At 44.9% G+C, this 71,575-nt stretch overlaps 2 protein-coding genes across 5 annotated transcripts in view; both read right to left on the bottom strand.

Moving 5' to 3' along the window:
- MORF4L2 (mortality factor 4 like 2) overlaps window positions 1-3,001 on the bottom strand; it is a 12,213-nt gene extending 9,212 nt beyond the window's left edge. For 2 of the 4 annotated variants that reach the window (XM_043895772.1, XM_043895770.1), the window contains exons 1-2: window positions 2,878-3,001; window positions 50-135 (exon numbers count right to left, since the gene is read on the bottom strand). The gene's annotated coding sequence lies outside the window, so the exon portion shown is untranslated. Of the gene's footprint in view, window positions 1-49; window positions 136-1,548; window positions 1,704-2,877 lie in introns of those variants that run through there. The other 2 variants (XM_043895771.1, XM_043895769.1) reach the window with 1 other exon arrangement.
- A 16,666-nt stretch (window positions 3,002-19,667) lies between these two features.
- LOC122689821 (glycine receptor subunit alpha-4) lies at window positions 19,668-43,958 on the bottom strand. Its single transcript, XM_043896575.1, has 9 exons — window positions 43,442-43,958; window positions 39,027-39,157; window positions 38,684-38,751; window positions 37,810-38,033; window positions 37,601-37,683; window positions 35,429-35,569; window positions 32,357-32,571; window positions 26,742-26,891; window positions 19,668-20,587 (listed from the first exon to the last, which is right to left on the bottom strand). The coding sequence occupies exons 1-9, from the start codon at window positions 43,510-43,512 to the stop codon at window positions 20,297-20,299; spliced, it is 1,374 nt and encodes a 457-aa protein (XP_043752510.1). The 5' UTR covers window positions 43,513-43,958; the 3' UTR covers window positions 19,668-20,296.
- Between the last annotated feature and the right edge of the window lie 27,617 nt (window positions 43,959-71,575).

Consider the following 71,575-nt stretch of genomic DNA (forward strand, 5'->3'; position numbering starts at 1 on the left):
TGGAATTATCTTGTTTGAGAACTGAGGCCAGGAGAAGGGAGGCACTTACCCAAGATTCTGTAATGAGGGATGTTCTGCAATCAGGATCAGAGCTGATCCTCACTACACAGCAAACTTAGTTTTTCTGATGGTAGTCTAGGAGGTCAAACAAGGGGACAGCAAAGGACATAAAATAAAGATATGAGATGAACGTTTTGTTTTCCATCAATGCATTTTAACATACACAAAGGACACCAAAGCTGATAAAAAACATGTAAGTTTTTTCCCCTTTCTTGTGGCTACATTTTCAAATATACCTTATTGTACATTTACCATGATTTCTGATAATCTGTTTTTGCTTTTTTCTAAGTTTTATTAAGGATAATTTCAAATGGATAAAAATGTAGGGGAATAATATAAACCTTTGCGAATCTATCATCCAGCTTCAACAATTACCAACTGAAGGCCATCTTGTTTTATCTGTAACCCCACCCACTGCTCCCCCCCCCCCACTCTTGTTTTTCTCAAGAGCACTGAATAGCTGACTTTCTGTATTTTATTATGGAAAAATTCAAATATATACCAAGGAAGACAGAACAACACAAGGAATCCCATACACTCATCACTCAGCTTAAACGATTAATTTAGTGCCAATTTTGTTTTATTTATGCCCCTTGCCACTTCCCCTTACCGCTGAGCTAATTCTGAAGCAAATCCTAGACATCAAGGTATTTTGAAGCCAGCCTGAATGCTTTTACTGTTTAATTCGTATTTTCGTATATTATTTCTATAAGCTACAAGTAATTTGAAAACATAACCACAATATCATTACAGCGTCTAAAACATCGTCATTAATTCCTTAAGAAAAATCAAATATCGAATCCGTCTTTAAAATTTCCTGATGCATCTTTTAAGTATTTTTTTTATAGTTGGTGTCCCCGAATCAGGATTCAAATAAGGCCTACTCATCGCATGTGGTTCATCTCCAGCTAGCTCTCATTCCTCGTTCTCCGTTTCTCCCCACCCCCGCGCTTTTTTTTTTTTTTTTAACTTTTCAATACGGAAAATTCCAATCCCCGCTATCTTGAGGTAATTGCCAAATAAATTATTTCATTGGTAAAGACTGATACGTCTCTTTTGTATCTCGATTTCTTTTGCGGAAGGAGGTGATAGGAAAAGCACTGTGAGGAACGACTTTACATAATTTTACGTTTCTTCTCAGTTTATTACGCGGGTTTTTCTCTCCACAGTAATAGCTAACATCTTCTGGAACCACGCTGCGTATTAAGTTATTATACGTATTACATTACCTAGCAGTCGTATATTATACGCTCTAATATACAGCACACGCCTCTGAGGCACAAGTCTCTGAGGCAGATACTATTATTATCACCATTTTACAAACATGGAAACCGAGACACAGAAAGAACAGCCAGCCCAAGCTGGGCGTTGGCGAGTAGGAATTCGAATCTAGTTCTGCCCGATCGTAAAGCCATTAATTAATCTTGTCTGTATACGCGACGATAAGAGGAAATCGTCAACCCTTTCTCCCCACCCCCACCCCGAAACCTGAAACGAGGATCCAGTTCTTTCCAACAGACGACGTGTGATCACTGCCGTCTCTCCAACCGCCATAGTAAAGCCAGGTTTCTCTGGCAACTGATATCCATAGGCAGACACGTCACCCTGGAGGCGGGCTTATGCCCTCCAGCCAATCACAATCGTCTCATCTAAGTTTTAGAATGTTCTATAACCAAATGATTGGATGAAGCTCACCACGTCAGTAATGACACTCCGCCGCAGTAAAGGCGGGTGCTAGCAACCTGCTTCTTCACCGTTAAGGCTTAAAGGAAACCAATCACCTTCCTCCTTTAGTGAGGGCTCTGACCAATGACGTTCGCCCTCTTAAGTTTTTAGCCCGCCCTCCAAAAGCGCGACAGCGGTTGGGTCATAAGTCTATAGGGCAGAGTGTTCACGTGGCCCACTTTCACGACCCAGAGTTCCCCTGCCCAGAGGTTTCTTTCTTTTTTTTTTTTTTCCTGCAGGGAGGCATTGTGGGTTCCCCCCCCACTGGGAAAGGAAGTGCCTACGTGGCCTGCGGAAACAGGATGGGCGGAAATGAGCTAAGGTCCCCGCGAGTGGGGAAGCGCTAGCTCAAATCTGCGGCCACGCCCCCAAACCTCTTGCGCAACTCCTGGAGAAAAAAAAAAAAAATAAAAGAATAAAAGCTGACTGGGGGTTTTGATGGGTGTGCGAGTTGGGGATGAAGAGTACTGAGGGCGCGCGGTGTCAGGGCTCCTGTGCGCAAGCGAGCCCGCGTGGCCTTGGCGTTGGTGTGTGCGCGAACGCCAGGCCTCGTGGCGCTGGAGGTGGCTGGTGTGCGCAGGCGTGCGCCCCTAGCGTCGGGGCTGGTGTGTGTTCTGGGGCGGGTGCGTGCGCGTGTGTGCGCGCGCGTGCGCGTTCTCTGCGGATCCTTTTTCTACTTTATGTTTGAAAATTATTCTTATGAAAAGGAAAATTAAGCAATTAAGTCATGGCGACCATCACTGAGATAAAAGGTTTTCGCTAGAAATACTTCAGTCTCTCCTATCGATTTAATTTTAAACCCTAAAAATACACTCTTCCCACGTCTATCTCCGAATCAAAAATCCCGTTCTAAGCCGACGCCCAGCAGCAGTTAACAACCAAATCCCCCATTCGCTTATTAGCAGTTCCAAAAAGCAGCTTTGCTGTTCCCTTATAGCTTTCTTCCCCCAACCCTGGCTCCTTCCCCCGTCCCTCCCCCACCCCCAAGTTGCGTCCAATTCTGGCACAATTTTTTGCTGAGAATATCTGTATACGACAGACTTCCCCTCCACTAGGGACTCCGAATTTCTGTGGGGGCTGAGGCTCTCTTACCTGCTTGTTCTGATTTCCAGGCAGAGTGCTCTTAACACAAGTATGCACTCACTTTAATTTTCCAGAAAGTTCTCCGTGTGAGGTTTATACCTTTTGAGTTTGCCACTAGATGCCGCCAAATTCCAGCAAAGGATTGGCTGTTTGGTCCCTGGAATTATGGGATTTCCCCAATCCCTTTTTTTTTTTTTTTCTTCTGATTTGCTGAACTTTCCAATCTATAAAGATCATATATATCTTTCATTTCTCGAGAAAAATCAAATTAACTTCTTAATAGCCCTACCAGGTAGGGCTCTATTCAAATGTTTTACCTCCTTTCTTTACTTCTTTCCTCCTTAAAAAAAATTCCCCCCTCCCATCTCTTTCTTCTTGCCTGTTTTTGGGGTGAGACAGTTAGAATTGATGAATGACCCCAGGCACTGTTGCCGATGAAGATACGAAAATTCTAACCCTTCCTGTGGGGTTAGAATCTTTTCAAATGCCGCCACCTGCCCCGATTTACCACCTCACCCCGACCCCTGCCCTGCTGCAAGGAAAACACAGGTGGTTGTCTAGTCAGTACAGACATTTGTCTTTACTGTACTTGGACCCTGGAATTGAAAACTGATCTTCTTTTACTTTTGAAATTATGATTAGATCTGTGTGTTTTCACCCTGTCTTCTGTAGTAGTACTGTTAAACTTTATTATGTTTTTGGAGTTTAGAGGCCTAATTAGAGGCCTAATTTTAAACCCGATTCCACCAGTTACTAGTTCTGAGAACCTGGGATTTATGTTCTGTGATCCTCAGTTTTTTTGCATGCTTTCTATATTTTAGATGTTGTGTCATATATCACATGATATTCTTTAATTCTTCACAAAATCCTTGTTAGAGGCATATTAATAAAATCAAACAACACAAGTTATACTTATTTCGGTTATAGATTCTGTACGTTTGTGCGTGTGTGCATATGTGTGTTTTTGGGCACACATGTGCATGCATTGGGGAGGGGCGGGATTTAGAGCAGAGGTTCTCAAAGTGTTTTCCAGACACACCAATAGCATCACCTGTTGGGGAATTGTCAGAAATTTAGATTCTCACCTCCAAACTAATCAGAAATTCTAGTAGTTGGTAGGGTTTGGCTGTCTGTGTTATAACAAACTGTTCTGGTGATTCCAATGCACACTTAGAAGTGTGCTTTGGAGGGCAGAAATATAATGCTTATTTTTGTACATTCCACTAGAGGGTGCTACGGAATGTAAAGCAAAATAATAAACGTGTATCTTTTATTGAGACACCCTGCATGTTATCTGTCCCGTTTCACAGATGAAAGACTGTTGTGAAGTGGTGTCTATTATTTTATGCATACAAAAGTTTGGTAACCAGGATTGAACTTTACCTGCCCTTTGAGCCCATGCCCTTGACAGTACTGTGTTGTTCAGCTGCATTATCTTGTCTTTCTGGGCCTCAAAATACATTATATATACCTTGTTCCCTGCCTTGGCTAACATTGACTGGAGTATCAAGAATAGGGCAGGGAAGCAAACCAAATAGGTGGAAGTAGTTTGATGATTTCATACCTTCCCTCAACTCCATTCTATAAAAGATAACATATGAAAGCTCATAAGTGTTTCCTTTCTTGCTTTTATGTTTCCCAAATGCCCCCTCTACCTTACAGTTATCTTTTTTAGTTTATGTCTAAACCTCTTCTGTGTGGAGCTGAGGTAAAAGGGTGGTGAAGAAACACAGTTGCTGAAAGCCACACTCTATGTAGCTCTAACCTATTAATCTCAACAATAAGCCTATAAATTAGGTGATGATTATCCATATTTTATAAATGATGAAAGTGAGTTCTAGAGACTATAATTATTTCTCTTTGGTTATATAACTTGTGAGTAGTGGAGCCTAGGTAATTTCTAGTGTATCTGACAGTACTAAGCTGCTAAACTTTCTACTGCTTGGTTTTGAATCTGGTTTATTTACTATTTATGTTACTTTCAGCAAATTCTTAAATTTTTCTAAGCCCCAGTTTCAACATGTAGTAAATGGGAACAAATATTCCTGCTTCATTATCTTAGGGCTGCAGTATCTAATACAGTAACCACTGTCTAAATACATGGGTATTTAAATTTGAATTAGTTAAATTTAAATAAAATAAAAAATTTAGTTCCTCAGTTGCACTATCCATATTTCAAGGGCTCAGTAGATACTTATGGCTAATGTTAGTACCAAATTAGATATTGTCAGATACAGAACATTCCCAACATCAGAAAGTTTTATGGGACAGTGCTGATTTAGCATATGTATATAAGGTATGCAAAAGGGCCTAACTTGGCGTGTATATCATGGCAGGTGCTCAAGAAAAGTAATTTCCTCTGCTCTTGCCTTTCAGCAGCAGAGCTAGATGTGTTCTCTTGTTTTATTGATGGGATCAGGAGAGGGGAGTAACTTACCCAATGCACATCAAGGGATGTGTCTGGCATTGGGACCGATGTCTCCTGACTCTCATTTCAATATTCTGTCTGGTAGACCCATTCTTGGGGGCTTCCCAGGTGGCTCAGTGGTAAAGAATCTGCCTGACATTGCAGGAGATGTTGGTTTGATCCCTGAGTCTGGAAGATACCTGGAAGATACCTGAGTCTGGAAGCAGAGGAAATGGCAACCCACTCCATGTATTGGGAAATCCCATGGACGGAAGAGCCTTGTGGACTACAGCCCCTGGGGTCACAAAGAGTCAGACATGACTGAGCACAGCAGCACAGCACAGACTCATCCTTATGCTCTATTGAATGAGGTCCTAAAGGCCAATGATGTGAATAATGTGAATTAACTTTGGAGTCAAGGTGGTAGCAGAAAAAGACATAGGAGCTGAATGCCTTATATGTGCCAGGCAGCACTATGCTCAGCTCTTTACATCTGTTATCTCTGTGACTCCTCACTGAAGCCCAGAGAAGTTAAATATTCACTTCAAGTTGCCAACTAGTAAACAGCAGGGCAAAGATTCAGAGTTGTCTCTTGTGACTCCAAAACCCGTGTTTTTTCCTGTTAAGTCATGGTACCCACTCAAAGGTGAATTGTCTCCTGCCCCTTCCACTTACTAGTGGGATGAAGCTTCAGCAGATTCCTGACTCTTAATAGATTTTCAGATTTTCAGCAAGTGCGAGTTACTCTTCTTCCTTTTCATTTTACAGCTGAATTACTGTCTTCACAATCTGCGTTAACAGGAAGGGAAAGATAGCTTCAGTCAATGTTTGGTTTCAAGGCCCAAGGCCAGACAAAGGTTATTTATGGTTGCAGCCTTCACAACACCTGATGGCTCTAAGATCTCTAAGTTAATTTTTAAGGCTACTATTTGCTCATATGATGCCTTTGTGCTAATTAGAAACATGCACCGCCTGGGGGCAGACAAATTGCAGAGAAGTAGCCACACTAGAGGAACAATTAGAAAAATGTTTTTCTTTCTCAGGGATGTTGGAGGCCACTAGGGCAGTTGAAGAACGAATTTCAGCCTCCATTTTCTCCCTCTCAGTTGGGTACCCTTGTGCAGGGTGGGACCTGCCCTGCCCAAAGGTATCTGTTGGCCTTCCTTGTCTTACCCCTTGGCTAATCTCTTAGCCTAGGTCTGGAAGAACCTAGGTCTCTTCCTAGGTCTGGAAGGTAGTGGTCAGTCTCTTCTGGAATATAAAGAGGGACACCAGTATCTGCCCATGGCTTCTGGGTAGTAGATGAAATTGCTCCATTCTAAGGTTAATTTGGTATTTTTTCATTTGGTTCTGACTAGCTTACTGGGTTCTGGTGGCTCAGACGGTAAAGAATTCACCTGCAATGTGGAAGACCTGGCTTCAAGCCCTGGGTTGGGAAGATCCCTTGGAGGAGGGCGTGGCAACCAACTCCAGTATTCTTCCCTGGAGGATTCCCATGGACAGAGGAGCCTGGCAGGCTACAGTCCATGGGGTTGCAAGAGGTTGGACACAATTGAGTGGCTAAGCACATGGGGCTTACTGGGTGTTGTTGTTGTTGTTGTTTTAAGAATGATTGGTTAATTTAAAGGTTAAAAAAACCCTAATATTTCAAGGCTAAGCAAAATGGTGTTTCTTTAATAACAATGTTTTTTCTATCTATTTATACCTACCTCGTTCCATAGGGATTTCATAAAACCAGTTCGGCAAATTAGTCTGGATCAGTCTAGTTTGCTAGCCCATGACAGACAGGGCCAATGATGGAGCTAGTCATAGGAAAGTTTTATCCTTTTTGGGGTTATCTATTCTCTTCTAATACCTCTCCTCGCCTATAATCAACACCCCCTCTGCTTCAACTAACCCATCAATGTGGCAGAAAGAGGTTACTGTAAATGACTGAGAACTTGCATCTAATCAATGTAGTCCTTGAGTGACCTTCGGATGCCAGACTTGCACCATAATCTCTTGGTTTCCCCTTCCTGAGTCAACAGTTTAGCATGTGATTCACCAAAATGTGTGCTTTTGTGAACCACACACTTCAGTTGGAATGATCGTGTCAACCTATCTGTGGTACACATCAACCAACAGAGATGAGGACTGATTTCCACCAATGCATGCTGAGTCCTATGATCCAAGCATTGACTTGAGAGGATGCTTTGAGTCCTTTTTCAAATATAACTATGTTCATGCTTATAACCTGCACCCACAGTCCTCATTTTAGTGGGAATGATAAAAGCTATAGCTTTTGAAAAGTTCAGCTGTTATTTTAAAGACTACTTTTGGGTGTTTTTTGGGACGGTTTCTACAATAAAACAGTTTAAAAGAAAAAGAAAACATTAAAAAGTGCTCTATCAGCTCTGGGAAGGAGAACACATGTGGGATTCTTTTCTGTTAACCAAGGGCTTGGATAATAGGCTTCTCCAATGGTGCAGTGGTAAAGAATCTGCCTGCAATGCAGGAGATGTTGATTCAATCCCTGGGTCAGGAAGATCCCCTGGAGAAGGGAATGGCAACCCACTTCAGTATTCTTGCCTGGGAAATCCCATGGACAGAGGAGCCTGGTGGGCTACCTTTCACAGGTTTGCAAAGAGTCAGACATGACTGAGGTAATAATTGGATTACAACCTTCAGTAGGAAGACACCATGTAAAAAATGGGGAGGGGGTTATTTTAGATTGAAAATACCTCTCTGCTGGAAGTCCTGAGAAGGTCTTTTAGAAGGGGAGTCTCCTCTGGCCTGAAGTCCCTCTTTGCCAGATCCCTGAAAACATGTTGCTATAAAGAGCCACTGCAAATAAGAGGAGTGAATCATCTCCCATGGACCTTTGGAAATGCGGAGAGGCTGAAAACCAGGAAATGGGCCTCAGCTAATTGGTCAAAACTGTTAGCCAGTAGGCAGAGAAACACAGGCAAAGGGAACCTGGGATCAAGAGATAGGGCTTCATTCTTACCCCAGGTGAGTGCTGGAGAGGGCAAAGATGCTAGGAAAGGAGGAGGCCAAGAAACAGAATTTGGTGCAAAGAGGACCTTACTTAGGCTTTCAAAGGATATTCTGTAAAGGCTCTAGGCCCTATCTGATTTACAGGTTTTAAAACAAGTGGGAAAGCTGTCTGCAGGCAAAGATCACACATGCATGTGAATGTCCAAGGGCCTGGAACCTTGTCTGCTCAACTTGGAAACTTGGCAGACTCCATAGAAGTACACACTGAAAACTGGGTGGTTTGGTTCTTTTTGCTGTTGTTGTGTTTCAACTTCGACTGAGCCAATGAGGGTGTTGGTACACTGGTGGGAGTCACAGTATTTGGTTGGAGAGGTGGGACATTGTTTGGAGTGTGGGGGCCTGGGAGTACATGTTCTTTCAAGGCCCTGAAGTTGAGGTAATATGATTAGAGGCTGGGGTCAGAGAAGAGAGCAAGGGCAGTGCCTAAAAGGTACAAAGCCGAGATTCACCCAGCTGCTTCCAGGCCAGAGTGGTGTGTGGGATGTCAGTGAGACCCAGGCGGGTGCAGCCAGTTTTCAATAGAGCTGGTCTGTGAAACTTGGCTAAGAGGACAGAGGAAGATTGATGTTTGCTCCAGAGTGGGGCTGTCAGCTGTGCTCACCACCTCGCCATGGTCCCAGCTGTAAACAAAAGTCCTGGCCCTTCATGGCACCACAGAGCAGTCCAGGCTGGCGTAAGTCTCTGAGGACAGCTAGGCCATTTTCTCATCCTGGCTGACAACCAGAAGACAGAAGAAACAATAGAAGGTGGTGGTGGTGGGAGAGGGGGCAGGATTGGAAGGGGTGTGAGAAGCAGTGACCAGTGGGAAGGAGCTGTCGATCTCGAATCTTAGGTCTTTGGAGGCAAGTAGCAGAAATCTTGTAGGGAAAGAAGACCTTTTCCTTATCAGCTTCACAGATATTAGGGAATTACTAAAGGAGCCCTGTAGGGGCGCTAGTGCTTCATTCGTTCATTCATTCATTCATTCATTGAGTACCTTAGGTGCTCATCACTGTGCTAGGTACGCTGGGTGATGCCAAAGTCATGGAAGACTATTCATAAGTTTCAGGAGCTTACAAGGACTTTGTAGATATGTGTCAAGTTAAGTAACAATACTAAATAGTGGATCTTTAAATGTCAAGTGACAAACATGGCATAGGGATTTAGAAGCAAGAGAAGCCATATCTGGGTGTGAGCAGAGAAGGTGGGATTTGAGAGGGCCTGGAAAGATATACAGGATTTGACTAGAAGGAACTGGCACTCGGCATTCCAGGTTGAGACCAAAGCATTAGCAATCACGAGACCTGCTTTGGCTAAAGCAGAAGCTTACAGTGCCAGTGACTCTCTTCAACTCCTCAACCCCTCCAGCCTAACCCAGCCTTCAAGTCTCACTTGAAATGTCACTTAAACTCTAGGACCAGGTGAAGTGAGATTTTTTTATGCTCTCCTAGGACCTACTACTTCCCCCTTTATAAGTCACCACCATCTTCAGGTAGTGTCCTACTTCTCCTCCCTGCAATTTGTTCCCCACACTGCACTCAGAATGTTCTTTGCAAAGTGCCAATCTGTTACATTGCTTCCCTTTTAAAAACTCCCTTTGTTCTCTCTGGCCTCCCTTTATGTCCTTCTTGCTTCCCTCCCTCTCACTTTCCTCCCAGGTCATATCTTAAGTGTCTCCATCTCAGGGAAGCATTCCATGACACCCCTTGCCCCAGCTTCTACCACAATCAGGTCAGTTCTCCCTCTTATATATTTCCATAATACTTCCACACTTTCTCCATTTTATTCTTCTCCACTAACTTAGTACAAGTTTGTCTCCTCCACCAGAGTATAAGCCCTCTGAGGGCAGGGGCCATGTTTCTTCTTCACTGTGTTGCCCTTGTAGTTAGTATAGCACCTGGCATATTGTAGTGGGTGTTCCACAAAAGTTGATGAATGAATCCAAGGGGAGTGAGGCAATATTAGTAGGTAAAAGCCAACTGAAGAGATTATTTCATATCTATGGAATGATTTTGATTATAGGATGAAGAAATCATTAGATAACACTGAATTTTTCTAAGGCCACACCCTGTGGCATGCAGGATCTGACCAGGGATCGAATCTGTGCCCTCTACGTTGGGAGCTCAGAGTCTAAACCACTGGACCACCAGGGAAGTCCAACACTGACTTTTGAAAAAAAAATAAACAGTTCAAACAAACAATACAGAGAACTCCAACCCCAGCTTACCCTGAACTCCAGACTCCTAATTATCTTGTGGACTCATATTCCCTCCTTACCTGCTTCCCTGCACCACTCTCTCCTCCAAAATACAAGAAAACTTACTGGTCCTTCCAACCAGAGAGATTTGGCAGTAGGGCCTAATGTACTTACTTTCATATGTGCACTTGTTGATTGGGCTGGCATTTATTGCCCATCTCCATTGTTGCAAACACTGTGTTCTTAGCTACAGATGAAGATCATGTTTCTCCTACCTTAATGAGGTTCCAGTTGAGTGAATCCTTCATACTGATCACTTAGTTGATAGCTTCAAATATCTAGTGAAGAACTTTGCCTTACTTGAGGTCAATTTGGGAGTTTTTTTAGGGCACTAAGAGCCTACACAGGACCTGAATCTCAGGGGGTGGTCCTCTGTAAAACTGGGGACTCAGTGAGACACAAAGAATGGATGTCAATCCACACTAGATTTTCATTCTTAAAGGAGGAGGTTGAGTAGGGGAGTGAAGAATGTCTGGAAGGGCATTCGGGCAGTAGCCATTCTTGAACTTTATGAGGCTGAGCCTCATAAAGCAAACAGGCCTCCAAGGCACACCTCTTGGGTGAAACAGAGTGGAATCACAGGAAAGGCAATTAGTTTTCCCAATAAAAATTAAGCTGGCCTGCCCCCTGAAGAGAGTTGAAACAAACATGTGGCTCCAAGAAACCTTCCAAAGACCATCATAAAGCCCCTACCTTCATCCAGGAGTAGATGTTAATGCCAGGGGTTGATGTCTTTTATCTTAGATTTGGTTCTCAGGTGGTTAGGAAGATAGCAGATGGGGATGTCAGAGAGACAGTGCACCCCTGCCCCTGGCCCCACTCCAAGGGAGAGTAAAGGGAAGCAAAGCTACTGTTTTGTAGCTACAGTCCTAACTAGTTTTCTCTTGGTTGAAGGATAACATCAAACATGGTACCAGTGAAGCCTGGAAGATATAGTCATTAGTTTTTACCCTTTCTCTCTCCCTTGAATCCTTTACTCTGAAAATGAATCTACCACTGGGATATTAGGAAGAGAGAAATACTTAAGTAGCAGATAGACATGAATGAGATTAATTTCCATAGCTCATGGCTCTACTCTGTTAGGTGGCCTTGTGTGAAGAGGGTTCATACACCTGGAATTTGAAATTCTAAGAGATGGGGCAAGAAAGGTTAACTCCAAAATTAATGGAGTATATTTCAAAGAAGGATAATGATATATTAGTGAGAAATCACATTATGTTCTTCCATAAAGGACCAACCTGAAGCTTAGGCTAATCAAATGGTGATAACAGGTAATGTTTCCATTAGGGAAAGGGTAGGAGAAGTATAAGACTAAGGGCTTCACAGATAAGTTCACAAAGAGAAGGACACCCTGAGTTTGTAGAATTTGGATCATGGCAGCACCATTTACACCTGTACTATCCTAACTGTTGGCAAGATTTGTGCTATTCTCTTTCTGTTGGGACTTTGGACATCTAAACAGATTAACATGGCAGAGGTTGGGGACTGAATGGTCTCACAGGGAGTTTCCTCAGCTACAGATTCTCTTTGGTCTTGAATTTCCTGTAGTCAACTTGTCAGAGCAGTTTCAGAAGTGAGTCTCTGAAGCTAATAAATTATGACACATTTTGGACCCTCCCTTTCTATTCCATTCTTTTCCTTAATAGCTTCAAACTAATTTCAAAAGAAAGCAGGGGAGGAGTTACACTTACAGCCTGGACTTTGCCCTATTAGACCGTCAGTGTAATCTGATGTTGTCTGGTGAGCAGATGAAGACAAAATGGCCCAGGAAGGCCCTGCTAGCTCTCTTATGCCAGGATCTAGAATTATAAGACATTGTGATCCGTTGACCCAGTTGCCTTATGGGAAATCCCATGAGAAATTAGTTCTCTAGAAGAGCCAATTTTTTCTTTCTTTGTGTGGGGATAGCAGTAAATGCAGTCAATATAGCAAATGTGTTGCTGTGACCAAAGGTCCCAAGCATTCTTGACCTCTTGATAGTCAAGGCTGTCTTTATAACAATGTTTTTCACTGCCTGAAGTAGTTAAGGATTAGTGTTAAATTGACGACTGATAAAACAGATCAGTCAACAAGGCATTGTTAGAAAGTGTAAGGGGAGGGAGGCAGATAAGAACTCAAGACTTCTGTAGGTTGATAATTTGAAGAGGAGCTTAAAGTCAGAAAGATGCTCAATTGTCAGTTTCCTTTGTCATGACTGCCCTTCATTTTGGCTTATTTTTTAAAACACAAGGTCTTTCTATACTAGTGTCCAAATAACACAGTTGTAACACCCATTGACCTGTTAAATAAATTACCTCTGAAATTTGTAGAAAATGCAGGGTTTTTCAAAAATTTAAAAGCAACTCTCCCTGCCCCCCCCCCCCCACTCCTATCCCAAATGAGTATTATGGTGTAATAAATGTTTCAGCTGAAAGTAAAGTTACTCTGACTGAAATGTGCATATTGTGTGTATGTGAGGGGATTGGGGAAGGTGACTGCCTGTTCTATGACTCCTTGAAGCTGACTTTAAAAATTCCTTGCCCAGTAAAGACATTAAACTGAAAAATAAGGTTTTGGTTTTGGCCCTGTTACAAACTCATTAACAGACTTGGACAAGTCACTTGGCCTCTCTGAGCTTCATTGCCTCATCTCTTGCATGACTGCATAGTTATTTTACCTAAAAGCTTTGCTTTAAGGATGACATGCCACTTAAGTGTTTCGCAAAGGAAAAGATTGCAAGGATGCTTTTTACCTTGATCGTATAGTCCCTCGTGACACAACCCCTGCAAAGTAAGTATAGTTGGTGGAAACTAATGTTGCACTTGAGTGATTGAAAATTTTAAACATTTAAAAAATTTTTTTAAATTTAAGTGCTCACTACTTTAAAAATTATCTAGCAAACACCTTCGTTTCATGCTGTGAGCTTGGTATAAGGCATTGAAAAATACATTGTAACCCTTGACTTCAAACTCATATAATCATGAGGGAAACAGACCGAAAAAAAAAAATCCACTATGTAATCTTCCAAGTACACATAGAGCTATATACAATGCATTATTGGAGAACCCAAATCTGGGTGTTGGGGTAACATGGGTTTGAGAAGGTTTCACAGAAAATATGATATCTGGTTAGAGTGTTGGCAGATGAGTAGGGCTACCTCGGATGGAAGAGGTCAGAATAGGGCATTTAAAGGCTAGGGAACAGCATATACAAAGGCACAGAACATTAGACAGGATGAGTTATTGGGTTCAGGGATCTGTGGGTGAATCAGCTTGTTCAAATGCAGCATGCATTTAGGGGAGCAAGGAGAGTAATGTGGAAAGAGGCTGGAGGCACTGGCAGGGGCTGCAGCAGAAAATCTCTTGGAGGTCAATTTAAGGAATGTGGTCTCTTTTGTGAAGATAATAGGGAGCTATTGAAGAATGAAGAGCAAGAAAGTGTTTCTCAAAGATTTCTGGTTTAGAAAGGTCAAATGGACACTAGTGTGAAAAGTAGAGGAAATTATAATGGAATCAAAAACTGAGCCAATGAGACCAGGGAGGTTTGAGAAAGAGGGACAGATTTCAGAAATATTTGAAAGGTGGACTCAGCAGTACTTGATTGATTTGATCTGAGGGTTGTGGAAGAAGTTGTCAAGGCTCACTGCCAAGTTTCTGGCTTAGGTGACTGGGTAGGCAAGTGCCACTCACAAAGATTGGGAAGAATGGAGGAGGAAATTTGAAGGAGATTGTGAAGTGCTTGGCTCTTGACTTACTGAGTTTGAGGTCCTTATGGGCACCCAGCTCAGAATGTTCAACAGAAAATTGGAAAATAGGACTAAAGCTATGGAGATTCAGAACAGAAGGTAGAAATTTGAGAATCATCAGCATTTAAGTTATCACAGCCTGGAAATAGTTGAGAACAGCCAAGCAGTAGGTGTGCAATGAGGAGGGGTTGAAAGCCAAAGATGAAATATTAGAGAATGAGAACAGCAAGAAGTAATTACTGGAGGGCCAAGAGATGAAACAGGAAAATGAAAGCCAAGGGAGAAGAGAATTTCAAAGAAGGTGTGACAGCTCTGTTAGATGTTACAGGAAGTCATGAAAGATTAGGATAGAGAAGTGTTGACTTGAGATGGCAAATAGGGAGGTGGTGTGAGGAACCTGAGGTAGAGTGAGGGGGGAGAAGGCAGAGACTAGATTGCAGTGTGTTGAGGAGTAATGGTAGTTGTGATGTGTGCAAACATCTAATAATGACATCCCTTTAGTAAACTTGATGATGAATGGAAGGAGGTCAATAAATTAATAGCTAGAGACAACTTCAGGGTCAAATGGAGGGTAGCTTTTACTTTTATTTTTAATTTTGAATGAGAGAGACATTCCCTCTCTGCCCTCTCCCTCTCCCTTCCATCTTACTCCTCCTCCCCTTCTCCTTCTCTCTCTCTCTCTGAAAAACCTAAGATTCAGAGAGATCCAGTCATTTGCCATGGTTACATGTTTTATAAGCATTGTATATGCCAGCAGGAAGAACCCAGTGACAGTGGAGATGCTGAAAATATAAGAGATGTGATTTTCAGTTCACCTTTTTTGTGAGTATGGACTCAACAAGATGAGATATGCAAAAATGGCAATCTGAAGTTCCAACTAGGTCCCTGTACTGAAAATTTGATAAACTATGATATGACCAGACTATGACTGGTCAGGTCATATAATAGCTAATCTTCATTGAGCAGTTACTATGTGTGAAGTACTGAGTAAGCGCACTTTACCTACATTAACACATTTAATTGCCACAACAACCCTATGAGGTAGGTACTGTTATCATGTTCATTGAACAGATGTGAATATTTGAATCAGAGAAAGATTCAATGATTTTCTCAAGGCCACATAGTTGTTGTGTGCTGGATATTTCAGAGCCTTCAAATGACTCCTTAGAGGAGGAAACTGATTCCTAGGGTGGTGGTTTAGTCGCTAGGTCATGTCTGACTCTTGCGACCCCATGGACTGTAGCCTGCCAGGCTCCTCTGTCCTTGGGATTCTCCAGGCAAGAATGCTGGAATGGGTTGCCATTTCCTTCTCCAGGGGATCTTCACAACCCAGGGACTGAACCCGGGCCTCCTGCATTGCAGGCAGATGCTTTACAGAGTTACGAGGGATGCCAAGGGAGATGAAGTCATTTGTCCCAAGAACTCATATTTAGTGAGTTGTAATTCAAGCCCCGGCTCTGTCTGGTACCAAAACCATGCTCTTAATCACCACACTGTCATGAATGGAAGCTATGAAAATAGAGACTATGTGTACATTTTTCTAGATCCAGCTCTGTAAGGCAACATGTTCCCTGAACTTAATAGTAAAAATTGCCCTTATTCCGGGGAGCTGATAGCGAGAGCATGTACTTCCTTGGTAATGCACCACACAGTATGATGCAGCCAGGGCATTTGCAGAAAGCCTCATGGTGAAAGAAGAGACTGAGAAAGGCAGAGCAACTCAGGTGGGGCAGCAATAGCTGAGTTCTCAAGTGACTTTCAAGTGACTCTCAAGTGAGTTTTCAGGTGACTTTATGATAGGAGCTATACTTTGTTCTTCCGTGAAGAGAATGTTCTGTGAGCAAGAAAGCCTCTGGTTCAGATGGCCTTCCTTCTCCTGGCCTAAGATTTGATAACAAGCTGTTCTTGTTATCAAGTCCAAGTTCATCGATTGCAAACTCTATCCTAGATGTACATCTATCCTAGATGTATAATGAAGTGAGTATGAGGCTGAGAAGAAGAGGCTAATTGCTATCCCTTCAAGGATGACTGGCTCTCTGGTAGAAACAGCATATTGAATAGGGAGAGGCAGATGGTTGTACTGCCAGAATCCCTGCTCCTATACTCGCTAATCACTGACAGAGTTTTCATTTCATGCTTGGTTTTTGAAACATAGCTTAATACTAGTCTTCTTATTTGGCATGTTAGTAATGTTTAATCAGATCATTATCATTCTTTCTTCAGTAATGCCATTTACCAGGTTTTGATGTCTTCTGTACTTAGGTTCTGTTATACCAAAGGACCAGTTTGAGTATGTGTGTGTGCATGCACGTGTGTGTGTGTAAACTTTATCTCATTTTATAAGTTCCCTTCCAAGTGTATTTTTCTGTAATCAATAAGTTAATGGAAAGCAAATCGATAGAAATGTGGTATATAATAGACCACATGAGAAGTCATGCTTTCATTCAACATATACATACTGAGTCTTCCTATGTACCAGAGTCTGTGTGGGTTAAATAGTTGTATAACATGTCCTCACAGAGCTTATTCTACATCTCTTCCATTGAGCAAGGGATAATACTATCTGGGTTCCAAATCCCTTGGTGGTTTCTATGTTTGCCTGATTATTCATCAGCAAAGCAACCTATGAAGATCTTTAATCCCAACACAGTGAATTTGAATTTAAGATTTTGACAGCCCAAAATGACAAGATATTAGTAGTAATTACAACATTAATAATAGTCAACTGAGAATGGAGAGGCAAGTGGGGACACATATAAAGATTCCCAGGAGGCAATATGTTCTGGTTAAAGTTGGGATAGTTGCATGGCTCAGTGAAAAGAGAAAATAATGTTAAGAGTCAACATTTCATCTAGAAGTGTGTCAATTCTTTGGTGACAGGTGGGGTAAAGGCTTATGATAAAAAGTGAAAGGAATACATTTTACTCACTTCTTTTCTTCCTGAGCTTCCCAGGTGGCTCAGTGGTAAAAAAAAAAAAAAAAAATCTGCCTGCCAAGCAGGAGATGCGATTTCAATCCCTGGGACAGGAAGATCCTCCTGGAGAAGGAAATGGCAACCCACTTCAATATTCTTTTCTGGGAAATCCCATGGACAGAGGAGCGTGGCGGGCTACAGTCTATGGGGTCGCAAAAAGTTGGACACTACTTAGCTACTGAAACAACAACAGCAAACTTTCTTCCACATAGAAAATTTTAAAAATATATATGACTGTGAAATTTGGAATAGCAAGAGATCCTACTTGCTAGTGGATCTAGGGGAAAGAGGAAAACAGACCACTGGCTTTTCAAAGAGCAGACCAAACTGAATAAAACAGGAAGGTGCTGACAGCCTTAATAATAACAGGAAAAATAAAGCCTTTTTCTGGAAAAATATATGTATAAAATATTTAACTGACATTAAATATTAACAATGAATTAATGAAAACACAAACCACTTTATTTATGTAGGAAGTTTGTTCCCCTTTAGAAAATATGCTGTTTTAAAACTAAAAATTATTTCATACATGATCCAGGCAGAAACTAGTGTGGATCTCTAGCGGTGAGTATTGTAAGAATGAGGGTAGATAGAAGTGACCTCCAAATGAGTCTCATTATTGTCTCCTGCCAATTCACTCTATGAAGGGTCAAAGTTCAAGAATTCTACGACTGAATGGATTACTAAGTGTCAGACCCAGTGAGACCCAGCACCCCCCCTCGCCCCCATATTTGTGTGGGAAGGGTGAGGAAAATGAAAGCCATTTGCACCTGATTCTGACACCCTGTGTCTCCTTTCTCCACTTGCCAGCTCCGATGGGGAGGGACAGTACCTTCCACCTGGCATTGCCTCTGAGCAGCTTTGTGAACTCCTTTGGGCTATTATGTTGGTTGGTACTTTGGCTTCTTTGGCTCCCAGCACCAGCTGATGCCCTGAGCTGAGTCCCAGTTGGGCAGGCTCTATTGCTCAGTGCTGTAGCTGTCTCCAGGGCATTGTTCTTGAGACTTCCAACAGGGCGGATTTGTGCAGTTGGCCCATCTGGACAAGATCTATAACAAGTAGAGCTCTGTGCAATAGGCTCATCTCCATAGTCCACCCCCCACTACCCCCGCCTTCGGGCTGCAGTAGCCTGACACCCCAGCCTGACCATGGAGAGTATCAAAGAGATACTCTCTGCTCCTTTCAAAGGGGTATTGCTTGTGGCCGCTCATTGATTGGCACTACCTGGGCAGAAATGGGAAAACAGGAATTCTCTGCCCCCTCAATTTAATCTCCTTTCTTAAGCCAGTCCTTTAGTTTGGAATCGCCTTGGCCACCATAATTAATATTTTCAATAAGATTAATTTCTGGTCCAGCTACCCTGGTCAGCCCAGAATGCTCACCACAAAGCCAAGAGACAAGAGGAATATCTCCACAAGGAGCAAAGGGCAGACAAGCTCAATAGGGAAAAGGGGGAAAGAAAGCTGAGCTCTTGGTTTGTCTGTAGGATCTGCTTTGGTCATTGGATTTATTGACTTTCAATTTTGAACACCTGTTTCTGAGGAAGGGTGAAAAGGAGGGCGCAAAGGGGAGGGAGGAAGATATGAGGCAGGGGAGAGACAGAGAGAGAGAGACTGAGCTTACATAGTTAATTATTCTAGATCCAGAAAAAAAAGACAAGATGTTTAAGAGATTGTTTGATCACTTCTGTCTTCCAGCTGTTTAGCCCTGCACTTTAATCTTTCCTTTTACAGTTCTTCCCAGTTGGATCATTTCAAAGGACTCAGAGTACCAGGCCCATGCTTTCCCATGTCCCAGTGTCAGGCCTGACACACTCTCTCTATTCTGATATTTTTTGGTAGCTTCAACTGACTGCTCCACCTCCTCACTGTGGAAAGAGAAGGGAAATGAGAAGGATTAAGAAGTACGTCCAAATTATGGTTTTCTAACTTCGACAGCTCCATCCTGAGCTTGGCCAAGTCAATGTTTGTCCAGTATAGGGATCCTCTATATACCTAGTTCCTTCCCAGGAGCCTCGTAGGCTGCTTTATCTTGGGTAAGGTTGCATGGCATTATTATTTGCTCACTAAAAGGAGGTGAAGGAGCAAGTTGGAAATGAGAGGTCCTGGGAAATAAAGAGATTTTAGAGAAAAGAAGAAACAAAAGTGCAGGCAACAGAAGACTCTCTGAGGATAGTTTCTGTATTCTAATCCTCCTCGGCCCTACCACCTTAGGCTCACTTTTCTTGAAAGCTTTATAGCATCAAGCAACTTTCTTAAAGACTAAGCATCTTTCTCTTTTTACACTCCACAGCAGTCAAACACACCCTGCCATGATGCTAGCTAGTTAGGGAATACAACAAATATTTCTGAGATCAGGAAATTTGGGTTGATCTGGAAAGGTGATCTTTCTGAGAGTCTAAGATTCCTGACCCCATTTTAACAGTGTTGAGGTTCCAAGGAAACTTGAAGACCTCTCTGTTGGGTTGTATAGCAACGCCTTACCCCAGTGTAGCCGATGACTGTTCAATCTCACTGAGTAGTGGGGAATCTGTCCCCTTGCCTTCCTCCCAGGGTCAAGGAAATCTGACTAAGTCACACAGGGCAGCACTTGTGGATGGGAAAGATTCCTGTTTGACCCATGGTTGGAGGGACAGAGGGCATGGTAAAGGTCAGACTCTGGGTAGGAGGTGGCAGGGGAAAGATTGGTGCAGATTAAGATGATAAATGCCAGAATCTAGTAGCAGTGTTCTGAATATCCTCTACCAGAGAACTGAAAAGCAGAGAAGCTCCAGTCAGGGTTATCCTGGCCACAAGAACATAGCCAAACCTTACTTTCATGAGAAATGGAATAGTATGGAGAAAATCTGGATGAAGATAGGTGAGCCATCTTTCTAAGTACAGCCACCATTGGCACCATGCATTGTAGCTCCACATAGCTTTGGGATTGGCTGTTGAAGTTCTGAGTGAGAGATCAGGAAGGAGCTGTCCAAGCCCTTGATGGAATCTACTGGAGAGGGAAAGCCCACAAGGAGAAAGCAGGAAGCCAACAACTGGACTCTTAAGCTCCTATTCATAGTGCCTGGTGGATATCTTCTGACCGTAGCACTTTATAGACAACCCAGTAGAAGATGTTGAAGATGAGGAAAGTGAAAGGGAAGACAGCTCGGGAAATGGTGTCAATCCTCTTGGCCTGGTCCACGTAGAGTTTTCGCATGGTTTCTCCTTCCCTTAGAAGTGGGGCTGGAGGTTGGGGGCTATAAATGCCAGAACCTTCCATTGCACCTCCATCCCTTGCCTGCAGGCAGTGGCCCAGGCCATAGCCACGGAAATAAAAGCGACTTTCATGGATGATATCTTCCTCCTGGAATTACATGGAAGAAAAGGCAGAATTTGAGGTCACAGTTCTAAAGTAGAAGAATAGAGACCACACCACACAAATATCTCAGGCGATGCTATGCAGACAGGGTAGGTGGGTACACAGGCTCATTGCATGCTTTTTTATGGTCACAAAACTATTCACGAGATAGATGTATGCTAAGCAGCTATACGTGGTATGTATGGTCTATGTTTATGATTCCATTTGCAGATAAGCCTTGAGCTGCCTTTGTAAAATGCATAGCATCATTTAGAGCCATCTAAAACCCAGGAAAGTGCCAACTTACTGTGAGAGGCACATCTCAATGTCAAGTTATCTCTGACTGGTAATAAACAGAATAAACAGAACAATGAAACCTTTAGAAAGCACAGCTGGGATAGTTAGACTTGGAAACTTGACTTTAATGACTTCCAAAAGCTGCAGAATTATTTCTCCTTGTACAAAGTATCTTTAAAAAAATGTTTATCTCTGAAAATTCCAAAAGTTTTAAATAACCTAGTGGGTTATCCGAATTAGGATAAAGCTGATTACGCTCTTGCAGATGTGTGTGCTTCTAGGGTAACATTTATTACCCAATACACATTCCATTCATGTGCAGTACATGAATTCTGATGAGCACATTAACACTGAAGAGGTAAATTTTATCTAAGCATTAAGTAATGTATCAGACTATACAAAGTTCATTTGTCCAATAAAAATGACAACTGACAACCTTAAGTAGCTACAACACAGCTGGGAGTCAGGAGGTAAGGCCAGAAAGATACGTGGATAGAGACCTAGAGAGAGATGGAGAGGGAGAAAGAGAGGAAAAAGAGAGAGAACCAAAGCCCCCAAGTGATCAATAGAACTTTACTCATATAAGAGTCTTTCAGGGCCTAACTCAGAGCCTATTTATTGTTGGTTTCTATACAACCCCAACCTGCCCCATTTTGTCTCCTTCTAAAGGACACACTCTGCCATCACAAGTGGTGGTTCACAACCTGGAAATTAGACATAGGACAGGTAAGTATATACCACAACCTAGGAATACTTCATTCAAAGATGATTATAATTTTTTAAAGTATCAATGTTTATAGCAGTAAAAGCTTCAGCTATGTAAGAAATAACCTCTTGTGGGATGGTACCAACTATCTTCTCAGTTTGCCCAGAACTGAGGTCTTCCTGATACTTAGGACTTTCAGTACTAAACAGAATAAGGCACATGTATATATTGAATGGATGTGACAGATATACATAAAATGTAGATAAAGCAGATTTTACACATGCTATGCAGTTAGAAGGACATCATAGGATCTTTATCATGGGACCTCTATAATTATAGTAACCCATTTAAAAGTGGCTTTGTCAGTGAGATGTTGGTGTGGTTGGTCCCATTAATCCTTGATTATGACAGCACTAGAAGGCCTAGCCTGTCACTGGGCATCAGAGGTGGACAAGCTCAGGTCAGAGATTTGTCAACAGATCCTATCTCTTTCTCTACCTGCTGTAGGCTCATACGTGGGAAAGGACGTCAGTCTGGCTCACCGCTGTGTCCCCAGTGCCTAGCACAGAGCTGGCATCTGATAGGCACCCAGTAGACATTAGCTGAATGAATGAATGGACTGATGAGCCACATGTGGAATACAGGACAGGGAATGGCTTTGTTCTCATGAAGCCAGCATCCTCTCAGGATCTCAAACTGAAGAGTCTACTCAGAAGAGAATCTTAGCTACAGAGTGCCTGGCAGAAAAAATGACTGTTTCTTGCCCCACCTCTGCACAATGGCCTGAGGCCCCTTAGAAAGAATGGCATTGTTGGCATAGGGAAAGGTCTCTCTAAGTCTGCCCACCAGAGAGCCTTGCTACCCAATCCTTGATTTTGCCAGCCTCTGTGAAGAGAGTTGTACATGTGTGCATGCATGTTAAGTCAGTTCCATCATTCCTGACTCTTTGCAACCCTATGGACTGTAGCCCACCAGGCTCCTCTGTCCCTGGGATTCTCTAGGTAAGAATACTGGAGTGGGTAGCCATTCCCTTCTCCAGGGGATCTTCTCCTCCCAGGGCTTGAACCCGCATTTCCTGTGACTACTGCATAGCAGGTGGATTCTTTACCCCTGAGCCATCAGAGAAGCCCTGTACCTGTGTAGGCCAGAGGCAATTCACCCTTGTGGTGGTGCTTTGACCCTGAGTTGTGATAGGGAGACCTCAGCTCTGTTGTCTAAGTTCTTTATACAACCTGTCACCATAGGCCTTGGCTCACCTCACCTGTATTCTGTAGTTCATTTTCACACTGTTTCTTCATGACAGGTTGTGCTGGATCCATTTTACAGATTGAGAACCAGAGGTAAACAAAATAACTCCCAAGTAAGTGAAAAATGTCCCTTGAACTGCAAGGAGATCAAACCAGTCAATCCTAAAGGAAATCAGTCCAGAATATTCATTGGAAGGACTGATGCTGAAGCTGATATTCCAATACTTTGGCCACCTGATGCAACGAACTGACTCCTTGGAAAAGACCCTGATGCTGGGAAAGATTGAAGGCATGAGGAGAGGGCGACAACAGAGGATGAGAAGGTTGGATGGCATCACTGACTCGATGGACATGAGTTTGAGTAAGCTCCAGGAGTTGGTGATGGACAGGGAAGCCTAGTGTGCTGCAGTCCATGGGATCGCAAAGAGTCAGACATGACTGAACAACTGAACTAAAGTGAAAAATGAGGGAGTAAATAAAATGAAGTTTTCTTTTGCTTTCTAGTTCAGAGTCCCTCAGACTCCCTGTTCCCCATTGCTCATCCTAATCTCTGTAGGTATACAGCTAGAGGATACAAGCATGGAATATATTTGTTTGCAAAAAGCTCTGAAAGAGAAAGTTAAATCCAACTTTTGCTATTTCTGTTTCTATATATCTAATTATTTACCCTTTTCTCCAATCACAGTAAACCTAAACAGAATTATTTGGAACTATTTTTCAAGCTGGAAAAAGCTGTTTCCCACAGGAGAGAAAAAACACGGCCAATAGTATGTCACCCTGGGCTCTTAAAAAAATTTTTTTTTAAACATATTGTACCACTTGTAGTTGAGGTAGCAAAGATGAGTGGACTAAAATTAAAGGGTGAGGGTCCTGAATTTGGGTACTGCTTATTTAGGACAAATTCAGAGGGGTGTGTGTGTGTGTGTGTGTGTGTGTGTGTGTGTGTTGGGGAGGGATAATGGAGAGCTAAACTCCACTTTGTGGCTTTCATGCTTCCAAGGTGGTTCTAGTGGTAAAGAATCTGCCTCCCAGGGCAGGAGACACAAGAGACATGGTTGAGTTCCTGGGTCGGAAAGATCCCCCTGGAGAAGGAAACGGCAACCCACTCTAGTATTCTTGCCTGGGAAATCCCACGGACAGAAGAGCCTGGCAGGCTACAGTCTACAGAGTTGCAAAGAGTTGGACATGACTAAGCACACTAAGCATTCTTGTGGCTTCCATGGCTGTTGAAATGGAGCATTTTTGTGGCAGATATCTATAGGGGATGAGGGCTGGGGAACTAGAGAGGACAGATATTCCAAAATCAAGTGGGGATGGGAATGCACAGTGTGGGAGATGAGGTGTGAAGATGGGAAGGATGGATTGATATTGAGTGATGTATATTGAAGTGAAGAGAGGAGACTGGAGAATGGGGAAGGGTCCTGGGAGATGGAAAGAGGCAAGCAGGGTTTTCGGACCAAGTTCCTGAGAGGATTGGGCAGTATTTTAAATTTCTTCCATTTCTCAAGCTATTCTGTTGATAATGGTAAGGCTTTTTCCTCTGTCTATCTTGAAAGAGAGCCCTTGCCAATAAGTCTGCAAAGATTGGCAGATTGGTTTCTGTGGCTGCTGTGTCCAGAACCTAGTGCCAGGGCCTGATGAGGTTATAAAAAATGAGAAACAGACCCTTCTGTGTGAGGCTTCTAGACTAGCTAGGAAGACAAAGCAGAAATGTCTAGGAAAAAAAATAAGCTATCTTAGACTGTAACATGGAAGGAGACCACTACAAAGTGCAAATGGATGGTTGAGATTTGGGATTTGAGAAGAACAGGATGAAGTCTGGAGCTTGGTGAACAGCTGGCTGACTTCTAGAATACTCCTAACTTGCTCTTGGCTAAGGGATCCTTGAAAATCATATGGAGTCTCTCTCTCCCTTAAGAGGGCTCCTCTCAGGCTGAAAATCGCTTCTCTAGCTGGAATAGCAGGGTCCAGAGAGAGGTTCTAAAAATGGATCAACCCTGTATCAACTTTTTCAGCCTGCTCAGTGACCTCCAGGATTCAGCTACATTACTTCTGGGATAGCAATGACTGTAGGAAACTCAAAAAGGGACAGAACTAATGATACAGTTAATGGTTTTCAGGTTTTATCTACATTAATCAAAAGCCTGGGCCACTTTGAGGCAGGATCCAGGTGCCTAAGCAGGGCCCAGGCTGCTGTTGTAACTATGTAATAATTGAGCACTGATTGTGACAGGATTCATTATGAGGTCAGGATCACCCGGTATATGACCAGGAGGGGATAGGCTGCGGGGAGTTGGAGGTTGGAGAGGTGCAGGGAAGGAGGTGGGACAAGTGTCACCCTGGAGTATCTCTACAGCAACCACAGCAGTCTTCTGTTACCAGGACACCTGTAGAGGCAATTTAGCTGGGAAAAGAAGTCTGGAACGGGTTGGCAGACTGTTCTTTTCTAAGGTAAGCATGGAGAAGGCACCAAGATTAAAACCCTTATAAAGATAAGATTTGGGTACCTGTGGGCAGGTTTGACACAGCTAAAGAGGTGGGAGCAGTTAACTTACAAAAGGGTGCACCTACTTTTCTTGCCCTTCTGCCAAGTCCATATGTTCTTCCCCTGAGCCTCTGCCTAGGATAGGAAAGGCTTTTAGGACTTTTGATAGGTCCTAATCCAGGAGGTACAGTTGTGGATCACTCCACTAGAGGGCGTGTTTCCCAGACCGCAACTCAAGGACTGAAGCCGGGAAAAAATGGATGAATTCCGACCAACCACTAGATGAGACAGGAACCCTGCCCTCAGCAGAAAGGGACCTTAGCAAGGAACATGAAATCCCGGAGGTAGCTTTTGAGATATTTTTAGTGCAGACATATTGTAAGGGTACTCCAGGAGCAGCTGAAACGGGAGGTGGGGCTGTTAGGAAGAGAGAAGAACCTTAGTGTTAGAGTGGCCCCAACAAGCTAGAGCCAGTTTGCTTAGCTAGATCATTGTTTTCTTTCCCCACCCAGAGATCATATGTGCTTTAGTGCCTCCAGATTAGGCAGTAAACAGGGAGTTGGAGCTCAGGATAGGCCAGAATTTTGTGTGTCTGATGATTAAGTGCCCCTTATGTAGCTCAGCAAAGGCTTTTAGTTTTGCTCATAATTGGGCACTTCCTTCTGTGACAGTGGCCCAGGCACTTCTTTTGTTATGACAGTGTACCTAGCACCTATCATCTGGGCGATGGGGTGGCGGGGGGCGGGGGGGGGGCGGGGGGGGGGCAGGGGAGGATGCACTGCCTCTGTTGTCATGAGGACAAGATCCCTACTTTGCTTCCCCAGGTGATCACAAACAAGAATGAGAGAAAATAACAACTCATGCCTAAAAAATCTGATGCACCCAATGGAGACCAAGGTGAAGAAATGAAAGAGCCAGAAGATGCAAGTGGTAGTGTTTCAATTCCAGCTTAGTTATGGGGATCCTTTTATAATGCTCCTCTAGAAAGGCACCAATGCCTGACTTGAATTCTTAACCACCAGTCAGTATACGACAACCTGGGGTACCTTCCTTCTGGGTGGGAGGAGAGTCAGGAGCAACCACTACTAATTCTCAAAGCAATCTCGTGGTAAGTCAGTCGATGAGGTTCTAATATTGGCTAATATATTTGCAGTGCTTACTATGCAGGGGAATCTTCCCATGCTGTTAATTTACTCTGTTAGACTGCCCTACAGGAATGAATGTCCCATTGGACAGATAAAGAAATGGAATCAAAAAGGTTAAAGTACTTAGCTTATTTGTGACCAGCCTGGGACTAGAATCCAGGGTTCCTGACTGCCTGTCTAGTCCTTGCAGTCTAGATTGAGTCTTGATTTGTGGGAGGAGTAGTAGAAAGGAAGCAGTCCAAAGGAGAAAGGAAGTGGGCTCCTCCCTAGTTATGCTTACCATGCGGTGGCGCCTCTGCCTTCTTCGAAGTCGAATGAATTCCTTATGCTGACGAGAGACAAAATTGACAGCAGCGTACTCCAGCAGGGCAGCGAACACAAATAGCAGGCACACGGCCATCCAGATGTCGATTGCCTTCACGTAGGACACCTGCAACATCCATCAATGGAAGAGTCAACCTTCCTCAAGTTCTTTCATGGCCACTGCCGTGGATTACCAGCCTGCATCAACTGCCTGCTATTCTGCAGCTTTATCCTGAATTTCTTCTCGTGTTTAAAGAAGCTTTCCTTGATATGTCCCATTATCTGAAGGACTATGTCAAAAAGATCAGACTTGACCGATCTGCTTCATCCCTCTGCCCTCTTCACCCTCCACTTCCATCTACTTTTCCTCCCTATACTTCTTTTCCTTCCTTTATTTCTCCTTTTTGAACTTCTGCTTCTGCTTCGTATTATCCTTTTCATTCTTATCCTCTTCTGATTCTTTTCTTTGAATAAAAAGCAATGAATATGAATGCTGGATTTCTTTGCCTTCTGTTCTCTCCTAGAGTAACACAGCTGTGGTGGTAATTGGGCAGGGTGTGTTATTCCCAAGTGAGACATATGAGGACATTCGAGGCCTAGAAGGGAAAAGTCAGCCAAGATTACCCAGTGAGAAGATGGCACTAGGGCTTAGGGATTCTGGGCATCAATTCAGCGATGCTGCAAATTACCTAGGTTGCAGTCTCAATACCAGACTATGAGTTCCCTCCTTTCCTTCCTCCATGTCTATTCTTCCTTTGACCCTATGATTTTTCCCTGCCATTCTTTGCAAGAGACCCTGGTGAGGATTTGAAATGAGTGGAGAGCAGGGGCCTCATCTCTCACAATGAAGAGCAGGACAGGGTAGGGATCCCAATGGGGTGCACCATCCACCCCCTGCTATGGATGTTTCTGTCATTTCAAGAATGCTGGCTTCTGCCTATCCAGTCTCTAGTGGTCTCCTCTACTACCTGCCTTGGTAGCTTTCAGGTACCATCAGCCCTCTGTATCCATGGGTTCTGCATTTGAGGATACAGAGGAAACATAAGGGACTTGAGCATCTGCTGCTTTGGGTATCTGTAAGGAATCCTGGAAGCAATCCCCCAGGGGCACTTGAGAGATAACTGTACTTTTCTCTCCCATTTCCTTTGTGAAGATTAAATGCTCACTTCTCTTGAAACAGGATTGTGGCTGGGTGGGACGAGAGGGGACCAGAGGGCAGAGGGAACGAGAGGGGACCAGAGGGCAGAATTCAGGTTTATGAAGTCCTTCCACTTCCTCAATCAGATCACCTTCTTACAAAGTTTTGAGTAGCTAAGCTCACCTTATGGGGTTCCCCAGCAGGAGTAGGATTTATAATAGGCAACTTCTTTCACCAGCCTCTGCTATGTTGGACACTGAGGATGCTGCACACTCCTGGTAAGGAGCGGGTCTCACAAGATAAAACTTCCACCTCCACAGCTCTTAATCAGGGCTGACCCCCACACCCATTTCCCCGTCCCTCCCCCCACCAGGGGCATTTCAAAATGTCTGGAGACATTTTTGGTCACACAATTTTAGGATGGTGCTGGCAACTGTCTTCTAAAGGCCAGGGATGCTGCTAATATCCTACAGTGCACAGGACACCACCCCTCCCCCTGCCAACCCACACAACAAAGAAAAATGATCTCACCCAAAATGATTATAGTGCTAAGATGGAGAAACTCTGCTCTATTTCTTTTAGGGTAATTCTATTGAGATGATAGTGGTGGGTTGCTAGGCAACCCTGATTAAGCATCCCTTGGTGTTTCCACTTTGCCACCTACAAAGAGGGCCTCCTATTTCATTTACCATCTCCCAGTCCCACTGTGCCCCCAGGGATGTTAAGAAAGTGCTAGGAAAAACCACAGTGAGATAATGACAGGGGAGGTCCACGAAGGGCTTTGGACCATCAAAAGAAAAAGGACACCTTAAGAAGCAGGAAGAAAGTCTTGTTAACAATAAGTGTCAACAATGCACCTTAAATATCTCTGGAAATCATCCACTCACTATCCTGGCTCATCTGAAGGATTGCAACAGCTTCCTAAACAATCTCCCTGCATCTCTGCTGGCCATTTCCAATCTGTTCTTCAAACAACAGCCATAATTTTGTTTTCAAAATGGAAGTTTGATCATATCATTCCTCTGCTTACAACCCTTCAGTGGTTCTCCACTATCTTTCTGATACAGTCAGTGCTCCCCTCGGCATGACACCTAGCCCCTGCCTACTTCTTTCAGCTATACTGTGTCCCTTGCAATCTATGACCCTGCCATGCTGATCAATTTCAGTTGTCTCCCAAGGGGATCATCTCTTTGTGTGTATCTCTCCTTCACCTTGATGATCTTTACTTAAATGTCTACTTTAGATACCATATCCTCTAAGAAGTCTTCCCTAATCATCCCAGTCTGGGTTGATTGCCCCGACTGGATGTGCCCAGGTTACCTACACCTGAGCATCCATCAAATATACCTGGCTCTTTCCTTCACTAGATTGTAAGCTCTTCAGTGGCAAGGACTATTTCTATCATGTTTGCTCCAGTGCCTAGCTAAGAGCCTGGCACATAGTATCTTTTGAATTAATGAATAGGTGGGTGGTGTATTTGTCTCTGCTCGTTCTGTTTGCCCTCTTAGCCTTCTTTGTTACTACCTGCCCCAGGAGCTGTAGGCCATTTAGATGACAGGATTTTGAAAGAATTGGGTCCCTCCTCCGTGCTGCAACTTTAGGTCTAATCTGTCAGTCTCTAGTAAGAACTTCCATTTAACCCTCCATTATACACTGAACCAACTGGAAGTTGTATAGATCAAGAACCTGGCAAAGAAACAATGATGGGTGCCTTTAGGAGCCCTAGCCCTCATAAAGGCAGAGAAAGAGCAACTTCCAGTAGCATGGGAAGTGGCCATCCCAGTTGAGTTCCCTTACAAAGTGAGCCTCGGCTGCTCTCATCCTGGACACTAGAATAGCATTGGGGGTGAGATTGCTGTTGGCTTTCAAAAGCCCCTGATCTGGCCCCACATTTTTCCTTGGGGCTCGCATGAAATCTAAAGTTGCGCAAACTCAAGAGTGAGCAGAAACTCTCTGACTTAGTCCCTTGCTCTATGGGGCTGGCCAATGAAAATTTTTAGTTCAGGGTCTATGCCTGTGTATTTTGCTATTAGCCAATGAGGCCAAGAAAAGGTCATCAACATAGAGAACAGACTTATCGTTGCCAAAAGGGAGGTGGTGGGGTAGGGAAGGACTGGGAGTTTGGGATTAGTGGATACAAACGGGTATATATAGCATGGATAAACAACAAGATCCTACTGTATAGCACAGGGAACTATATTTAATATCCTGTGATAAACCATAATGGAAAAGAATAGAAGAAAGAATGTCTATATATGTATAACCTAGTCACTTTGCTGTACAGTGGAGATTGGCACAACATTGTAAATCTATCTATCTATCTATAAAGAAAAGGTCATCAAAATCTGATGAGAAGTTACCAAATACCACACCCCTCCCCCAAACCAAACAAAACCAAACAATCCTCCAGTAAAGTCCATTCTTTCTATGTGAGAAAACAGAATGATTCCCGGGAGCAGATGGATGGTGTTTGCTCACAGGAGGGGACTGGAGAAAGGAGTTCTCTCAGCAAGAATAAGGCATAAACTGAAGCAACTCCCTGAGTCAGAGGAGAATTTCCTTGTATGGCAGCAGCAATAAACTAGGGCAAGGGTTCTTAGGTCTGAACTACTTTTCTTCCTCTGGTCTTCATGCAAGGCCACTACTGCAGCCTCACCTGGCCCTGAAGCCTTCACCTAAGCCCAGTTTGCCTCTCAGAGCCTCTTCAATATGCTTGTCATTTAGAAAACACATTTACAGGCCTACCTCAGAGATGTTATGGGTTTGATTCCAGATCACTACAATAAAGCAAATCGCACAAATCTTTTGGTTTCCCAGTGCATGTAAAAGTTACATTTACAATACACTGTAGTCTAGTAAGTGTGCAATAGCATTATGTCTAAAAAAACTATATGTATATCTTAATTTAAAAATACTTTATTGCTAAAAAGATGCTAGCCATTATCTGACAACTCAGGGTTGCCACAAACCTTCAATTTGTGGGAAAAAAAGCAGATCTGCAAAGCACAATAAAATGAAGTGCAATAAAATGAGGTAAGCTTGTATAGGAAATTATCTCTGACAACTTTCCATGTGACACGATCCTAATCTCAGCTTTGTCACTGTCTGTCCCTAGAGGAACTTAGGATCATCTCAAAGGTTTCCTGGTGATTCAAAAATAATTGAGAGTACTACCAGCTGCTTTAGGCCTAGGTCCACTACCCAGTCCTTTCCACCTAGACCCCTGATAATTATAACAATAACTAACAATTATTGAGTGGTTATTATGTGCCAAACACCATTCTCTGTGTTAATACATTATCTTATATATTTCTTGCAATAACCCTATGGAAGAGGTAATATTCCCATGTTACAGGTGAGGAGACTGAGCAGGAATTTACCTGAGATCACCATTAGTAAATGATGAGGCTGGGACTTCAATAAAAATCTACCTGTCTCAAAAAAAAAAAAATTCCTGTCTCTAATCTCCTACTCTTAACAACTATTGCCCCACCCCCCCAGTATATAGGAAATTTGTAAATTCAGTCTGAGTATCCAGATCACCCCCTGTTTAAGTCCCCAGTAAAAGTCTTCTTAGGAATAAACACTGGGAGATATGAGATCACAGGGCCTGGTTTCCAACAAAACAGAGCAAGAGGGAATATATTCACTATAAGAGCCATAAAAACTGTGTTGTTTTTGCTTTTCATTATTTCTCCATGGCATAGTATAGTACCTGGTACACAGCATGTGCTCAATAAATATTTACTGAATGAATGAATTAGCTTGCTCCCTGATCGTCTCAGAGCCTTGCTGACTTTAAGGACATTGAGGTGATGACCTCTAAATTCTGTACATTAAGACATGAGGCAGGGAAAACCTGGGTCCAGTCCCATCAGCATAAATCTCTCTGTGTAATCAAAATATCACCTGGCCCTAGAAAATCTGAGTCCACTGACTTTAATTGCTATTTGCTGCCTCAAAGTTTTCTCACCCCCAAAGAAGGGACATAGTCTCTAGAGCTCTTTGTGATAGTATCTGATTTCTGACATGGCGAGAAACAGACATCAGTTTAAAATCCTTGTATTTCTTTGATTGTTCCTTGTGAAGCATGACCTTGAGAAAGTCATTCTATCTCTCTGGGCTGTAATACCCTCATCTGTGCCATGAGGCAATGGGGCTTTCTACTTGCTGAGGGTATTTTGATCTTGGACATGCTAGTATTTCCTGATGAAAGTCAAAGTCAGCACTGTCTACTCATTCCCTAGCCAGACAGCATCTGCAACCCCAGTCTCCACACTGTTTTTAATGTTATTAGCAGTGTGTTCCAGGGGAAGAGAATGCAGGACACCTGCTCTTGCTTGATGGCTCTTCTCTACTTTAAATCCAAGGAAAATAGTCAGTGGGAGGAATGGGGGAATGAATGGTAAATGGGGAGCTCTGTGGCAAGCAAGGTCCCTGGCATGTCTCTTCACCTTAGGCAAAGAGGCCCGGGAGCCAGAGCTCTGAGTTGTCATGGTGAGCACAGTGGTGATGCCTAGGCCCACTCGGGCAGGGGCAGCATCCATGTTGATCCAGAAGGAGACCCAGGACAGGATGACGATGAGTAGGCTGGGGATATACATCTGAATCAGATAGTAGCCCATCTGTCGTTCCAGGTGAAACTTTACCTCGATGCAGGTGAATTTCCCTGCAAGGAAAGAGGTGAGGTGTCAGGCCGCAGGTCCCCAGCCAGCAGCTGAAACTGAGAGGCAGGAGTTGGGCAGCTAAGCTGGGTCAATAATTGAGCCTATCAAAATGGTCCCAGGGAGTACCAGATGTATGTTTTGATGAAGCTCTCAGAGCAGCCAACAGGGACCTTACCTCTTGCTCCAAGCACTTTAGTTGCCAGCAGAAGGCCTTCCCATGACAGTACTGAAAGAGGATTAAGAGTGGGAGGGCTCCAAAATCAGGCTGGATGGATTTGACTCCTGAGCTTCCGTCCACTAACTGTGTGACCTCAGGTGAAACACCGAAGCTTTTAAAGCTTCAGTTTCCTTGTCTATAAACTAGAATACCAACAATATCCATTCCATCACTGGGCAATTGTAGGAATTAAGTTAGATGATGCATTTGAGGTGTTGAACACTTAGGCAGCTGGTACTGTTCTTATGATTAACAAAGCGATGAGCCTAGACTCCACTCCAATCTCAGCATCCTTGCTGGTGTTTGCTGGGACCCCCTGAAGCTCTCCAGCAATGATTCACTGAGATAAACACTGCCTGTGTCTTAAGCGAGTAAGAAGAGCTGGATAGCAAATATCTGGAGACAATGTCCAACAGAGACCAGCTCTGGATGGTGGGCAGCGAGTTCCCAGACAGCATTGGGCAGCAGTGTTCTATTCCACCAACAAAAAGCGTGTTGGCCCTGGGCACATGTACCAATACTCTCCTCCTCTGCCAGTCACCTTCACTTTACCCTGCTTCCCACGCCCCAAGGCTAAGAAAACACTAGCTCAGAGCTTCCCCTGGTAGTAGATGCTTAGGATAACCAAGGCAAAAAGCAGGGAATGTGTATATTTTTCTTTTATTGTGGCCCAGTCTTGCTCTTAGCAGGCCTGTCTGATTCCTCAAGGTTAGTGATTTCATCAATGACTGACTAAGACTTTGTCATGTGTGTGATGCTGTGATCTCCCAGTGTTGCCTGAGTCCATCTCACTTCATCCCACTCCAGGCTTCTAGCCATGAAGTGTTTTTGGTATTCATATTTTCTTTCCGATGATAGCGGTTTTGTTTTCATTGACATAATTAACACTTGTCTAGCATAGAAAAAATGTGAAAGGTAGAGAGGGAATAATAATATTCATAAACTGACATTTATCAAGTCCCTACTAAGTGCCCTGACTTTATATAGTTTATCTCATTTAAATTCCATAGCAACTCTTTGGGGCAGGTAAAATTATTATTTCCCGTTTTACAGGTAGGGATACTGAAGTTCAAAGAGATTAAGTTATGTTTCTTGAGTGTTCCCAACTAGTAAATAGTGTGGCCAAAATTCAAACTCAGCTCTATCTGATTCCAAAGTTCTTGCTCTTATCACACTGCTTCAGAAACACTTGGTGCTATTTCCTTCCAGGATTTTTTTTTCCCTTCCAGGATCTTTAAACAAATGCTTTTGGTTTGTATCTTTCACCACAATAGAATCATTCTGTGTATACAACTTTGAATCTTAACCTTTTCCACTTATATTTTCCAATGTTGATATAAGTGCCTTGCAAGCATCCTTTTAAACCTCTGGATAATATCCCAGCAAGCAGATATGCTATGTAATTTATTTAACTTCTGCCCTATCAGTAGATATTAAGAGCAGTTCTGAGTTTTTGCTAGTATAAACAGTGACCCAGGAGCCCTCTTGGGGTCTAAAGTCAATATGATTTTTTGGAATATTTCCTTAAAATAAATTCCAAGGAGTGGAATTCCTGGATCAACAGGTAGGGAAAAAATTTAGATTCCAGACTAAAGTTTTCCAGTGTGCACCCTGGACCACCTGCATCAGAATCCTCAGGATTTGTGTTCAAATGCAGATTTCTGGGCATCACTCAAAGCACATGTAATCAGAATCTCTTAGAGGTAGAACCCAGGAATCAATATTTTAACAGGCTCCCCAGGGAAATATGATGCACACCAAAGTTTGAAAACTATCAGTCTATATACAAATTGCCAGTTTTTTTTTCCTGAAAAAGTTTACACCAATTTCCACTCCCACCAGCATTTTCTAAGTTCAATGACTCATTCCTCTCCCCAACTACCTGCACCCCCACATACACAAACACATATTCATAGGCTTGCACCCAAAGCATATCAGCACACCATTGGAGGAACCCAGGATCTCCCTTCTTCAGGTTGTGGCCCCTATCTCAGCGTCATAGCTCTTCACAACAGCCAAATGGTCAGTGGAAATGAGGAACCTGCAGCAATTAGGGAAGCTGCAAAAGGAAGGTGCTCAAGCTGGAAAAGCAGCCACTCTTCATTTCCCGACCCAGTTTTCACACCTGGGAAACCAAGTCAATTCATGAGACTTGGGCACTGGAGACAGTGGCAGTGGGTGTGGACAGTAAGCCAGCTGGTGCCCTGAATTCTATTCTCTCCTGGTTCAATGTAGTCATTTAATACTCCCAGATGTAGAAATTCCTCACTTTCCACATGAAGTTGGCCCCAGGACAGGTGGAACACTCCTGCCACTCACTGACACAGGCTCATTTGTTCTGCAGCATGTGATAGGGACAAGAATATGGGCTTTGGTGGTGGAACATGGGCTTTGAATTTGAAATCAGTCATTTACTAACTGTGGGACTTGGATAACTGATTCAATTTCTTAGAACCTCAGTCTTTTCTTTCTGAGAAATGGGGCTGATCACCGCTACCATAATGAGATAAAACATATGAGAAACTTCACATGCCATCGGGCACAGATTGGACCTTCAATAGAGGCCAGCTGCTTTGCCCCTTTCCCTCCCATCTGGAGGCCCTTCATGCAGCCCACAGCCAGTAAGATCCTAGGTTTTTTACCTGTGTTGTAGTGCTTGGTACAATAGCCTAGATCCTTCTCATCCCGCAAGATAAACTGAGGCAGAGTCAACCCCTCGGCCACTTGGACAGCAGGAGCATCTTCCAGCCACTCAAACATGAGGTCATTCATGGTGTAGCCAACTGAAAGTGAAAGAGATGGCAGAAGGCTGCAGAGTGTGGGTGTTGGTTGGGGGTAGGGAGAGGGTTAGAACTGGCAGGAAAGAACAGATGAGGAATAAGGCCTGGGTTTTAGTAGGTTTATCATGCTCATCTGGGAAAGAAAAACCGTTCTGAAGAGGGTGCTTGATCAATTGCTTCATGTGCCCAGCCTAAGTGGGTAAATCAGAAAGATTTCAGATTCCTCTTTTCAAGCATTAGAAAGTCCCAAAGAGAAATCATTCTGGCAGACCTAGAAAGCACATCAAAAGGCTTGGAAAGATGTCAAGGAACCCAGCTGGGAACCTCCTGCCCCATCTCAAACCCAGGGGAGTAAGCATGTGTACTGACCACATACCTTGAGCTGAGCCAGCCTTGGAGCTGGGGCTTCTGCCACCTCACTCCAGAGAGGAGAGAGCTATTTATACCCTGCCAGCCATGCATGGGCCAATGTGCCTACCACAGACTCCTAGCCAGGGCCCTGAATTGGGGCAAAGTGAGAGCTAACATCAAAAGTGCCAAGTTGCTCATGGAGAGCTAGAATTTCGTGAAGGCTCTTGCCACATAGATGACTATATTCACAGGTTGGGTAGAAATGGGAGCAGAAACACCAAGGCTCACAGATGTTCAGTGTAGGGCCTTGGCCCAGAGTAGCTTTGTGACTTTAGGCAAGTCACTTCCCCTTCTCTAAAATATTCCACTTACATTTCAGAGGAGGTAATGAGGACTTGGACGTGAAGGTGGTTTATGAACTCTAAAAAGCGGACCACATAGGACAAATTCTATCCATCACTATTGTTATATGTTAGAAACAGATTGACAAGACTTTTCTGAGGATCAAATGCATAACTCCTGATCTCGCAGTCTCATTTGCCCAGGAAATGGCAAAGAAATGGACATGGGCGATGTCCAGCCTTGTCATCCTTTAGCTTCTCTGTACTTGGGACAGCCCCTGCAGGCTGTCACCCTATGCCCTTGGTAGCCTTTGGCTGACCTTGGTACCCTTGGCACTGTCCTATGCTTAGAACTGTCCTCTCTCACCTCTCTATAAAAGTAATCTGTACACACTGCTATATGTAAAATAGATAAACAACAAGGGCCTACTGGATAGCACAGGTAAATATATTCAATATGTTTTAATAACCTATCATGGAAAAGAATCTGGAAAATAATACATATATAAGGGAATCACTTTGCTGTACACCTGAAACTAACAAAACATTGTAAATCAACTATGTGCTGTGCTGTGCTTAGTCACTCAGTCATGTCCGACTCTCCGCAACCCCATGGACTGTAGCCCACCAGGCTCCTCTGTCCATTCTCCAGGCAAGTATACTGGAGTGGGTTGCCACGTCCTCTGCCAGGGGATCTTTCCAACCCAGGGATCAAACTCAGATCTCCTGCATTGCAGGTAGATTCTTTATTGTCTGAGCCACCAGGGAAGCCCAAGAATACTGGGCTAGCCTATCCCTTTTCCAGGGGATCTTCCCAACCCAGGAATTGAATCAGGGTCTCCTGCATTGCAGGTGGACCCTTTACCAGCTGAGCTACCAGGGAAGTCCAAATCAACTATACTTCAATAAAAAAATTGCCTATGTTCACAAAGAATCAGGGTTCAAAGACTGCCCATCCCTGCCAACTCTGGATTTGCATAGGCATCTTGAATATGTTAACTCAAAGGAAGTAAAGATAGAATTACTGCAGGCACTGTGAGAGGGAACATATCTCTGGACACAGGAGGTACTCCTCAAATGGCCCTCCACATCCAGCCCAAGCACACTGGTATATAACGTTGGTACCTTATTCCCTGCAAATAGCGAGGGAATGGAAAAGCACATTAGACTGGGTGTTCAGGAACTCTGGCTTCTAGTCTTACCTGGGCAAAGAGCTGACTATGTATGCTTGGGGAAGTCTGTCACCACTCTGGGCTGCCCTTCTCCTGTCTGGAATATCACCGCATGGGGTTGCCTAGTTGGTATCTCAGGCATCACTCTGTGACTTTCTAGGGACACTTACAGCTCTCCAGCTGCATCGTGCAGGTCTGGATGTCCATGGGGAAGTTCTTGAGGTCCATCGGACAGGACAAAATGAGAGTCAGCCTGGCAGGGACAGGAAGAAAGAAGCCAGGCTGGCTGAGTGGGGCTCAGCACAGCACAGGGACCTTCCCCCCAGCCCTCAGCCTCTGCCCCTTGCCCCGAGTTCTCCTGGTCATCTACCAGCTGCACCTGATGCTGTAGAGCACGTTTCCATTCTTGAAGATGCGCAGCAACTTGTTGTCTGTGGTCACCTCATGGAAATTGGCCCCTTTCTCATTGGCAAAGAACAGGTCTGGCTTCCAGATCAAGTCCAGCATGGAGGGATCGAGGTCCAGCGAGTCATCAGGATATTCTCGGTAGGCCAGGCGTGGGTCGTTCCACTGCTGTCGCAAGAAGACATTCACCCGGTAGTCCTGGGAGAGGGCAGAGATGGGCCCATAAGAGGCAGTGTTATTGTAGGGACTAGCAAGCCTACCTGAACAGGAGGGCCATGAGGAGGAAAATGCTGGGAACACATCTCAGGGGCAGTGGGCATTTTTCACTGGAGAAGGAGCCTGCCTTGGGCTGATATGGCAAAGATGGGAAGGGAAAAGGCATTTATTAAGCTCTTACTATGTGCCTGAGTCTTTGCTAAGTGCTTTCTTCATATGCATCATCTTATTTAAATCTCACCTCAACCCTGAGAGGAGAGTGCTGTTATGATTCCCATTTTACAGATGAGGAAACTGAGACAAAGAGAGATTTAAGTAAAACTGCCTAAAGTCATACAACTATTAGATGGTAGAGTCTGAGATTGAATGCAGGCTTTTCTGATTAAAAGCCTGTGCTAGTCATCAAGCTATCTTCCAAACTCGACCATCTGCTGCTTAGGCTAGCCTGCCTTTAGCCACAAAAACCCTGGGCTGGGGAAAGATAAACTCCTAGTGACCACCTTTGGACATCCCATGGCTTTAGCCATGATCCTGAAACAGGGAGAGGACGGCAGAGGAAAGACTGGCTTGCTATCTGGTGGGCTTTTCCCATTCACACTAGAGAGGAAGTGGGGGGCACGGAGATGCTTTACCATGGTAGTCTCAGTGATGGAGCCAAAACTGTTGATGAAGATATTGCAGGTCACATTCACAGGTGGGCCTAAGGGTAGCAAAACACAGCCATATTGGTAGAGCATTCCAGGAATCTGGGAGAAGATTCCAAGACTGCCTCTCTGAGCTGGAGGCCAGGGCCCTGCTGGGAGAAGGCAGTGCCTGGCACATAGACCCAGGGTGATGGGGTGGGGATGCTCCTTCCAAGCTGTGAGTGCTAGACCTGTTCCCCAGCCTCCTGGCTCTAAGGTAGGCAATGGGGGTGGCTCAGTGTCCCCAAAGTGAGTGGGGAGGGGGAGGGTTTGTAGGATGAATACTTCTTACCTTTAAAATTAGGCCGAATCCTGGCATCATACCCAGATGTTCGCCCCATAAGCTTGTCCAGGAAATCAGAGGGGGACATGGGCTGGGACCCCTTGGTCCCAGGTTTGACTTCCTCTTTTGCCAAGGCCACCCTGGACAGGAGAGAGAGTTAATCACTGAGATCAGTTGTGTGTGCATGTGTGCTAGGTTGCTTCCATCGTGTCCAACTCTTTGTGACCCCATGGACTCTAGCCTGGGGCTTCTCTGGTGGCTAAGCAGTAAAAGAATCCACTTGCAATGCAGAAGACGTGGGTTTGATCCCTGGGTCGGGAAGATCCCCTGGAGGAGGGCATGGCAATCCATTCTAGTATTCTTGCCGGGAAAATCCCATTAACAGAGGAGACTGGTGGGCTATGGTCCATGGGGTTGCAAAGAGTTGGACATGACTGAGCACACACAGACTGTAGTCTGCCAGGCTCCTCTGTCCATGGGATTCTCCAGGCAAGAAAACTGGAGTGGGTTGTCCTGCCCTCCTCCAGGGGATCTTCCTGACCCAGGGATTGAACCCACATCTCTTATGTCTCCTGCACTGGCAGGCAGGTTATTTACCACCAGCACCACCTAAGAAGCTGGAGATCAGTTATATTCTACCTTTATTACAGATCCTTCACTTTCCTGTTCCCACCCCACTTTGGCTGGTCTCCATATCAGTGAGGAGATTAGGAGATGGGTTTCTGCATGTCCACTTGCAAATGAGAAGAACAGAAACAGCCGTAAGCCAACACAACAGCTCACTAGTCAGTCCTAGACAATTGCTTTCACATATATTAGATCTTTTTGCTCTCACAACGTTCATGTGATGGGGGCAAAAACTGTTACTTCCATTTTACAAGTGAGAAAACTCCTTCCAAAGAAGGAGTGATCTGTGGAACTGTAAATCAGTGCAGCCACTGTGAAAAACAGTATGGAGTTTCCTCAAAATATTAAAAGTAGAACTATCATATGATCCAGCAATTCTACCTGTGGGTATTTTTCCCTAAGGAAACAAAATTACTGTGTTAAAGAGATATTTGCACCTCTCCCATGTTCATAGCAGCATTCTTTGCAATATCTAAGACATGGAAAGCACCCAAGTGTCCATCAACAGATGAATGAATAAAGAAAATGTGATATATACATACACACACACAGTGGAATATTACTCAGTCATAAAAAAGAAGGAAAATTCTGCCATTTGCAGCAACGTGGACAGACTTGGAAAGCATTATGCTAAGTCAAATAAGTCAGATGGAGACAAATGCTGTATGATCTCAGATATAAACATGGAATCTAATACATAAATAATAGATAGATGGATAGATAGATAGATCAATCAACTAACTAACCAAGAGAAGAATGACTTGCCCAAAGTCTCACAGCTGAGGCCTTATCCAGTGTTCTCTTTCTGACAGTGTCTTGAACACATTCAAACATGAATGACAGAATTCATGTGGCTGCAGCAACACTTTGTACATCTGGCCTAGCCAAGGATGGAAAGGGCTCAAGGGCAAGTGACATCCCTAAGAGTTGGTTTCAGTTCTTTGGCCTTCATGCTGATCTCTCAGGGGCTAGGACTCAGCTTCTGGAGAGGGCAGTTTGGCTTCTGCTCCAGCAAGAAGCTACATTCTGAGCTGGACCTCGGTTCAGTCGGCTGCAGGCAGATGAACTTGCCTTTGCAATAACATAGGCAGGAAAAAGCAGGGCTCTAGGAGCAAGGGAAAGACTCCCAGTAAAGAAGCCATGCTGCGAAGGTCAACTCCCATCTTATCTCCCTAAGAGCTTCATTTCAAGGAAGGGGCCAGGGTGCTTTGGCCTAGCCTAGAGGCCAGCCCTCTTCTCCCCCGACAGGTTTTCCTCTAAGGGGAGCAAAGTTTCTCCCATACGCCTGCTTGTCTGCTTACCAGCCAATAGCTAGACCAGGGACCAGGAATTCAGCAAGGGCTTGAGGGCAGGGGTGGAACTGAAGCTAGACTCCTGGCTGGGCCCTGTGCCTCCTGCTCCATCCTGCCGTCATCACTAGAGCCAGCTCCCCTGTGCTGGGATGTAAGGTGACTGCTCTCCTGCGTCTGAGTCTCCTTTGAGCCAGTGTGCTCCTCTTTCCCAGTAAATCTGTGTACCTGCCAGTGATTGATACAGTAATAAAAGTAGCTGAGGCACCATGCTAAACACTTTATCAGAGTTCTCACATCAGTCCTCTCAATAAGTACCATTATTATCCTCCTTTTATAGGTGAGGAGTGCAAGAAGGAGCAATTTGTTCACGATCATACAGTTTCTAAATGGTAAAGCCAAGATTCCCACCCAGAGCTCTTGACTTCAAAACTAAGCCTATCCACAGAGGTAAAGAACAGACTTTTGGACTCAGTGGGAGAAGGAGAGGGTGGGATGATTTGAGGGAATAGTATTGAAACATATATATTACCATATGTAAAATAACCAGTGGGAGTTTGATACGTGACATGGAACCCAAAGCTGGTCTTCTGTGACAACCTGAAGGTGTGGGGTGGGGAGGGAGGTGAGAGGGTGTTTAGGAGGGAGGGGACACATGTATACCTATGGTTGATTCATGTTGATGTATGGCAAAAACTATCACAATATTGTAAAGTAATTATCCTCCAGTTAAAATAAATTAATTAATTAGAAAAAAACTAAGTCTATCTACTACAGTATTGAGATATGAGCAGCCCCAGGCAGGCTGCCGAGGAACCAGAGTTGGGGAAGGTCAGTGGCAGCCTCACTCTGACCCCTAGAGTCCTGCCTTCTCGGATCCCAAGAGCAAGAGGAAGCTCTTACCCTGGGAACAGAGGCCACCTTGGCCCTGAGCAGGGGTTGCCAGAGCAGGTGGCTTAAGCATGCTCTGAAAATCCAAGGAGGCGCTGGTGCAAGCAGAAGTCGTCCGTGGCTTCACCATGGGACGTCCACACTGGCCAGGTGCTGCTGCTGGCCATGTGCTGTCTGCTCCCCGCCCCCAGGGAGGCCACGTGGGCCTGAGTGTGGGCCCCCAGGGAGGCCACATGGACCTGAGTGTGGAGCAGCCAGACCCTTGCCACCGTCCTCAGCTCCACTCTCATGTCATCTCTCCCACTGGCCCCAGCCCCAGGACCCTGGGACTGGCTGTGAACTCAGCTGTCTTGGGTCCCAACCCCCGTGGCAGCCCATCTTTTCCAAGGCTACCTCATTTGTGGACCTGAGAGCAGAGTCACAGTGTGTAGACTCTCCTTTCTCCCATTCACTCCTGGAAAGTTCTAAACACCGGTAGGACTCAGGAGGTTCCAGAGCTGGAAATCTTTCTCATGGAAGGCCCTTGGATGGGGTAGAGGGGAGAACGCCAATTCTGTTATTGGGTGCCCAAGTGACCTTGGTCAGGTCACCTGCCCTCTCTAGGCCTCAGTTTCCATAAGTTCAATGAAGGACTTGGACTCAAGGCTTCCTAAGGTCTCACTTTGCTCTAATCACCAAGAGGGCTTTGCTGCCATCAAAGCCTGGGCCTTGGTGTAATTTCCCCTGCACCAGGGCCAGCAAATGCCAGTTGGGTGTCCCCTTCTGCCTGCATCCTCATATCAGCTCCAGTTGAGCTGCCATTGCTATACTACTTTGGGCTCCTTTTCACTCTGAAGAAGTTTATTTGCTCCCTGCCAATGCCACTGCATCCCTGCCTGCCTGCCCACTCATGTGTCTGGCAGCACATGAGAAGGAGGCTCCTCAGGGGCAAGCAATCCTGGGGTGCTCCCTGAATGAAGAGGAGGATGGTATTGCAGTGGCACTCACCCGCCTCCACCTTGGGAGGCACTCTTCTGACCAGTGCAGCCCAGGGCACAGCCATCTTTCCTCCAGCATCCCCTGTCCACCTAGCTTCCCCTGTTCACCTAGACTTCCCCCCAGCCCCCAAAGCCCAGGAAATGATGGCCACATAGTACCACTCCAGGGAGCAGCCAGGTGTCCCTTGGGCAGGGTAGGGAGAGTGCAGAGGGCCCAGCTTTGATCAGCCCGGCTTTATCCTAATGTGGTTTGGGGAAAATCCTGGCTCGTTGTAACCTTTTGGGTGAGCAGCTGGCAGAGGTTGGTGTTATTTTTAAGGATGAGGAGCATGTGGTCAAGTTGGGAGGGAGATAGGGTTGGAGGGCAGGACAGATGGCTTCTGTTCAGGGGCTCACTCCCTAGCCCCTACCCTGACCCAGGAAGCTCTTACCCATGCAGAAGCCTTCCCATCACCTCTGGGGCTTTGACATCCTTCACAAAAGGCTCCTGGGATCTCAGTGGAGATGGATGAGTCCGCTTCTGGAGCCATCCTATCCGTGGGCTTTTGGCAAACTTCAAGGAAACTCTGCCAGAGCCCCAGTTGCCCCCCTCCCCAGCCCGTGTTTGCATGCATCTCCTTCTTACCCCCACTCAGCTCACCTGAGGAGGACCTGCCCTGGCAGGGTCCAGAGGAGAAGGAAAGAGAGGGTTGCTGGATTGAGAGTTGTCATCCTGTGGGGACCCTGGAGTCCTTTTCTCAGCCTGGCTGCCAAGGTGAGAGGGGATACCCTGGGCAGGAACGCCGAAAGTACAGATCCTTCTTCCTGCTCAGGCAGCTCTCGCCTGAGGGGTCCGGGCTAGGAGTGGCGTGCTCCCTCCCCTCTTCTCTCTTCTTTGCCCCGTCCCTCTCAGTCAGGGGGCCAGAACTATCCCCCTGGAAGTGATCCTGACACAGATAACCACTGGCTCCTGCTCGAGCTCGCCTGGGGCTCCGGAGGGCCTCAGCCTGCCTGCCTGCCTGCCGGGGTGCTGAAGGAGATTCTTTTTGGGAAGCAATCACTCTCTAAACCCCGGAGAGTCTTGGAGGAGAGGGGGGAGGGAGACTGTATGAAGATGTTTCCCTCCCTCCCATCTCCCCCTGAGATGCACCCTCCAGAAAGCAGCAATTTAAAGGCACAGGCGCCGGCAGCTGGAGTCGGTTCGGAGCGAGTCCGTGTGTTGTGTGCCGGGGAGGAGCTTGGGCTGCCGCTGCAGCCTGGAGAGGGGCCGGAGGTTCTCTGTCCAGCTTCTAACTCTCTGGCTGGAGGAGTGCCTGCAAGCTGCCTTGCTTCCCCCACCTCCCCAGCAGTTTCCCTTTTAGCCTGGAGCCAAGCGGGGGACAAACTCTAAAGTCTTAATGATTTTTGTAAGGGGGAGAAACGACCTGAGAGGGTTTAGGCAGAGCCACTGGGTATTCTCCAGGTGACAGTTTCAGGGCTGAGAGGAGGGAAGAAGGAGGAGGGGGAGGGCAGGGGCAGCTTTTCCTCAACTGTCTGGATATAAGACAGGGGGATGAATGATGCACAGGAATTTGGGAGTCTTCTTCCTATGTCTGCCTGCCTATCAGTCAGTCTGTCTGTTTGCCTACTTGCTCCATCTCCTTCATCCTTATAGTTGCACATCCTCTTTCCTGCCTACTTACCTCCCTCAGGTCATCTCTGCTGAGCTTGGGGGCTCTCTGTAGCTTTCTGGAACCCCCCTTTCCCCAGACTGGCTAGGCTGTGAGGAGGAATAGGGCACAAGCTGGGGCAGGGCAAGCCTGGCATAGAGCAGGCTTTGTAAGCTTTGGAAGAGTCAAAGGAACCAAGAGCAATGACCTGACAACCCCAAAGCTTAGGATGGAGGGGAGAGCTGGGGAGGGTGGACCACCCACCCCTCCTTGCTTCTCATTTGCTTACAGAGTACAGCTGCTTGAACAACTCTTTTCCCGTCAACCCTTCCCCAAACTTGCTCAGCACCACCTGAACCGCTCTGGTCTAGGACATCTCTGAGTGCCTCACTCACTATCCCTTTCTCTCTCGCTTTTCTCTACTTTCTTCCTCCCTCTCTTTCTGAAGCTTTCCTTCATCTATACTCCCTCCATCTACCTCACTGTTTCTTTTCTGTGTCTCACCTTCTAGGTCTGTCTCCCCCCTTCTTTCACCCTCGCTTTCTCTCCATCCCCGTTTGTTTTCTATCTCAACTTCCCATTATCTCCATTTTCTCACTCTCTCCTTTTAAGCTGTGGCCATGAGAAGCCAAATGTTTTTCATGTTTTCTTCAGTGGGAACTCTCACAACAGCTCTTCTGAGTTCTTGAGGGTGTGCTGGGTGGGGGGCGAGGTGGGTGCCACTTTCTTAGGGTCAATACCTGAGCCCCACCAGAGAGGGATGTGTGGAGACTGCGAGCTCTTCTAAGGGATCCATCAGCTACTTAGAGGGATTAAAGACAAGGCCACAATGAGTAGAACTTGTGCTGCATCTCCTTTGTGGCTGTGTTATTATTAAAGAAGAGGAATTTTTAAACCACCAATGAAAAGGAAAGAAGAGGATTGTAAAGACTACACACTGAAATGTTGATGGGGGAGCTGGGCTTTTGAAATTGGGACTGGAAACATTATAAGCCTCCAATCATGCCTATATGGCCAGTAAATACAAAATACAAAGTATTAATTTTCCTAAAAACATCTTTAGTGGCTCTTTCACCTGCTTACCCTCCCGCCTTGATTTCTCTAAGCATCACAACCCCCAGTCCTTGGCTGGGAACCAAGCCTTACAGCACCTCTCAGGGCCGAGCTCCATGCTAGGATGCTAAGGGGGAATGGGAAGCAGAGGCACTTGATTCTTTGTTTAACTCACTCCCTCTGACAAGCCTGATCGTGTCATTTCCCCTGCCTCAACTGTTCCCAAGCTGAAGTTCAGGGAGTGGCATGACCTGGTCCCTCTGCTTCTCTGCCAATGCTGCACCAAGAGTCCCCTGTCTCTCCAGCATTCAGGTTGTTTCACAAATCGTTCATCTGCCAGAGCCCTCTTCCCTCCACTCTTATTCTTCTGGACTAAGTTTTGCTGTCACCCTCTCAAGGAAGACTTCGTGGACTGCTCCTGTCACCCCCTGGGTCTGGGTTAGGAGACCCTCCAATGTGTTCCCACAGGACCCTCGCCTTCCCATTCATGGCATCCATCACACTCGGTTGCAGCCACCCGCTTACTTGACTCTTTCCCCACTATACACCCCATGAGCTTCCTGAGGGCAGAGCCACGTGATCCATCCAGTCCCCAGGGCCCAGTCCAGAGCAAGGGACATCCCAAGCCACTAGAGAACCTTTGTGAAGAGGCATCCCAAAGCACCCAGAGACACTTCCCCAAGCTGATGCCTCTGTCTCTTTCTCTGTCAAATGAGAATGATAATCCTGACACACAGAGAGAGGGCTGGCATGAGGTAATAGTAATAAAGGGAAATGATAAAGCAGTTTTCCTTCTCTTGCCCCTTAGTCCTGTGGCCTCACTCTCAGTCATCTGGGATTCTTGGCTAATGGAAGGCACAGGCCCCTGGGGACTGGTCCACTGGTCCATTGTCTTGGGTCTCGGCCCCTGTGTGTCCCGTGGGATCCCTGAGTGCCAAGAACACAGCAAGGTCAGCTTCTGGGGAGGAAAGATTCTTTCTCATGAGAGCTTACAGCCATGACCAAGGGTCTAGCTGGCATGTTGAAAGGATACGGCTTTCCGAGGGTGCTGAAAGCTGACTCTCTGGGAGAAGAAGGGAGGCCAGGGAGGCAAAGAACTGGATAAGCTACTCCTAGGAGGTGACAAGAAGCAGGGGAGATGCCCACCCAAGAGTGTGTGTATGTGTGCTGTTGTGTCTGACTCTGCAACCTCATGGTCTATAGCCCGCCAGGCTCCTCTGTCCATGGGATTCTCCAGGCAAGAATCTAGGGGATCTTTCCAACCCGGGTATCAAACCCACATCTCTTGTGTCTCTTGCATCGGCACGTGGATTCTTTACCACTGTGCACCCTGGAAAGCCTGCCCATCCAAGAGTTCCCTCTACTAATAGGAAGCCACACTTTCTGAAGATGGCCTCAGCATTTTCTAATGTGGGAGGGGTACAAAGTTGTGTCCAGCCTTGCCCCCTAAACTTCCTCTTTTGTTATTATCAAACTATGGTGTACATGAATCTTCATGTTCTAGAATGTATTGCCCTCTTTTCCTGTTTTGCATCTGGCAGCCCCACTGGCCATGAAAACTGGCTGGATTGCAGCCTGGAGATGGGGTAGAAGCTACAATAGACAAATGTTTTCCAGAATGAAAGATACTTATTTCATCCTGAAAAATTACTGAGCTGCTAAAAATGAATTAAGCACATGCTTTTAATAAATGTTTCATTCTGGGAAAGAGTCTGTCATGTTTAAGCCTGATGCAAGGAAATTTACAATTGTGCCCTCTTGACAAGCATGCTTCTGAAATCTCAGTCTGAGGAACTGCATGTCTGTGTGGGGATGGGTATCATTTGATGAATTCAATGACTTCTAGGGCTTAGTTTTGGGGGCAGAGTTGGAGAGTCATTTGGCATCCCTTCCTGGACCCAACTTGCCCATACCACCACCTATCCCACTTACTGAAGTAGAAAGTGGCCTGTGGGGTACTTCAAAAGTTAGACCGTGCCCCCAGTCTGAGGAAACTCTCAAAGCATTAGCTAATTTTAAGAAGTATTAGGGTAAGAAGTTGGGGGCATATGTGAAATAAAAGTCAGATGTCTTTTTAAAAATCTGCTGACAAGGACCGGGGCATTTCAGTTGGTTCTCCAAGAAGCAAGGTTGCATCTTATTGCTGTGTATGAGTTTTTCTTTTCAGGGTCATTTTCTACATCAAAGGATGTAACAGAGTTGGAGAGTCATTTGACACCCCTTGCTGGATCCAACTTGCCCATCCCACCACCTATCCCACTTACTGAAGTGGCCTTTACTCAAAAGTAGGGCCTCAACTTTGGGTGCTGAGGGAGTGCTGCCAGCCGAGGCAGGAAACCTTCACACCCTTCAGACTCAAGGAGATAGGCATAGTGTGTGTGAGTAATGGTGATGGGAGTTTCGCAGGCCTCAATTCAGCTGGAGGAAGGAAGAAGAAAGAACAAAAGAACAGATGTATTAGATGTGTTCAGTGCTCTTCTCCTAAGACTTTGGAGAGTGATTGGTTTAGTCCAGTATTTACAAGATTAGCTTTCCTTATTTTATATTTCTGGCACAGGCTTTGCAGACAAAGCCTGGGGTATCTGAACTTGGGGGAACCTGTGGAGGGAATGACTGAGCTCCTCTCAGTCCTCAGAGGCAAGAGGAATCAGCACCAGGATAGCATAGTGAACAATGGCCCTACCTCTGTCAGTAGCTCTCTGTTCAGTATCTAAGGAACAACAGAGAAATGGGGCTCCAGGCAGGGACAGTGTATTGACTAGCATCCTGATAGGCACCATTTTCCCCTGCTGGACTCTCAGCATCATTACTCATCCCACTGGCCACTTGAGAACAATTCACTAGGCGTGCAGGAGAGTTGCATTAAGGTTTCCCCAGAGCTTGCCATTGACTCTCTTTGTCTCTTGGCTCTTGAACGTTCTTTTTCAAGGATAATAGGACCATGTCACACCTCTTTTCAAAAGTAAATTGGTTATTTGCTGGTGATCATGTTCATAAAAATCTTATTTCACTCATTTGGGGATTGTGATCATCCATAATGTGTAAAGGGTGAAGCCCTCATATGACATAAAAGCCACAGAACCCGGAAAGATGAATAAACACTTACTGCGTGGTATGGATTGTGTTCCCACCAATCACGCAAGCACTTCAATATTTATTGAGCGTGCATCAAATGCCAGATACTAGGTGTTGTAGATACAACAGTGAACAAAGCCAACGAGGTCCATGCCCCTGTGTAGCTTACCTTCCAGTAGGGTAATGATGTAATTGCTTCCCGAAGAAGATTCTGTGCAAGGGTTATCAGCGGTGCCCTACCTAGGGCTTGAGAACCTCTTGAAGCATTTGAGCTGAGCATTTATTATATGACCTAGAAAAAAAAGAGATGTCTATTTACTTATTTACAAAATAAAAACAGACATAGAAAACAAATTTATGATTACTACAAGGGAAATAGGGTAGAGGGAGGAGTAAATTAGGTAAATTAGGAGTTTGGGATTAACATATATACACTACTATGTATAAAATAGATAACCAAAGAGACTAGAAGACCAACAAGGACATACTGTATAGCATAGGGAACTATAACCAATATTTTGTAGTAATCTATAAGGGGAAAGAATCTAAGAAGGAATGTATCTATACATCTGCATATATATGTGTGTGCATGCGTGCCAAGTCGCTTCAGTCATGTCTGACACTGTGTGATCCCATGGACTGTAGCCTGCCAGGCTTCTCTGTCCATGGAATTCTCCAGGCAAGAATACTGGAGTGGGTTGCCGTGCCCTCCTCCACGGGATCTTCCTGACCCAGGGATCAAACCTGTGTCTCCTGTGTTTTCTGCATTGCAGGTGGATTCTTTACTGCTGAGTCACCGGGGAAGCCTCCACATGTATATATACATATGAATCACTGTACTGTATACCTGAAACTAACATGATATAAATCAACTATACTTCAAGTTTACAAAGAAGAGAGACTGACTGACTCATGTTGATGTGTGGCAGAAACCAACACAATATTGTAAAGCAATTATCCTTCAATTAAAAATAAATAAAATGAACAAAAGAGAGATGACTTTTCAGCAGACAGGAATGAGTTTCATTTCCATGTATTCCAGAATCTGTCTGCTAGTCACATCACAACAGATCATCACCTGCTAGACACCCTCCTAAGAAGCTTTCCCCCCAATAATCCAACCCTAAACAGAATATACATGTCTGGGTCAATTTGAATAACTCTGGTGGTGCATACATATTTGTCTGTGACTGCTAATAAGCACTTTCCTCACTAGGATATTTAGGGGGATTAACGGCACTCTTAGCACTGTTGCGCTTCTCTAAGTTGTCTTCAATTACTCAGTCTTCATTCTGTCTCTCTCTCTCTGCTCTCTTCCTCTCTCTCTCTCGTCTGTCTTTGTTTTTTTCTTTCTTTCAGTTTGTCTTTCTGTCTGTCCTCCAGTATTTTTTGTTTTTTGATTTTCCCATGAATAAATTCAATGTCTGCTGCAACAGGATACTGGACACTGGAGTAAAGAAGAATTTAACTGCTGACTGTACATAGAAACATGCAGAACTTGCATTAATGATACTAAGCACATAGTTATAGTTAGATTAGCCAATTTTATATGACAAAAACTATAATTTTACATTAGAAAAGATATACTAGTTGAATTGCACACTCTTGTAGTCTTCATCATCTGAATACACACACGTCTATGTATGCACACACAGAGCACTTCTTCATAGTCTGAAGACGATGCCTTGCTTCCAGCAATTATCATCCAAAAGTGTGACCATGGAGTGTGATGAAGTTGGGGTGTGGTGAGTAGTCCTTTTCTTCCTGAGTGCAAGTGCATCTTGTTCTTTGATTTGTGACTCTGGTTTCTTCATATACGGCACTAATGAAGCCCTTTTCACCACAGTCACTTACACAGAAAAATTGGAATCCCTTGGTAAGGTGCCAAATTGAACCAATTCTCTGTTTATGGAGTGGGTTAATTCATTTTTGTGAAAGTTATGCAGCATATGGCCCAAAGCGACAGGTCCTAATCAATGACAGGTGCTTGCAAAGAGTCACCCGAGCTGCTAATCAGAGAACAAACCTCAGCAGGTCACACATACCAGCTTTTGCTGTCACCCTCTCCTGCATGGTCAGCAACATCATCTTCCAACACCGAGAGAGCATGGCTTTGAGAACTCTGACTTCTTTTTCCTGCCCATTGTCAGTTTCTTTCTGTAACCTTCACATTACCTTTCTACCATCCCACGTGTTCTATAATCCCCTCACTTTCCACAGTGGTGTGCCCGCTGCTGAGTCAAAGGCAGGTGCTGTTTCACAACTGCAAACCCAGTACAACCAGCCTCAATTATGGTCTGGTTTCAGGAGAGACAAATAGGATGCTGAAGTCTTGACATTTTCAGGCAAGCAGTGGCACGGAGCCAGGGAAGTCTGCTCAGTTGCATTACCTTAAGCAGAAACATTTGGGAGACCAACTTATTTTCCATGTACAGAACCAGGTCTATGAAATGGTAGAATAGAGTACACGAGGACTGTTTAGAAGGCCCACTGAGTAAGGACAAATATTTTCACTCTTCAGAGAAGCATCTAGGAGGAAACTGGAAGCACGGGCAGGGGAGCTCAGCTCATTCTGAGCTACCAGAGGGAGAGAATTTGAAGTGGCTCTCTTGGTGGCTGAGATTCCATCCAAGCTCAAGCAAGCAGTAAGAATATTACCAGATAAAGTGAAACTAACAAGATACTCCTCACATCATAGAACAAATCCTGGAGAAGCTGTTAATCAGTGCTAAGAAGGCCAGTGCCTGTGGCGAAACTGAGTCCACCATAGACTCTAATGATGCCAAAGGGCCCTCCTCATCCCCTTACTCTGAGATGATTCTCTGATCTCCATGGAGACTGTAAAGGGATTCTAGTTACTCTGTAGAGAAATTTCTGGCATTCAAAGTGCTTGCAACTTGTCAGAGGCAGAGAAGATTTTTTTGTTACAAGTTGGTGAGATTCATAACTATTATTAGAGACATTTCACTGTCTTTAACTCTTTGTTTCAATTTGATATGCTATGATTACTTCTTCCTAGATCCATGCTACAGATGGGAAAATAAAGACCCACAACACAGTTCATGTCTTCACTGTACTTCTACTCTCATCCCACTTCCAGTTTTCAAACATAAAGATATAAGCTTTACAAGTTGGTAAAACTCAAGCCAACCAATAAGATAGACTAAAACAGAGATGAAACTAGGCTTCCTTTTGCAGTTAGTGTCCAGGAAATGTTTAGATGTCTGTCTCATGTCCAATTCTATATTCAGACTCTGGCCTATCCACTGCTCTGTACTTACTCAGATCTCTACTTACCTGTGAGTTCAGAGTGTCTTGCAGAGATCAACTGAAGTCCACTGATCCCAAGTGAGGATTAGGGTAGGCCTCTTCATTTTAAGAAAGGGGGAATAGGAGTAAAGAATCATTGATTCATCATGGTTCTTGGTTCTGCCATGCAGATCCCCATTTTCAGGGGGTGAGTGCAGAGTGGAGAAAGGACAGCATCCTGCCTTTCTGTGAATCAATGGCCACTCTGGAGGCTTTTGAAGGAAGAAATTGCACTTTCTCCAGCCTAAATTCTGGTGAGCTTGGCTGTGGAATAGGCCTTTTTTTCCCCCTCAAATGTCAAACAAGTTGGCCATGAAGCCAAGAGTCAAAGTCAGGCATGCTTTCCCCCAACTGACTGCTCTAGTCAAGTGAGAACAAACTAGATCCTTAGAACATTAAGGTACAGTCCACAATCAATACTTCTGTCCAAATCAAACTTTGCTGTGGTTAGTGGTGAAGTTGCCTCCACCCTAGTAAGGGGAGATTTTTATCCACCAGATGAATCATGGTGCAATTAACATGTGTGTGTGTGTGTGTGTGTATGTATTCAGTTGCTCAGTTATGTCAGACTCTTTGTGACCCCATGGACTGTAGCCCACCAGGCTCCTCTGTCCTTGGCATTCTCCAGGCAAGAATACTGGAATGGGTTGCCATGCCCTCCTCCAGGGGATCTTACTGACCCAGGGATTAAATTCATGCCTCTTTTGTCTCCTGCATTGGCAGACAGGTTCTTTACCACTAGCGCCACCTTGGAATCCCCTAGTTGACTCTAAAGTTGCCTCTATCATCTTTGTGTGGAAGGTTGGCCCAACCAGCTATTTGGTTTAGAGCTTGGAGTCTATTTCAGAAACTCTGGCTCCAGAGAGTTGCTCACCATCACATTCTTGCCTTCTACTGGAAACCCAGACCATTTCTCTGCTCTGTGCTCTGTGCTTTCTGATGTTTTCCCCTGGCCCTCTCCACAAGGCACACGTGTGTACACCTACCCTCTTCCCTGTACCCCGTAGCCACGAGTTGTCCTGACCAAGCACAGGCCAAGGCAAGATGTCTTCTTGAGTTGCTACTCTGCTGTAAAGGCTCAGCAGCAGGGCCAAGGGAGTCCCTTTAATTAAGCCACAAGTCAGCTAAATTATGCACACTGAGCTTCTTCCACTGTTTACTCAGTAACTCATTCTCTTCCAAACAAACAAACAAACAAAAAATACAGAAATGAGGTAAGAAATGAGAGAAGAAAAGAGGAGAGTGAAACAAAATGATTGGGTTTCCTTAGAATTTCTTGGCATCCTGCTCCCCCCTTACCCAAAGCATTTCTTCAATCCCTGTTCTATAGGGTCAGCTTCCCTTGTAAGCCTGGGCACACAAGGTCCCACTCTAATAATGATAATGATAAAAATAATGTTGCCTCAGCAGCATCTTTATACAGAGACCTCATAACTGTAGAAGATTGGTGTCGGATCAAAACGCTGTGTTCTACAAAGGCTTGGGTCTCTTCTTCAACCACAGGATCTGGAAAGGGGAAGCTGTGCACTCCAAGATGCAAATAGGTGATACCATGGGCAACCCTGGGGATCCTTGCTTTGAGAGTGCCCACGCCTAAGAGAGTTGGTAGGGGTCCCAGAATCTTCTTTTGGGCTTCCCAGGTGGTGCTGGTGGTAAAGAACCTATCTGCAAATGCTGGAGATGTAAGAGATGTGGGTTCGATCCCTGGATTGGAAGATCCCCTGGATGAGGGCATGGCAACCCACTCCAGTATTCTTGCCTAGAGAATCCCATGGACAGAGGAGCCTGGAGGGTTAGAGTCCATGGGGTCACACAGAGTTGAACACTACTGAAGTGACTTAGCACATATCCAGCATCCCTGGACCCATCCCATCTGTGGTAGAATTCAGTACCATCTCCCTTTGTTTCAGTGGAACTTTCCCATGTAGAAGTGATTTTGCCTCTACAAGGTTGACTGCTCTTGTGTCAGACACTTACAGAGCCATAATTTTTGTTAACTCACAAGTATTATTATTCCAAGAAACAGGCTCAGAGATGACAAGTGGAGAGCCAGGCCTCATCCACAGAGCTCCTAGCACCAGACAGTCTTTCCACAACAATACAGAGGCCTATGGATAGGCTGAGTAGAGCCTGGTTCATGGGAAATATTAGCTAAATGTGTTGGATGAATGAAAAAAGTGTTACTCAACTCCCTTGTTGTCCTTTTGTTACCAAAAGTGTGTGGGGTCTGGCTGCTCATCGCTCAAAGGCCAATAAACAGGACAGGCTGGTGGAAAGGAAAGTTTGCTTTATTTCAGATGCTGGCATCTCCGCAACTGGGTGGGGGGAGGGTGGCAGACATTTGTCCAAAGGCTGATCCCCCCTCCTCAGGGTGCTGCATGCAGAAACAGTACAGCTCTGACAGTCATCTTCAAATTGGTCATCAGTAGTCTGATGAACATCATCTTGACTGTTTTAGATACAGTTCATTTTCAGTTCCAGGGTCCATTTGTTCCCATTTCTTTGAGACCTGTTCTCAGAATTGTGGCAGCTCATGTCCTGGGTACAGTCTGGTCATCATGTATTTAACTTCTCTATGTGGGGCTTCAGTATCTGTAAAACAGCTCACAGGATGTGGCTCAGAATATTATCTATAGCCCTTGAGAAAGAACTATATCCTTGACTATGCTTAATGATTACATAACTATTATTTAGTTTCCTTTGCCTGTTTTCCTTTGTTTCCACACTTCTCATCTCTGTGATTAAACTTATTCTTTGACAGAAGTTTTCCACAGACAAAAGGCAGGCAGAGGTCATGGTGGGGGTATGGGTGTCAAGGACCATAGGATCCTGCTCCATTTCACTTTCTGCCACACTGCTCCCTTGGATCTAAGCAGATTCAAGGAAGCAGGTACTGTTACCCAAGACCTTTTTATTGACCATTCCCTCCAAATAATGCTGATTAGAGGGCATACCTGGATTCCTATCCCCATTCAGTGAATCAGGACAGAATCTTCTTCCCCAAACAGTTTCTGAAGGTCATTGTGAAAAGAGCAGCTATTTGGCATTAGACTGCATGCATGCTAAGCCTCTTCAGTTGTGTCCGACTCTGTGCGACTCTATGGACTGTAGCCTGCCAGGCTCCTCTGTCCATGGGGATTCTCCAGGCAAGAATACTGGAGTGGGTTGCCTCCTCTAGGGATCTTCCTGACCCAGGGATGGAACCCATGTCTCTTATGTCTCCTGCATTGGCAGCCGGGTTCTTTACCAGTAGCGCCACCTGACTGACTAGGTTTAAGTCCTAGCTCTATCACTTACTAGCTGTGTGACCCTCTACAAGTGACTTAACCAGTCTAAACCTCTGTTTCCTCATCTGATAAGTGAGATAATAAACAAAACCTGTGCCATCAGGGTTGTCATGAAGATTAAATGTTATAATAGACTCTAGCCAAGAGCCAGACACATAGGTAGCACTAGGTAAGCTATTATTATTCTTGGCCCTGGAGCCCTTTTGTTCCTTCATTTGTTCTGTGGGCTGAAATGGTTTTGCTGCACTGTGCCCCTTCAGCTGGGGGTACCAGAACAGAGTAGGTGGGCTTTGGAGGGAGTACCATCCAGCCCTCATCCAGAGCAAAGACTAGTGCTTGCTAGGGAGTTAGAACTGCAGCTGATAAAATACTCTGGATGAGGGCTTAGGTTAGAAATATTCCTTGGAGGTGGGGGCACAGGAAGTTGTGAGGACAGACAGAATAAATCAGAAAATATAGACAGGAGGGGAAGGGAAGCTGGTGAAAGAGGAGAAGAAAAGGTTTGGGAGAGACAGGGAGGTGCTGGAGAGCCAGGGAGAAGCTAACTTGCTACTGGAACATTAAACACAAATGAGGGGAAATAAAATTAACATCTTTATTGAAAAGAAAAACAAGGAAGTAAGAAATATTCCTGTTTGGGGAAATCTTGTATAGAAAGGAGCAGGTGCTGGGGGCTTTTGGAGGCTAGTTACCATGGTAATGCTATATGTCTTCTTTTCTATTACTCTGTGAATCTGGCAGCTGATAGCTTCTTTCTGCTCTAGATTCTAAGTCCAGGGCTTAGCCTTCGGTGCAGCTTTGGTATTTCCATCTCCAAAACTTTGGATATGCTGTGAGACCTGCTGGCTTGTCATTCCTTCTTTTGGAAATGATACTTGTCCAGAGGAAAAAAGGAGTGAGAGTGTACGCTGGGGAATGGAGGGAGAAGTATGCTCTTTGCAGAGAGATAAGAAGGCAGGTTTAGCAGGTTAGGGAGCACTTTGGCCAGATATGGGGGGATCTCTTATTCTAGTGACTCCTTCTTTTCCAAGGTAAATCTAGGAGGGCTTTTCTCTAAGAAAATAAGGTGACCAACTAGTCTGGTTTGCTGACAGGGATTTCCTGGGAAGTGGAACTTTCAATTATATAACAAGGAGAGTCCCAGTAAACTGGGAGATGTGGGAGCCCTAAGAAAAAGCCCATTCAGAAAGTCCAAGATAAAGGCAGCCTTTAGAGCCTGGCAGGGACCATAGAAGGCTTTTGAGAGAGTCACTTTTAACCCAGGCTCATAAATATGGGCAATAATTCAATAATTTTGTTTTTGCCACCAAACCATCTCCCCCATGCTCTAGAATGTAAAGAGATTCTCCAAGTCCAATATACTTAGAACCACCTTATTAAAAATGCAAATACCTGAGCCCACCATAACCTGCCAAATTCAGGTCTCTGTGGGCTGTGCAGCCCAGGCATGTACCTATATACAAGTTTTCTCTCGGACTCTGAGGCCCATGGTCTGAGGGCTCGGTGTTGAAAAGCCTTAGTGGTAGCAGTCAGAGAGTTTGTTTGTCAAGTGAAAGTCAATGGGCATCCTTCTGACCCAGAGCCTGACCCACCAAGGCAAAGGGCTTGGAAACACCCTGGCCCAGCGCAGGGACACAACTTGGCCCTCCTGCATCCTCTCCCCTCAGCCTGGTGCCTTCTCTCCCTTGGGGTCAGGCCTAAACATCACCTCTTTGGACTTCTTTCCTGGCTTCCTACTCTTACAGGCATTCATAACACCTCTCTATTTCTTTCTGTTTCTCACAATTTGTAATCTCACATCCATGTGTGCAGCTCCTCATAAAGCTCCTCCCCTGAATAGACTGCGACCTCCCTTAGGTCCAGGCCTGTGTTTTTCTCATTGCTGAGTTCCCACAGAATCTGGTACAGGGCCAGGCACAGAATAAGTGGCAGCTAAATACTTGGAGATGAATGCATGGATGGATGGATACATGGATAGATGGATAGATGCATGGATGGGTGAGTGGATGGATGGGTGGATGGGTGGATGGATGCATGGATGGATAGATAAGTGGATGGGTAGATAGATGGGTGGATGAATGGGTGGATGGGTGAGTGGTGAATTGAAGGATGGATGGGTACATGGATGGATAGGTGGATGGATGGATGAATAGATGGGCAAATGGTTAGATGAGTGGGTAGATGGGTAGATAGGTGAGTAGAGGGAAGGATGGACAGATGGATGGGTGGGTGGATGGAAGGTTGGGTAGAGAGACTGAAGGATGGATGGATGGATGGGTGGATGGATGGATGGGTGGGTGTGTGGAAGGATGAATAGATGGATGAGTGGATGGGTGTATGGATAGGTGGGTAGATGGATGGATGGGTGGGTGGATGGGTAGATAGGTGGGTGGATGGAAGGATGGATGGATGGATGGGTGGTTGGATGATGGGTGACTGGATGGGAGGATGGATGGATGGATGGGTAGATGGAAGGATGGATGGGTACCTAGATGGATAGATGGGTGAATGGGTGGCTGGGTGGATGAGGGGTGGGTGGATGGAAGGATGAATGGGTACATGGATGGGTGGTTGGGTGGATGGAAGGATGGGTAGATGCATGGATGGATGGGTGGAAGGATGGAAGGATGGGTGGATGAATGGGGAGGCACTGGTGGCAGCCCCAGCTTGGACAACAGTGCTGAGTGGCAAACCTCTGTGGGGCCAGTCCTGGCTGCTCTATTGGCCAGATTGCTCATGACACCATTAATGGCTTAAAGCACAGGCCCTTTCTTTGTAGGTTCCCAAATCTTGGCAGAATCAGAAAGCAAATCATGGAAAGCAAACCAAAGCCAAGGCAGCCAGGTCTGGGGTAAGAGGCCAAGGTAAGCCGCACATTTCTGGTTGGTTGGCTGAGTACCCAGAGGCCAGGGGAGGAGAGGCCTGGATTTGCTGACCTCTTGCCCTGGCCCTGGCCTCCCCGGCTGTGGCTCCCCTGGGGTAGGCACAGAGCATGGGTAGAATTCACCACCTCAAAATTTATCTCTTTGGCATAAGGTTTATCTTAGGCTGGTTATTTTTAAGGAACAGCAGAGCTAGAAAAGCTCTGGAAACCTAGCAGAAGTTACTATATTGTAAGAAACATTTACATTTATAAGGGAAATCTCCATTTGTAAGTGAGTCTCCCTTGCTGGACCAGGAAGAGAAGGATGACTTAATCTCAAGAAACTCTTATCAGTGGAGAAGACAGCAATTGTTAAATATGCATGACAATCTTACTCTTGTTCCCTGAGCTTTTCCTGAAAACCTCCCATCACTGGCTCTCCCTCACTCCCTCATCATCTTCTTTTGTTTTTAGCTGGCGATGGTATATAAGTTGGAGGCTTAGACCATTTTGGGGAGTCACTCAATTTTCCTGAGTCTCTCCCATGAATGCAGGAGGTACATAGGTTACTAAAAGTCTGTATGTTTTTCTCCTGTTAATCTGTCTTTTATTACAGGGCTGGGGGCTTCAGTCAAGAATTAGAAGGATAGAGAGGAAATTATTTTTCCTCCTTCACAGCCCTTACTCTATCCTATGCGGAGTCATGGGCAAATGTCCTGGAAGCCTGGGAGCACTGGTCTCCACTGCAGGGTTCCCCGGGATGCCTCAAAATGAAGAGGGCCACACGAAGTTTTGCAGAACATCACATTGATGTGCCTCCATCTTTTTCTGAAGGGCTGGCCCAGGCCACCTGCAAACCACGTCTCCTCACCACCAGAATGATATGTTCCCTCTGGAATGAAGAGCCAGGTCCCAGTGACTTGAACAGACCAGACTCTGGAGAACAAGGATCTGTGATGAGATGCATGTAGCAACCATCTCTGAGTGTCTCTCAAACTGGCTGCTGTACAGTTTGCAGCAATCTTTTGAGGCAGGCACTATTTGTTTTCCCCATTTTACAGATAAGAGGACTGAGGCTTTGTCAGGCTAAACGGATTTGTCACTGTCACATACACAGAGCTGAGATGTGAACCAGGGCAGCCTGGCTCCAGAGCCCATGCCCTGAATCACCGCACTGTATGTGCTGCCTCCCTTGTACAAGTGAAAAGTCAGACACAGAAAAGCCAAGGGGTGTGCCCAGGGTCACACAGCTGGCTAATGGCAGAGCTGGAACCAGAAATTAGGTCTCCTGTCCCCACTCCACTCTCTTCCCTGCATGGCTCTGTCCCTCTAGGTACAATCGGGATGGATAACTTGTCCTACTTTACTGAGTCCTGATGGCAGAGACAGGGGTGAGTTCTCCTCAGTGTCATGACTATTTCTTTGACTGCTCAGCACTTGTGTTAGGGGAAGCACACTGATTGAAACCGCCCACCCTGGCCAGGCACCATAGTAACCATTTGCATGAGTTATTTTATGGCAGGAGATCCTGATAAGGAATATGGAACTAATAAGCCACCACCAGCCGGAAGAGTTCGGGAAAGGTCGAGAGGAGACACTACCTGTCCGTCCACTTCCCAGAATCCCTCTTGCTAGCATCCATCTTGGCTGAGTGATGCGTGCGCCACCAGGAAAGACTCTGAATTAGAATGATTGGCCAAAGACCACCCGGAAACTAATCCCATCACCATAAAACCCAAGACTGCGAGCCACGTGGCAGAGCAGTTTTCCTGGGTTCCCTTAGCCTCCTGCTCTCCACCTGGGTGCCCTTCCCAATAAAATCTCTTGCTTTGTCAGCACGTGTCTCCTCAGACAATTCTTTTCCGAGTGTTAGACAAGAGCCCAACTTCGGGCCCTGGAAGGGAGTCCCCCTTCCTACAACACTTGGACATTCTTAGGCTGAGAGGCATGGTGGGCTCAGGCCTTCTGTGTTTGTCCAAAGCTTTCGAGAAGGATAATGGCCCAGACTAGCACACTGGTCACCCTGGAGTCAGGAGCCTGCCTGTGTCCATCACCCTCCTGAGTCCCCGGGTCTCATGAACTCTGTCTACAGGCCCTTTGTGGGGGGAACTCCCACTCCACTCACCATGTCTCTTCCTCCCCCTGGCTCTTTCTCCTGTTAGCTGTGCAGGCTGGGATGGGGGCGGGGGGCGGGGGGGAGGGGTTCACCCCCACCCAGGGCTTTTAATGAGAAGTTTTGTCATGCCCAGGCAGCAAAGATGAATAATTCAGTGAAGGAAGCTCAGGAAATGTTATTCTTTCAGTCACTTGACAGTGGGAGAGGCAGAGAAGGACAGCATCTTATGGGAGGGATGGGGGTGGGGAGACAGTCATACAGGAGAGGAGGAGGAGGAGGAGGAGGAGGAGGAGAAAGAATCCTGTATGGAAGTCACTAACAGAATTCGGACAGATCTGTGTTCAAGCCACTTTGCCACTTAGGAGTTAAGTCTACTTAGGCTGGTGCAAATCCCCACTAATCTGTTGGCTTTTGCCCCATCCAGCAGTGTTCTTTTTATGACCAAGGCCTACTTTTAGAGAGCAGTGCTGTAATCTCTAGGGTGTGTGTGTGTGGCCTGTTTTCTTTATTCATTGGGCTTTAAAAATGATTAAGAGTTCTCAGAGGGGAAAGAGGACAGATGGAGGGAAGAAGTGACATGAATTCCTGGTCCTCATTTAGGTGTCAGGGGAAAACAAACAAACAAAAACCTCGCAGAGGCCCTTGCCAGCTTGCACTGCATCTGAGCACATATCCCTGCCTTGTTTGGGGGATGGCGGGGCGGGGGAAGGAGGCTAATTCTTAGACAGCACCTTTGAGGAGAAGACATCAAAAGATTTTCCTGCAGGGTAATGGGTTTCTACTTTTGACTGTGCATGAGAGATGCCAAGTTTCTCCCCAGACGGCAATTTAGGATGCAGCACTGGCCCCCTAGACTGTCTTTGTCTTAGTAGAAGGCAGCAGTTTTTTAGTGGGAATTGGCATATGCCACAAAGCAAGATTTCCAATGCTTTGCATGTGAAGGAGACCCAGTGGCTTATGCTCCCAGATTTTTTAAAAAATTTTTTATGTTTTTTAAACTTTTAATTTTGTATGGAGTATGGGCTTCCCTGATGCTCAGCAAATAAAGAATCCGCCTGCAGTGCAGGAAACTACAGGAGATGTGGGTTCCATCCCAGGGTTGGGAAGATCTGGAGGAGAGCATGGCAACCCACTCCAGTATTCTTGCCTGGGAAATCCTATAGACAGAGGAGTCTGGCGGAATACAGTCCATGGGATCGCAGAGTCTGATATGACTGAGCGACTAAGCACATTAAGCATATAGCCAAATGACAATGTTGTGATAGTCTCAGGTGGACGGCAAAGGGACTCAGCCATACATATACTTGGGGATTTTTTAGAGACAGTAAAGAGTGAATTTTAGCTGCAGCTCTACTACTTCTTGGCTCTGTGAACTTAGGCAATTTGTATCACTTCTTTTGAGCCTCAGGGTCCTTATCTGTAAATGAAGGGACAGTAATTGAACTCCCTCTTCTGATTGGAGGGAGGGGGAAAAAGTGTTCAGTAAAACTTTTGTATAAACTTTTGTACAAAACTTTTTGTATCTGAGTAAGGGATATTGGCAAGTAGAAAGGCATATATAACACACCACACACTGTCTCTCTTGGGCTGCTTCAGACAAACTGGTTTGCCAGTGTTGGGAATAAAGTATGTGGCCAAGGATCTCTCTGTGAAAAGTTAACTGGCATTTTGGGGACCAGATAGTAACCTTAATCTCAGCTGCACTTCCTTAACACCGGTATAGGGAGGCAGGCTTTGGAGTCTAAAGGACCTGGGTTTGCCACTTATTTATTAACCACGTGAGTTGGAAAAAATTAAAGTCCTTGAGTCTCATTATTCTCTTCTGTGGAATGGAATTGAATAACAGTTTCTATCACTCAAACATTAAATTAGAATGTCTATCTGAAGTACTTAGCACAGGCCCTGGCACATAGTAGTTGTTCAATAAATGGAAGCTTTGGGTGTTACTGTTGTTTTAAGTCATCAACAGACTCTGAGGTTATGCACATAAAAGGCTTCAGTCAAAGAAATCTTTACTGAGTACCGACTGCACGCCAAGCAGGCACTGGAGCAGTCTAGTGAGCAAAATCAGACATAGCCCCTGCCTTCAAGGACGTTAGTCTAGTGATTTTTAAAAAAAGGCAGATGAGTGAGTGAATGAGTGAAAGCAAGACTCCTCCTTGACTCTGAAATTAATAAGTCTAAGGTATTAAGGTCTTGGAGGTTGAGGCTAAAGTGAAGATGCTAATTTTTTCCAGATTCTGGGACTCAGTGCCTCACTAAGGGAATGGAAAGAGTGTGCAGATGGTACCAGACCCATGAGCACATACAGAGGAAGGAAGGTAGTATTTTTAAGGAGGAAAGAGTACCCAGTTTCATTTGCAATAGGAGAAATCAAACCCACTAGGAACAAATTGAGGAAGCAACCCTTCACTAGTCGTGGACATGAGCAAAACACCCAAGGGCCTCCCCTGAGTCCTTCCTCCCCAGCTTACTGCCTCCCCTTTCCTTGTCAAAGCATGCATTTAGGAAAAGATCTAAGAATTCATCCACCTTGATGGGGGATAGGGCCAGTGTGAGCTGCCTGAGGACTAGACTGGGGTCTGATTTCTGAGTCCAGGCTCAGCTCATTGTGTGTATCAGTGACTCTACTCCAGCCCCATACCCAGCTCCAGCCTGTTTCTCAGGAAAGGTAGTTGGCCAAAACAGTCACCTGTGGGAGTTATAGAGCCTCTGATATGACTTGAAGGACTGCCCACTTCGGCAGATGGCTGTCTATCCATGGAGGTCAGGGCCCTTTAGTTGACAGGTTGAACCCAACAAGGGCTATAGCAGTGGTAACTTTGGGAGGCCTGGTGAGGCAGAGGTACTGGGTCAGAAGAACTGAGTTGCCAAGAATCTTTCCTGAGGAGTGCCCCTCTTGTTTCTCTGGGGAGAGAGACTCTCACCAATGACCAGCTATCTCCTAGGTGATGTGAAAGTAGGAACCCTGCCAAGTTTTACTTTCTAGCTCTTCTTTCTGCTTTTGGCCAAAGAAGGAGCATCTCACTTTAGGCTGCAGAGAGCTGACTGGCACCCACCCACAATGAAGGATACCTGACACTGCAGAGGGTTGCCTAAGGGGAATGGTGAAGGCAGTGGGGAGGGCCAGCCTCCACCTGGGACCTTTGAGAGTTAATCCAAGTTGGTAGCGGAGGTCCCCTCCATCTCCCCAAGAGAGTTCCTGAGAGATGCTGCCTGACAGAAACCTGCCGTTCCTCATCTCAATGTTCCTTCTCCTCTCTCTGCCTGCTCCTTCAACTTCCACATCTCCTCAAGACCAGTTTAATTTGCCCAGTATTGAAACCCTCCCAGTCAAAGCAGCCAGCATCCGCTCTTCACTAACAACTGGATTGAGGACTCAGGAGGCCTAGAGGCTTACTGGTTGCCATGGTGAGGACTAGGCCCTGAGAGGATTAAGGAGCTAGGAGCTTGGGCTCTATTGTTTGTTGGTTTTGATGAGCTCTGTTTGCTTTTCTGCCCCTATCCCTCTTCCCCTCCATTCCTTTCTTGCCCCCCCTCCAAAGTCTCAAAGCACTAAAGCAGAAGGATATTACTAGGAGCAAAATCAGACCCGGATGCTGGCTACACTGAATACAGGCTGCCCTGCTGAGGATAACTGGTGTCTTCTTTGCAGTGCAGACGCCTAGGAACACCATGTTTGGAAGGCAAGATGTTACACCTCTGTGCCAAGGCGAGGCCTCCTGAGGCAGAGGGGGACTGGTGGTGGGGGGCGGGGGAGGAGCGTTCCTGACTCTCTCTGAAGCCTCCATAGTTTTCTGACCATAGAATAGGAAAGGCACAGGCAAACTAGATACCAGGAATTTGGGCAGAGGGAGACCTCTGGAAAAAGGGAGACAGCTTGGTCCTGTCTGTCTGGGAACTCCTTTCTGGTATCTCTCTCACCCTGAGGTCCTTTGACCAGAGTCCATGTACTCAGTCTACAAAAACTGCCCTCTGTCAGCTGCCTCCCTTCCCAGTGGTGACCAAGGTACAATATATTTGTGGAGAAAATGTGGGCTCCAGAAGGGCTGTGAGGGTATTATTATTATTTTTATAAATAATTTCCCTTCAAGTCAGTCTTTCTCTGAAAAGGGAGACAGCTGATTCAGGGAGATTTTTGTGGACTGGGTACCTGGACTCCAGTAAAAAATGACTTTGCTTCCTTCTTAATTGGTACCCAGGGGCTGGGGAGCTATTCGAAGGGAAAAGATCATGAGAAGGAAAACACTGAGCATACCAGCAAGGCCAGATCATGGCAAATGATGAAGCCTTAGTGGCTCCTATCTTTTTCATTCTGTGGCAACTGCATAAAACTAGGTTGATTGGATGAGCATCTCAGAGTGATGACATCAAATGCTGTCCCTGTAGCTGCATGTGTGCTCAGTCGCTTCAGTCGTGGCCAACTCTTTGTGATCCCACGGACTGTAGCCCGCCAGGTTCCTCTGTCCATGGGGTTCTCCAGGCAGGAATAATGGAATGGGTTGTCATTTCCTTCTCCAGGGGAACTTCCCAACTCACGTCTCTTATGTCTCCTGCATTTGCAGGCGGGTTCTTTATCACTAGTGCCACTTGGGAAGCTGTCTTTGTACCCCTAGTCCAAACCTTTTATCCATCCTATCCTGGCAATAGGGACCCAGCTCCTTTTTTAACCCTCTAAACTTGTGTTCTCAGCTTCCAAGGTTTTTATTTATCCTTACCTAGGTGTTGCTTTGTGCATATTCTCAAGTCCTTGTGTCTATGTTTTATTCTCCTAGCTAGATGGCGTGTTTCCTGAAGGCAGGTTTTGTGTCATAAGCTCCACTAGATTTCCTCTTCAAGGCTTTGAAACACAATAGAAGCCTGACAAAGAAATCCTGACTTACTGATCAAAACTGAAGACCACAGAAAAGGTCCATTCTATGTAAACTGGCATAATGTAGCAATAGTGGAAAAATAAGCTTATTACATAGAAAAAATAAGAATAAATGCTTTTCTCATTCCATATACAAAATAAACTCTAGAGATAGTGAAGACTTAAACATAAAAGGCAAAGCTATACAATTCTTGGTAGAATATATAGGAGAATGTCTTTGTGGCATGGGGGTAAGAATGTTTTCGTAAGGTGTGGAGAGTACAAACCATAAAGGCAAAAGTGGATGAATTTGATTAAAGTCCATTAAGAGTTAAGATTTCTTTTCTACAAAGGACACAATGAGCAAATCGAACAGAGAGGTAACAGGCTTGGAGAAAATATTTGTAACATATATGAACAAAACAAATTAATATCCAGAATATGTAGGGCAAGAAAGATACACAAAATCTGACAGAGAAGACAACAAATGTACAAATAGGCAACTTACAGAAAGGGAAGCTTCAATAAGAGGATCATAATCATCTAAATAAATGTTCAACCTCATTATCATTAGGAAAAGGCAAATTAAAACAGTAACAAGATATTCTTTTATACCCATCAGACTGGCAAAACATTTGAAAAGAGTAAGCTAATAACAGGTATTAATAATGATGTAGGGAAATAGGGAATTATGTAAATAGATATACCCAACTTGGAGAGGAGTTTTCAATTATTTAGAAAATTTTAATTTGTACATACCCTGTGATAGAGCAGTTCTACTTCTGGATATACATCCCACAAGAACTGCTCTCACGAGGCTCCCCTGGTAGTCCAGTGGCTAAAATTCCGCCCTCCCAATGCAAGGGCCCAGGTTTGATCCCTGGTCAGGGAACTAGATCCCACATGCCACAACTAAAGATCCTGTGTGCTTCAACTAACATCTAGTGCAGTCAGATAAAGAAATAAAAAATATTAAAAAAAAATAACTGCTCTCACAGGTACAGAAAATGGCTTGTATGAAAATGTCCACTGCAATATTGCAATAGAAAGGAATTAGAAACAACCTAAATGTTCATCAACAGGGGAACAAATAAGTAAAATGCAGGATATGCAAATTATGGAATACTATGTAGTGGTCAAAATGAACACACTAGGTACAAAGATATCAACATAATTAGCTCTATAATTGGAGAAGGCAATGGCAACCCACTCCAGTACTCTTGCCTGGAGAATCCCATGGATGGAGGAGCCTGGTGGGCTGCAGTCCATGGGGTCGCTAGGAGTCGGACAGGACTGAAGCAACTTGGCAGCTCTATAATTGCAATACTATGTGAAACAAAGAAGCAGAAAAAGATGAACAGAATAATATTACTTATGTAAATCAAACACATAAGAAAACAAAGACTGGATGTTGATCAGGAAAAGAAATAGCACTGGGAAAGGTGATAAAGAGGGAAAGAAATAAAGTTATATGAATAAATAAACAAGGACCTACTGTATAGCACAGGGAATTATAGCCAATATCTTGTAATAACATAATGAAAAAGAATCTGAAAAAGAACATATATATATATATACACTAACTGACTGATATATATATATATATATATATATATATATATATATCAGTTAGTTTAGTCACTCAGTCGTGTCCAACTCTTTGTGACCCCATGGACTGCAACACACCAGGCTTCCTTGTCTATCACCAATTCCCAGAGCTTGCTCAAACTCATGTCCATCGAGTCAGTGATGCCATCCAACCATCTCATCCTCTGTCATCCCCTTCTCCAACTGCCTTCAATCTTTCCCAGCATCAGGGTCTTTTCCAATGAGTCAGTTCTTCACATCAGGAGGCCAAAGTATTGGAGTTCCATCTTCAGCAACAGTCCTGCCAATGAATATTCAGGACTGATCTCCTTTAGGATGGACTGGTTGGATCTCCTTGCAGTCCAAGGGACTCTCAATAGTCTTCTCCAACACCACAGTTCAAAAGCATCAATTCTTCGGTGCTCAGCTTTCTTTATAGTCCAACTCTCACATCCATACATGACTACTGGAAAAACCATAGCTTTGACTAGATGGACCTTTATTGGCAAAGTAATGTCTCTGCTTTTTAATATGCTGTCTAGGTTGGTCATAACTTTTCTTCCAAGGGGAATGCATCTTTTAACTTCATGGCTGCAGTAACCATTTGCAGTGATTTTGGAGCCCAGGAAATAAAGTCTCTCACTGTTTCCACTGTTTCCCCATCTATTTGCCATGAAGCGATGGGACCAGATGCCATGATCGTAGTATTTTGAATGTTGAGTTTTAAGCCACCTTTTTCACTCTTCTCTTTCACTTTCATTGAGAGGTCCTTTAGTTCCTCTTCACTTTCTGCCATAATGGTGGTAATCATCTGTGTATCTGAAGTTATTGATATTTCTCCCAGCAATCTTGATTCAAGCTTGTGCTTCCTCCAGCCCAGCATTTCTCATGATGTACTCTGCATTTGAGTTAAATAAGCAGGGTGATAATATACAGCCCTGATGTACTTCTTTCCTAATTTGAAACATGTCAGTTGTTCCATGTCCAGTTCTAACTGCTGCTTCTTGATCTGCATACAGATTTCTCAGGAGATAGGTCAGGTGTTCTGGTATTCCCATCTCTTGAAGAATTTTCCACAGTTTGTGGTGATCTACACAGTCAAAGGCTTTGGCATAATCAATAAAGCAGAAGTATATGTTTTCCTGAGATTCTCTTGCTTTTTCTATGATCCAGCAGATATTGGCAATTTGATCTCTGGTTCCTCAGACTTTTCTAAATCCAGTTGAACATGTGGAAGTTCACAGTTCACATAATATTGAAGTCTTGCTTGGAGAATTTTGAGCATTACTTTGCTAGCATGTGAGATGAGTGCAACTGTGTGGTAGTTTGAACATTCTTTGGGATTGCCTTTCTTTGGGATTGCAATGAAAACTGACCTTTTCTGGTCCTGTGGCCACTGCTGAGTTTTCCCGATTTGCTGGCATATTGAGTGCAGCACTTTCAAAGCATCATCTTTTAGGATTTGAAATAGCTCAACTGGAATTCCATCACCTCCCCTAGCTTTGTTTGTAGTGATGCTTCCTAAGGCCCACTTGATTTCACACTCCAGGATGTCTGGCTCTAGGTGAGTGATCACACCATCGTGATTATGTGGGTTGTGAAGATCTTTTTTGTATAGTTCTTCTGTGTATTCTTGCCACCTTTTCTTAATATATTCTGTTTCTGTTAGGTCCATACCATTTCTGTCCTTTATTGAGCCCATCTTTGCATGAAATGTTCCCTTGGTATCTCTAATTTTCTTGAAGAGATCTCTAGTCTTTCCCATTCTATTGTTTTCCTCTATTTCTTTGCATTGATCACTGAGGAAGGCTTTCTTATCTCTCCTTGGTATTCTTTGGAACTCTGCATTCAAATGGGTGTATATTTCCTTTTCTCCTTTGCTTTTTGCTTCTCTTCTTTTCACCACTAATTGTAAGGCCTCCTCAGGCAGCCATTTTGCCTTTTTGCATTTCTTTTTCTTGGAGATGGTCTTTATCACTGCCTCCTGTACAATGTCATGAACCTCCATCCATAGTTCTTCGGGCACTCTATCAGATCTAATCCCTTGAATGTATTTGTCACTTCCACTGTATAATCATAAGGGATTTGATTTAGGTCATACCTGAATGGCCTAGTGATTTCCCTACTTTCTCTTATAAATATGTGTGTGTGTGTATATATATACACACACACACATACATATATATATATAAAACTGAATACATTTTCACATATATATATATATATATAGGTGACCTATATATATATATTCATCTATATATAACACAACTAAATGTTGTGTTAGTACACCTGTAACTAACACAGCATTGCAAATCAACTATATTTCAATAAAAAGATGAGCAAAAATAGAAATAAAATAAAACAAAGTGGGCCACACATGAGCTGATAGTGTAACTGTAACAGAATTCCAAGCAATGCTAATTTTTGTATCTAAGGCACAACTCCCTTTCCCCACCAAAAATAAAAAAATAGAAAATAGGAAGAAATAAACTGGAGAAGGTATAGGAAAGTATCTAAGATAGTGTCTGGCAACTAATACTTGTTCAGCAAATGTGAGTTTCCTTTCTCCTGATTCATCCTTTTTCTGCTTTGAGAGAGAAGTAGCAGTGAGTAGAGAGCACTAAGTACCCAGAAGCCAAACACCTGGGCATTTGGATCTGTCCATGGATGCCATTTGGACCACCTGGTGGAGGTGCCCCTGCTGGAGGACACTAAAAGTGAAATGAGGTCACATGGTTTTAGAAACCAGCAAGAGACTTCCATATCCCAAATGTTGAAATGTGAGCTCCTTTTGCTCTTCATGTTCATAATCCTACCATCTTTATACTGGGAACTTGACCCAAGGAGTCCAATCAATTGCACTGCCAGTCTAGCAGTCCTGGATCCGGTGAGACTAGTGTTGCTGCTGGCTCCAGGGTGGGGAGAAGCTTTAGATCTTCTTCTGACTGCTCCAACACTGTGCCTCCCCAGAGACCCCCTGGCTGCTCTGAGAAGTGGGTTTCATTCTCAGGAACCCCAAGGACAAGCCACCTGATAGGTGGCTTGAGGATACTGCCCTCCCTGTATGAAGACACAGGAAACAAGGCCAAAGGCAGTGATACCACTAAAGAGATTAAGCCCACAGGCTGAGCTAAAGGGTCCCCAGCAGGGAGGCACTTGGAAAGCCTGCTTCTTGACTTGCCTCAGGCTGGATTTCCACTGGGGGGCCTATCAGTTTACACCAGCTTTGATCAGCCTGAACAGATAGTAGCCTTCAGGGTGTGCATGCGTGTGTGCTAAGTCACTTCAGTTGAATTCAACTGTTTGTGATCCCTTGGACTGTAACCTGCCAGGCTCCTCTGTCCATGGGGATTCACCAGGCAAGAACACTGGAGTGTGTTGCCATGCCCTCCTCCAGGGATCTTCATAACCCAAGGATGATACCCACGTCTCTTATGTCTCCTGCATTGGCAGGGAGGTTCTTTACCACCAGCACAACCTGGGAAGCCATCAGGGACCTGCTGCCAAAGAAGAGAAGTAAAAGAAGCAATGAGAAATGCCTCGCTCCCCAGGGCATGGTTTGGGAAGAGCAATCTGTGAGATTTGAGTCGTGACAGTGGAGGCAGGAAAGCCTCAAGTCTTCCATCTGGCTCTGACTCATTTTGTAGCTGAGGGAGGACATTTCTTCACAGAGGTCCCAAGACAGAACTAGGCTAGTGTTCTAAGAACCAGGCAAATGTTACATATGGGAAAGGAACAGGCAAGTACACATGAAGGCATAAAGGAGAAGGGCTTCTGGAAACAGCAATTGTTTATCAATTACTTTTCTCTTCTGAACCAGGTTCCTGCCTGCTGGAATTTTCACTGGGCCTGTGTCAGGACTTGGCATTGATCTTGGTTTTGGTAGTGCTAAGAGAGATGGAGGCCTGGTCCTACCAGGCCACAGAGCTGCTTGGCTGTCTGTCTGGGGGAAAAGGGGCTCAGCTATGTAGTGAGCATCTGTACTTATGCCCACTTTTCTCTTCACCTTATCTTCACTTTCACCTCCTTCCCCACCCTGAAGCTGTGGGGCCCATAGTCCTCCTGGCTCATTCCTCTACATTGTTATCTGTCTGTCTCTTTGCTTCCAAGGTCAGACAATTGGGATTTGCTGATTTATTTTTTTTAATTTGCATTTAAAGATTTTGCTGGCTGGCTGCCTGCCCAGAAACACAAATGGCATGGGGAGGGCCAGTCCGCTCAGAGTACTCTTGTCCAGCATCCTTGGTGGGAGGAGGGAGGGAGGAGGGGCTGGGGCCAGGTGATGGGGAACAACCGCCATCATGCGTTCCAAAGCTCATTTTCTCAGCTTTTGTTATCAACTGCCCCACCTCTTCCTCCCAGTGGACTCCTGAAGAGAGAGGCACTGAGGCTGGGGGAGGATACAGAGAGAAAAGAACTACTCAGAGCATTATTATGTGCTTCTGAGATTAGTATTATCATCATTCCCCAGTTTATAGTTGAGAAAACTGAGTCCCCAGAAGGACAGATGACTAACCCCAAAGTTTCAGGGATGGTAATCTGGGGAGCTAAGATTCAAAACCAGGTTTGTCTGACACCTACTGTGGTGTCCTTAATCACTCAGCTGCCTTTGTCAGGAGTACTAGGTTATGCTCCTGGCCATTTTGAGGGATTTCCTGGTGGCTCAGCGATAATCTGCCTCCAAGGCCAGAGATGCTGGTTCGATCCCTGGGTCAGAAAGATCCCCTGGAGAAGAGCATGGCTCCCCACTCCAGTATTCTGGCCTGGAGAGTTCCATGGACAGAAGAGCTTGGTGAGCTATAGTCCAGGGGGATCAAAAAAGAGTTGGAAACAACTTAGCAACTAAACAATAACAACCTGGCCAAGTCACCAATATTTGTGGCTATTAATGCAAAAGCCTCCCTGGGCCTTAGTTTCTTCTGGTACCAAATGGGAATGACAGTCCATGTCCTGCCTGACCCCTGGGATTGCCATGACTGTCAAGTGACTGTCAAGAGATATTAA

Source organism: Cervus elaphus, chromosome X (assembly GCF_910594005.1).
Source record: "Cervus elaphus chromosome X, mCerEla1.1, whole genome shotgun sequence".
NCBI classification, from domain to species: Eukaryota; Metazoa; Chordata; class Mammalia; order Artiodactyla; family Cervidae; genus Cervus; species Cervus elaphus.

Bases quoted from the DNA above. Each gene is read 5' to 3' on its own strand.
- LOC122689821 (XM_043896575.1), bottom strand. From the start codon at position 43,512: ATGACAACTCTCAATCCAGCAACCCTCTCTTTCCTTCTCCTCTGGACC. The intron at 39,158-43,441 runs GTGAGCTGAGTG...TCTCCTGTCCAG, and splicing joins CCAGGGCAGGTCCTCCTCAG to GGTGGCCTTGGCAAAAGAGG. The intron at 26,892-32,356 runs GTGAAGAGACAT...TGGATGTTGCAG, and splicing joins CCCGGGCCTCTTTGCCTAAG to GTGTCCTACGTGAAGGCAAT.